Source organism: Cyprinus carpio, chromosome B3 (genome assembly GCF_018340385.1).
Source record: "Cyprinus carpio isolate SPL01 chromosome B3, ASM1834038v1, whole genome shotgun sequence".
Lineage (NCBI taxonomy): Eukaryota > Metazoa > Chordata > Actinopteri > Cypriniformes > Cyprinidae > Cyprinus > Cyprinus carpio.
In genome coordinates, this window is record NC_056599.1 from 30,876,590 (window position 1) to 30,948,678 (window position 72,089).

General features: G+C 38.7%; 1 protein-coding gene and 1 pseudogene across 1 annotated transcript; both read right to left on the minus strand.

Moving 5' to 3' along the window:
- Nucleotides 1-5,852: 5,852 nt before the first annotated feature.
- Nucleotides 5,853-16,727, minus strand: nags (N-acetylglutamate synthase). Its single transcript, XM_042720752.1, has 8 exons — nucleotides 16,330-16,727; nucleotides 14,880-15,166; nucleotides 14,574-14,784; nucleotides 7,897-8,059; nucleotides 7,776-7,815; nucleotides 7,244-7,375; nucleotides 6,517-6,699; nucleotides 5,853-6,441 (listed from the first exon to the last, which is right to left on the minus strand). Exons 1-8 carry the CDS (start codon nucleotides 16,657-16,659, stop codon nucleotides 6,264-6,266), a joined length of 1,524 nt encoding a protein of 507 aa, XP_042576686.1. The 5' UTR covers nucleotides 16,660-16,727; the 3' UTR covers nucleotides 5,853-6,263.
- A 2,672-nt stretch (nucleotides 16,728-19,399) lies between these two features.
- LOC109067157 lies at nucleotides 19,400-24,064 on the minus strand (annotated as a pseudogene).
- Between the last annotated feature and the right edge of the window lie 48,025 nt (nucleotides 24,065-72,089).

Consider the following 72,089-nt stretch of genomic DNA (forward strand, 5'->3'; position numbering starts at 1 on the left):
CTCCCTAATGGAGAATGAGGGGAGTGCACATGATTGCGCCGAGGTAATTATCTATGACAGGGGACATTTTGTCAGAGATGAACTGTTTTCAGATTCTCTGGACATGTTCGTGGATGGCAGCAGTTTCTACGAGGGTGACACACGCTACACGGGGTGGGCGGTAGTAGAGGGGAAGACGGGCGAGGTCTTGGCTGAGGGGTCGCTTTGGGGAGGAAGTGCTCAGATAGCTGAATTGCATGCTTTGAAAGCTGCCTTAAATCAGGCTCTTAAACTGAACTGCAAGTGAAAATAGCTCCACTAATGTAAATATTTTTACTGATAGTGCATACAGCCACAATGTAGTGCAGAGTTATGGCCCTGTTTGGAAACGTTGTGGTTATTTGACCACAGCGGGTACGCCAATAAGTCATCAAACCGTCATTAAAGAAATTCTTGACACGTGTGAGAAAATTATTCCAAACAGTGTCGCGGTATGTAAAGTCACAGGTCACAGTACATTCAATGATTGGTTGGAAAAAGGAAACTCTCTAGCTGATAAGGCTGCGAGAGAGGCTGCAAAGGGTGTGGCACTTGAGGAAGTAGCTGTTATTTTCCCTGTTCATCCTGACTGCATGGGTTCCAAAACTTTATCTAAATTGTACACAACTGAGGATCGTGAAATGTGTCAGAAATTAGGAGCTACCTTAACTGAAGAAGGGGTTTATGCTCTGAATGACAAAGTCATTCCGCCTAGCGGATATCAAACTGAACTAATTGATCTGTACCACAGCATTGCACACCAAGGGGTTCAGAAAACACATGCTATGTTACAACAAACATGGTTTTGGTCAGAGATGTTACAAACTGTGAAGGATAGACTGTCCAGATGTATCCACTGTTTGCAAACGAAGCCATAATTTGGAAAAGGTAAAATCCCAATTGGTCACAGTCCTCGCCCGCGAGGACCATTCACCCATTTACATTTGGATTTTATTTTGTTACCTTCTGATCATGGGTACAAATATGTACTGGTTCTTGTTTGTAAATTTTCCAGATGCTCTGAAAGGGTATATTGGATTTTCAGTCCCTCTCATTGCACCATGGTTCGGGAATGATAGATTTTCATAAAATAGGGGTATCTTTACTGGGATTTAGGTTATAAGCAATGTCTGTATTTGGTATCTGTGAGGTGACTGAGGGTCTGACCTATGTCAGGAATGCAATAACAGTGATTATTCATTTAGCCCGGCTTCCAGAGAATAATATATATATATGTTTATGGCAATTAATTTATTTTACAATATAACAAATTAACCAAAATTCATCATAGTTGTATAAGACATATTAAAAGCAAAATACAAATAAGTCAAATTTCTTTCTAAAAAGGTCTTTGGGTTTTAACTGTACCTTCCCCTAAAGCTCTGTTGTTGCGCTCAGGTCCTTCGGGTCCATTGAAGGACACTTTACAGGAGTATCTTAAGTACTCACGTGCGCATTAAGAATGCCCATTTCAGTGCCCTCAGTGCTCAACATGCTGTAGATCTTAAAAATACTCACTATATTCAATGCAAAGGTTCAAAATCACGTACAAGTGGTGGACGAGGTAATGATACAGAAAATAGGGAACTTAGGACCAATGTCCTCCAAGTATGAGGGTCCTTATTCGGTGTTGTTGACCATCCAACATCTCTTCTTGTTGAAATCGAGCCAGGGCTGACTCGATGGATGCATCTTGCACAAGTGAAGCCTCTGTCGCCGCTTGCTGATACTAACTTTCTTTCTAATGTGATTTAGTCCAACAGGTGCAGTATTTTATATCCAAGGAATGTCTGCTAAGGAAGAACAATGACTAATTGTTTCCTCTTTTTAGGTTCTCAACTATGATTCCATCCGGACCTATTGTGTGTTATATAATAATAAAAAAAAAAAAAAAAAATAATATAAAAAAAGAGGAACTGAAAACCATGGTGTTTGTGTTTGTGTGTACTGGTGTTGTCCTGTTTAGTTTGTCTATGTGTCATTGTGTGTGTTGTGTTTTTATCCAAATATTTCTGCTCCTACTATTCTATATCTCTAAAAGGTACGAGTGCATGCTGTCACAGAAATATTCTGCGTATATTTACCACACACGACTGGTTCTAAGGGTGACCCTTTGATGTGACTTCTGCAACACTGCAGCTCATTGACATTCTGGGAGTGGTTGCGGTGGATGCTGTTTGATGGAATTATGTTTTTATTAATATTTTACTCTACGTCATCTGAGAGACCTGTGCTAAAGTCTACCAGCTGATATATATATATATATTTACATATAGATCAAAAGATATTTTTATTCTCCCATTTGTAGTGATGAGGAAATCTATACCTTGCAGGTGAAGGGTAAGGAAAGGTATGAGATGTTGAAACGATCAACGAAAGTTTGGAAACGAAAGTTTGGAAATTAATATCTTCAACTGCTATCTCCCAAGAGCAAGAAGAGAAAGAACAATGATAGAGTTTAGAGTTGGGAAAGATGGAAGGCTGTGGTAAGTCCTCAACCCAGCAAAAGTCCAGGGGACGCCAGGGGTCGAATTTCCTTAGGAGTTCTCGTCTGGCCATCTTGGTGAAGATCTTTGTTAATTTTAAGGTAGCTGTGGTTAGGAGAGGTATCTACAGTACTATCTATCTGAAATTGTTTTATTGATTTTCTATATTTTCATGTGCATCATTTATTTTTCTTTTGAATTACTCTGTATTTTTTTGGTTTTGATTTAAGGAAAAGGTTGTGGCGAGTCTTTTGATAAGACTCGAGTGGGGGATTGGTGTGTGGAGATTCTAAGAAATCTACATGGTGATAGAGATTCTGAGAAGAAGTCTATGTATTTAAATTAAACCCAAGTGTTGTTGAGAGATTCTGAGAAGTCACGTACTCAGAATGTGTTCTATTCATAATGATAAGTTTCATTTCAAAAGTTAAAAAAAATAATATTTTATGGTCTCATATATATATATATATAATAGGTTTCATTTTTATATTCAAAAATGTTTTTGGTAAACTTTATGGTATATTTCATATGTAATTTCACAGTATTTCTAACTGCGTAGTCAGCTGAGTCTGTTTTGCATATGAAGTTGAACTGTATGTATTGTTCTTTTGTATCAATATTTCTTAGAATTATCAGTATGATACTTTGAATCTAAAAGAGGAAGAAGTCCAAAATCGAGACATTGACTAGACTAGTTTTAAAGGTCAGGTGTTATTAGTGATAGCCAGATGACGACTTATGTCTAGAACAACAGTATATTAGATAGACTCTGCAAAATAGAATAGGGTTTTGACTTTCTGAGACTCTGGTCTCTATCTTTTCAGCTCACTTCCTCTTCTTTGGCTTCACTCGACAACTCTTAGACTCAGACTTAGAACTCTTACAGGTTTTTATTCAAATTCAGATACCTTGAAATTCAGATACTTTGATACTCTGATACTTTAATATTTTAATATTTTAATACTTAATATTTTGGTACTTTTGATTTACAAACAAATAACTGTTTATGTTTTACTTACAATTTTACTAATGTTTTGATTAATACTAGTTGGGTTCAATCCATCATAAATGGATTGTTATTAAAAATGTACTAACATTGGATTTACATTTTCTATATTTGAAGGTTGTTATTATTATCAAGAACTTTATTTCCAAGTTATGATTTGTGGTTTCTGTTCTCTATATTCTTTTTAATAAATTTACAATATTATTACACCTTGACCCACTGAATTGGATTAAATTTTGCATCACGTGTGGTTGCCAGATACGATGAGGGTAATGGGTCCAGTGGTGAATGAAACGTTAGGTAGTGCTTGGCCATTAAGGGCGTGAACAGCAATGGTGCGGGTGAGAGGTAACAGGGGAACGTGAATCTTGTGTGCAAACGTATAGTCCATGAAGTTCCCTTCTGCCCCGGAGTCCACAATCGCCCGACAGTTGTGAGTGTTGGCTGACCACCTTAGTCTTACCGGGAGGAGTGTAGATGTTGATGAGGTCTTCTCAGCGGAGATCCCACCCGACAGTAGCCTCAGATTTACTGCCGGGCTCGCCCCTTTTACCGGGCAGTCATAAGCGAAATGTCCTGCCGTCCCACAGTACAGACAAAGGCCCTGGGATCTCCTCCGGGAAAGCCGAGCTCGCCCGACCTGCATGGGCTCGTGATCGTAGACGGGGCTGACCGCATCCGTGCCGGCTGGATCGCCTGGTCTCTGCTGCGCCAGAGAACTGAGTGGGTACCCCCAGTCGTTCGACTCACGAGAGTCGGGAATCCACGCAAAGTGCCAGTTCAATCAACCCATTGAGTGTAGTCGGTAAATCCAGAGCGTAAATCTCTCTCAGGATGCGGTCAGCCAGCCCATGCAGGAACATATCCCACTGCGCCTCCTCGTTCCACTGACACTCTGCCGCCAAAGTCCGGAACTCGATAGAGTAATCTGATACCGATCTTCCGCCTTGTCTGAGGTCCGCGAGGATCCGTGCCGCTTCTCTTCCCGCGACTGCGCGGTCAAACACCCTTTTCATCTCGGCGGCGAGTGTCTGGAACGAGGCACAGCATGGGTCTTGGCTCTCCCACACCGCCGTCCCCCATAGCGCTGCCCCCTCCCAGTCAGTAGCGTGAGAGTAAATGCCACCTGCTCTGTTTGGTGGCAAAGGTCTGGGCTGCAGAGAAAAGTGCATCGAAACAACGTGTTAGGAATGCTCTGCAATAGTTCGGCTCACCGTTGTATAACTCAGGGACGGTAGGCGGGGCTCCAACTGGGAACCGCTCGGTGGTGGCACGGGAGGAACGGCCGGTGTGGGCGGGCGCAGTGGGAGCTCGTAGATGTTGCATATGCTGGGTGAGCCCGGACACCTGCACCACAAGAGCTGAATAGCCCGACCCAACTCAGTTATGTTCCTCTCCTGGGCATCCATCCGTGAAACACTGGACCTGATGAATTCCTCCAGAGGAGAAGAGGATCCGCTCGCTGCTTCTCATCGTTTGGTCAGATCATTCTGTCATGACACGAGAGGCGGAAGCAATGATGCAAGGGAGTCTTTATTAGAGTAACACAAACACACAAAGTGGTAATGGAGCTCGGGTGGGCTGGTGGTGCAGGGACTAGGTGGTCAGCGTTGCTGGTGAAGACAGGTGACTGTGGATCTCCAGACGAGACAAGACGAACATCACAGGACACCGAACAGGAACTAGAATCGGGAACAGGACTGGAACGATACAGGACGACACAACCTGAGGACATCCAAACAAAACGATCTGACAAAGAGAGGGAGAGTGCGGTGAGTCCTTATAGTTGAGTGAATTGGCAGCAGCTGGTGAGGTGAATGAGTTCAGCTGGTGTGCTGATCAGCCGAAACGAGCAGTCACACCCCACTCACACACTCATTCACGCACAGAACAACAATACACGGGACACGAAGAAATCAGTGAATTCATGAACCGTGACAATTTGGGGAGTTGTTGGGGCTACCGAAATGTAGCCCAGGGGCCTCTGGATATCTTAAAGCACCCATTTGTGTGTCTCACACAACAAAAGTAACTACAAATATGATTGTTTTAATTGTTTGAATGTATAATAATTTATTTCCCAGCACAAACTAGGTGAATGCATGTTTCTGACCTACTTCAAAAACACCACCTTGTATATGAGAACACAGTCTTCATTCTAGCATCCTGTCAATCACAACATGGTGAGGCAAACTGAACAAAATGTTCCTAGAGAGGAATCACTGTAAATTCAAATCAAAATAATGCAGGTGTGAAATTTATGCCACTGCCTCACTTTTTTTTGTGAGCTCCAGCGTTTCTCTCTATAGTTTTCACTTTAGACTCACATTTCTTTTTCTCGCACATAATGAATTCCATTGTTGTGTTCCACTGAACATAAATAAAATAGATCACATCGTGGCATTGACATTCCAATTGTGACGTCATAATTGTGATTTATGAAAAAAAAAAAAGGTTTTTGAAATGGGCTAAATAAATCTTCTGTCACTCCAAACCCACATGAATCACTTTGTTGAGTAGAACACAAAAGAAGATATTTAGTTAAATGTTTTTACATTTTGTTTAAACTCTTTTTTTCCCCATACAGTAAATACAGATGAGGTCCATCATGGGCAATGACTCTAAACCTCAAAACGCCTTTTGTGTTCCACTCTGGTGTTATGGGTTTGGAATGGCATTGGCATTGTTACTAATAGTACTTAAAGACACAGTTACGATATGGAGCCCGATACAGTGTGAGGCAAGTATTGTTTTCATGAGCCTTGAGGTTGCTGAAGTGGTTTTGCTTCTGTTGCGATGTGAGAGCAGAAGGAGTCAGGAAGGCACTTGGCGTACTCCACCAGCTCGTAAGACTCACGGATGTCTGAAAGGCCGAGCCAGAATACAATCCAGTGACCGTTTACGAAACTGCCATCACAGTGCTTGAAGTACCTGAGGATTTTAAAGCAGAATGAGATGGGCAAAGACTGAGAATCACAACAGGGCAGCGTGGAAGAGAAGACACACCAGGGATTGATGCGGTTCGTAGCGCGAGATCTCCAGAAGAGCTTGCCCAAGTCCTGACGAATACACTCCCACAAGATCTGACCGGTTCCTTGGCCTTGTTTACTGCTGCTGACCACAAATTTGTCCAGGTACGGAGTGCCGCTGTTCACAGGCTCTGTGGTGATTATAGCAGCTGCGCTGTACCTGCAACAAAACGCAAGAGCAGATTTAATAAACTCATATTCCTGGAGCAGAATGCTTTAAAATGATGTTTGCGGTTCACCACGAGGGTCAAATACCATTCAGAAACAACACAACTGTGGCATGCAATAGATTATGTTTGGTATGCTGCGTCAAGGGTTGTATTTAATCTGGTTTGTCACATTAATAAGCTGCATGTGATTGTATATGAGAAAATTATGAACTTTTTTTTCATTCGGATCTAAAAATAGTAGTTTATTATTTAAAATGATTCATTTCAGAAGTTGTAGATAATCTTCAGCCAAATAATTTAATGATAACTTGTGATAATGTGATCACAAGCAGGAAATACAATTACCAATATTGTAACTATGTTAAAATATTTAAATATTAATTCAATGAATTATGAAAATATACATTTTTATATTTATTTATTCTCATTTACAATGACGCTGCATTCAGGTTACATGGAGCAAGTTGTGTCCAGTTGTTTTTCTTAGGCTATACTGGATAATTATGGCTTGCCGTTCGGAAGCAATGTCCTTACCCCTGAGACAGGTAAATGGAATGCAGTCTTCCCTTGAGAGAAGCTATATAATCCTCTCTCAGGTTCTTCTCAAAAGACTTGTTAATCAGTGCCAAGAGACGGTCAATATCAATGTCATCCAGGCTACTGTATCTGTGAAGAAAGAAGATCCTCACATGAGACATACTATAATAAAATAATAATTAAGCAAATCAGAATTTACTCGTCCACATGTCAGTCCAGTCCCATATGCTGATATTTTGTACCACTGAACCGGAGACATTTTGAAGATGATTTATTCAGCTCTTTTCCTCACAGTGTTTAGTTTTGCAACTGCGGTCATATTAAGTATTACAATAGCTTTGCAGGAAGAACAGACCAGAATTGAAGTTGTTGTTCACTGCTAAACTTTGTTAGGTTTGATGGGACTGATATTAGATGACACGTGAAAGGTTCCATAGGTTTCATATGGTGGATGGATGGAAAGTTGTGACTGTCTGATTGGGCAACATCTAAAAAGGAAATACTGAATCGCATCAATCATATATCATACCTGTGAATGGGATCTCCATTTTTAAAAAGGGTGCCTGAGCCTGAAACACAAATAAAAAAAGACACATTATGGGCTTAAGAAATACAAATAAGGAAAAACTTTGTTTTATCTCGCCTCTCACCCTTGTGGCTGAAGAGCTCAGTGAGAAGCGTGTCCGCTGAGGTGAGGACAGCCGAGCTCTCCGCAGGAAGCAGGTTGAGCAGCTGCGCTATGGCACTGACGCGTCTGTGCTCCACATCCCTCAGACCTGACAGATCTCCCGGCAATGACACCAAACCCAACACCTGAACAAATAAAGCATGCATTTAATAAGGAACCATTTTATAAGCCCATGATTTTTCAAGTTTATCATATGTTTATTAATTGTTTGTAGCCTACTTGGGAACGCAAGTAGTCCTACTGTTCTTTTGTTGGCACCGACTGTTCTTTTAAAGCTTACATAGCTATCACATATATACATATATACACATCATACAGAAATTTAATTTACGTTTTCTAATATACTTTGTAGCAACAAATTGCAATACTACCACCTTGTGTTCATCTCACGCTACTGAAACAATTGTTAACAATCATTTATTGAACCTATTTCTACACTTATGCTGAACCGCATTTTTATTTAGGAAATTAATTCGGAAATTATTGTTACACGTATTGTAACATGGCAATTTAAAAATATATGTCTCTGTTGAGATACATAATTGGTTACTATGAATAAATAGGCTTATTATTATCAAACATATAACAATAAACACAGACGGACTGGATGATGATGATGATGAGATCAGATCTCTGTGTGGAGCACTGGCTGTTATCAGACTCCTTGTGCAAACAAAAATCTCACTTGATTATTACAATTAATGGCAAAAGGAATGTTTTGGAAATTTAAATTGATATTTTCCTGCTGACATACTACAGCGAAAGATAGGGGTCATCCATGAAATTGGTGCCTTTTGCATCCATAAGAGATAATCAAACATTGATGTAATATAACAACGAATAAATTTGCAATTTAAAAACATAATATTATGTATTCTTTCATCAATATTATATAAAAAAAGTCATTTAAATATTATTTTAAATAATTTAAATAGCATTTATGCTGGTAAGGTGTTTGGCCTGTCCCTCACTACGATTTTTCTTTTTCAGCAGGACATTTAATATGCAAAATTAAGGCAAAATCATGCAATGTCATGATGGCATCATGCAGTGTCAATACTGTTACCATTTTTTATGTAAATTTAAACTATTATTTCTTACATTTAATATAATCAATATTTACAAGTAAAATCCTTTCAAAGTGTACAGTATTTGCTTTTGTGAACTTGACTATTAGCTAGAAATTAGCAAATTAGTTTGAAATCGTCAAACCTGTTACTGTCATCCCTGTTACTTTTCAGGGTAACAGGTTTTGACAGTGGGGTAACAGGGATGACATAAATTAGGTGTCCCCTGTTTTTAAAGATTGTCTGTGTAAAATGCTAACATATTTAAAGGTTACCCTGGGTGTTATTTTGAGCGAATGCCTATATCATTCAGTGGCATATGAGCATGAGTAACATTTTAGTTCGTATTAGTGGTATTATTACTATTACTGTTGTTAATGGCCGGGATAGGATGATCAGTCTCAATAAAACTATTTTTATCATAACTCACTGTCAATAATGCATCCATGTAAATTCAGTTATAAATAAGAGCAGCAAGGTGACTGCAGACCTTCAACCCAGTCTTGCAGTGTTCAAGACAGTCGAGATCTTGGTCTGGTTTCAGATGATCACAGAAAGACCAAGATCTGATCATCTTTCTTGCCTAATAATTGAACCAGATCAGTATATTTGAAGTTCTGTGAGAGGACACAGACAAACAGATGGCTGCATTAACTTATTACAATACCCTTAAAACATTAGATCTTCTAGAAATATTATGTGCTAAATCATCAATGAACTGACCTGAACTGAAAAAATTGACTGTTTACTATTGTCATACAAGTAAGTGCAAAACAATATAATGCAATTTAAAATGGTAAAACTGTACAGTATTATGTAAACAAACATGTGCAGTGTGCTGAAGAATGTGTGTCCTGTCATCCCTGTTACTCTGGTCAGTAAAAAATTATATTTGCTACAGCCTCTCAGGTTTTTCCATATGTAATTTTAACTATATTTTATTTTGGACAAATCTTTTTTTTATATCTCTCTTGTGAAAAATATATATATTTTTCTTAATTAATATGGGTTCACTCTCCAAAATTAGGATGTTTTTGGTCATCTGAATGACAAAAATAAAATAAAATAAAAAAATCAAAAATTTGAAACAATCCCACTGAAAAGAGGGTAGGTCACCAAGAACCTCTGCATCCCATCAAGGGACCAGACATGAAGTTTCCAGAGGTCTGGACGCGGGTGCCATAGGGTGCCCCGTCTCTGAGTCAGAAGATCCTTCCTCAGAGGAATCCTCCAGGGAGGGGCTGTCGTGAGGAGCACTAGTTCGGGGAACCAGGTCCGAAGGAGCCATTACAGCGCCACAAGCAAGACCTGCTCCTCGTCCTCCCTGACCTTGCACAGCATCTGTGTGAGAAAGCTCACTGGGGGAAACTCATACTTGCGCAGGCCCCACGGCCAGCTGTGTGCCGAGTGTTCCCTCGGTCAGGGAGTAGAAGAACTGGCAGTGAGAGGTCTCTGGTGAGGCAAACAGGTCTACCTGAGCGGCTCCGAAATGTCTCCAAATCATCTGGCCATACAGGGATTGAGTCGCCACTCTCTTGTGAGCGTAGCTCGAAATAGCTCGTCAACTGTACAGTTGAGCAACCTCGGAATGTGAATAGCATGAGGAGGAGGTGGCAGGCGAGTTGCGACATGCAACAGGAGTGCAGACCACCTTGTCGTTGATGTACGTAACGGTCGCTGTGTTGTCCGTTCAGACCAGCACGTGATTGCCTCGTAAGCGCCCTTTGGGACGGTTCAAGGCAAGGCGCACTGCTAACAGCTCTAGGCAATTGATATGCCAGTGCAGATGGGGGCCGGTCCATACCCCCGACACTGCGTGCCAGTTTTACGTGACCCCCCAGCTGGTGGTGGAGGCATCCATGTAAACCACAGCATGCCTGGAGACCTGTTCTAGGGGCACTCCTGCCCAGAGAAACGTAAGATCTGACCACGGGGTGAAGGTTTGGCGACAGGCCGGTGTAACTTTGACCCAGTGAGTGCTGCGCTTCCACGGCCACCTCGGGACTCGGCCATGAAGCCAGTGTGATCCTCAAAACCACCCGTGCCACTGCCGGAAATAGTTCTCGCCTGTCGGCCGACAGGACAAGCCTTAGATCGCGGCAGTGGCAACAGAGCTCCGCCCCCCTTGAGGAAATGGAGCCTGGCCCGCAGCTCTGAGACGGTCATCTCACCGTGATGGGAACATGACTCATCCACGAACGCCGCCTCAGTGTGTTTGTCCAGACACAAGAGGCAGCGATTGTGACCATCACCCAGCGCCAGGTAACGACCGCATTCAGAAACACACGGGTGAAACGGCATCTTTAAAAAGACGATCCGTCGTCTTTACATAGACGCAACCGTTTATTGCTCTTTTAGAGAAGTTGCTCTTTTAAGGAAATGCTCTTTTATGGGCTGAGGCGCTTGCAGCACAACAGGGGGTAGTGCAACCTGAAGTGCGCAACCCACTCGACACAGGAACGACAACTGCTGAAGCGCCGTATCGCCAACACCAAAAGCTTCCAAGAGCGTTGAACTCATAGCTCACTGAAGACACTTGGATGGAGCAGAACGATGTTGTCACTCGGCTCCGAAATGAAAAGCTGGTATGCATTGACTTTTTATGCTCACGCTGTGATCAGCTGCAGCTGGATGGAATAATTGCATGGCAATGTGCATTGGCTCATTTAGTTTACACTCGAAGTAGATTAGCCTATTGAAGCAATATCCTAATTCGTTGGTCATCCGACGTGACGTCGAGAGTGACCGACTGAAAGGGAACAGGGTTGACACAAATACCAAAACATGAAGTAGAAAAATAATAAATTACACAGCCTGAGATGGCATAATATAATTTCTTGTCATTTTAAGGTGTCTTCATTTCATGGATATTTAATGTTGATTAAACTTATTTTATTTTTTTTTATTTTTCTTATTATAAAGGTTTTAAAGTTATTTTTTTAGTGGTTTTAACATTATTCAATTGGAATATTTATGTGTATTGTTGGATTAACGATATTAAATTTATATAGGTTGAATTGATTTTTTAAGATGACTGAGAGCCTTTGTGGTATGTCATGTACTAGACTGCTTAAGACCTTTAAGCACCTGTGATCTTGTATACTCTCACCTGTTGGGGAGGCGAATTGTTAGAAAAGAAGAAAACCAATTAAACAAGCTCATAAAGAAGGCAGATTCTGTTGTGGGGTGTGTGTTACCCACAACAGAGGAGACAGTGCAGATTAGAATGATTGATAAAGTGTTCTCTATTATTAATCATGATTTTCACCCCTCTTTATGAAACAGTTTTGTTTTGTTGTTTTTTTTTTTTAATCATGATTTTCACCCCTCTTTTTGAGGGAGTTTGAACAGAATCACTGTTTCGCGGCTGATCACTGAAACGGCCAGCGATTCACTGAAAGAGCCGTATAACATCAAATCTGCGCTGGATATTAATATCCAAAGTATAGTGAAAACACTATTAATTAGCACAGTAACAAGATCGGCAGTTTAAGACATTAACTTGTGAGCACAAAACACAAGATACTTCTCTTTTCAATATAAATAAGGCTTTATTAGATAAATCTAAGACATATAAACTAATCTAACACATAAGCACACACACTCACACATTCACACAAGTTGCAGGAAGATAGAAAGTTAGGAAAGAATGAGTTTAAGAGGATGAAAATGTGAAATCCCAAGTTTACAGCAATACGAGAAATTGCATAGACATTAACAACCATCAATCACTTAATTAACCCTCGCATTGAGTTCATCAATAAGGTTAAAATTATATTAGATTACACCAGTACAGATCAGAGTCTGGAGGTACGTTACTTGTGATGCCTGTGTAACGGGTTTCCCTTTGTTGTCGCTGAAAAGGGGGTTTCCCGAGGTTGCTGATTGGCTGGAAGTTCAGTAGTCGTTGAAGTGACGTCTTGGGAAGCCCGTGGTTGGGCGTTGGCTGAAGATGCGGAGTTGTGGGCTGATTGAAGTTGAACGGGCACTCAAGGTCAGACTCGGAGACACGGCGTTACAAAACTTAACTCAGAACACGAAACTCTCAAACGGAAAAGAAGTAAAGTTTGACGAGACTAGGTGGTGTTTCTTCTCATCGGGGCTAAGTAGCAGCAGGCGTGCAGGCCGAAGCACGCTGGAACGGCGCTCGAAGAACGCTAAAAGTGATGACAAAGCATGACTAAAAGCATGACTAAAAGCAGGCTAAAAGCCGGCATGACTGATAGCAAAAGCTAAACAAAAGCTCAAAGCTAAAAGCAAAATTTGATGGTGTCCTGAGTATTTAAACTGGCCTTTTGGCCACACCTCAAATGTTGTCTTGACCAATTAGATATTGTCTTTCCTCGGTGTGTTGCATTGTTTGTCCCACCCATTCATAAATCATATGTTATCTTATCAAGCACGAGGTCTGAATTTTCCCGCTCTTGCAGGGTATAATTTGGACATGATTCCTATAACAAGAATATGATACATTTGATAAATAACTGATGGTCAGAAACGTTTCAAGCAAGAAGATTCGAACACACATATACTAAACATGAATATGATCCCTTAAGCTATTCAAGAGTTATTTAAAAAGACACACACAATAAGTGATTAGAAACATTATAATCAAATGTGTGGATTACATGTATGATATGGAGTTGAGCAATGGACTGATATCCATTTAGAAGTCTTTTTTTGAGTTCATTTTGGTGCATATATGCATTGGAAGGCATTCTCTGTGCCATTCTGGGGAGTAAGGATACGTCCTGTGAAGACCAGAGGGGTTAACAGGTCTCCTTAAGAATTTCAGTCTGGTTCTGCTAGGTGGGGGGAAGTCAATCCAACGATCTTGTTTACTCTCATGGCTTTACATGTGAGGGTCAGACTGTCCATCTCTTCGATTACTTGCCCCAAATTAGACAATCTCTTCTTCGAATTGAAATTGTCAATAATTGTTCTAATGGTGTTAATGTTGAAAGCTGTTCTCTGAAAGAGTTGGTCGGTTATCAGACTGTGGTGCTAGGAGTTGATTTACAACATCCTGCCTTTCTGTGGAATTCGGCTCATGTTTCAACCAGGCTCCCGATCGAATCTTTGATTTGTCTGGTTCACGCTACTTTTTAAGACTGTTTTTGAATGAGTTTATTTAAAGATTAATTCAACCCCACTGTCAAAGAGAGAGCAATTTAGGAAGACTATTTAGGAAGTTTTTTTTTTTTAACCAACTGCTGTAAAGGTGTACAATCAGTGCTATACAAGATGTTAGACTGCATTGTAGAATAATTGTAGAAATCATTTAGAACTTTCGGGAACAAGACTGCAGACCAAGACTTACTTAGTAATATAACAGAGACATACTGTAGCTAGACATTGCTATATTTCATGAGACATGGTGTCGGGAATAATGAGACCTTGCACTGTCCAAGAGGTTACAGGGAAATCACTGTGCCCTCACTAAAAAACTCCCAAATAAACATGGCATGATTAAGGTGGCACGCACACACACACACACACACACACACACACACACACACACATTAATAAAATTAAATAGTACAATGCTTTCTGTTAGTCATCTTTGCCCTACCTTGTGGTTTTGGTTACGGATCCCTGAGCTATTCAGGAATATGACTTTCAGAGGCTGTAGTGACTGCGAGATGGCTGCTGTGACCTGGATCGGACTGAGCACAGAAGAGCGGCCCGCTGCATCGCGGCCCACCGGACAGACCAGAGGAATCACTCTGCAGTTCAGAGTCCACTGCAGAAGAGCAGAGTCCACGACAACTGAGAGACCACTGCTGATATACGCAGACAGACAACACACAGACACAGTGAGAGAGATAGGAGATGCCTTTATCAGCCCATTATCACTCGGTTAAAGTGGCTGCTAAACCTGCTCTTATCCTGAGAGTGCTGCAGTTGTAAAAGGGCCTCGGAGCTAAAGAAGGGCATCACATTTGCTGAGTTGTGCTGAAGTGCTTCTGTTAAAGCCTGACAGTGTTTCACCATCGTTGTCCTGGCGAGAGAGGATTTAGTCTCGGTTTTGGCGCCGTCCTCTTCTTCCAAATCAGGAGGCAATCCCATCACCACCACTAGCTTCATATCCATCCTCTGCAAGAACGAGAGCCCAAAGGCCAGACTCTGAACCATCTCTTGGCTATCAAACACTGAAGTGTCAACCTGCAGACAAAGCAAAAATCAGCTTCAGACTCTACAATAAAAGTATAAGATATCTAAATTTTTCTACTTAAAAATTTTTTTAATTCAATGTGTTATTTTTTCTGCATCAAACTTTTTCTTTTTTTTCAGAGTGTAAATACATTTTAATATTTGAAAAGTCATGACCCCAAGGAACAGTTTTTTAAATAATTTAGACTACAAAGTCAGAAAGACTCTGCTATTAAGAGGTCATATCTGCAGTGTAGCCTATCTAATTAGTTAATTTAGTTTGCCCAGTGATCCTGAAACAGAAAAAGGCTCAATTGTCTACAGAGTCAACAAAACAAAAAACGGATGACAGAAAGGATCTGTACACTCATGCACAATTTTGGGCAGCAGCCTGGATGAACAGTCAGCAGAGTCTTCACATGAAATGTTCAAATTCAGCTTCTGATTAATCCTTGTTACAATGTACAAATATGCCACTTTTAAATCAGTTAGACTTAATATTGATATATTTATATGAATATTTATTGAAAATAAATTAATATTAATAAAAATAAATTATACATTTATAGTATATAAAGTTATAATAACACTTGAGATAGTATTATAAACACAAAATGTTATTTTATAAGCTATTAAACAAATTAGGTTTAATATATCAGGATGGATATATAAAAAAGTATAACATTAAAATATCGATCTTACATTTTAACATCTTAAATTTATTTAAATGTAAACGTAAATGTATGTATGTATGTGTGTGTGTGTGTGTGTGTGTGTGTGTGTGTGTGTGTGTGCGTGCGCGCGCACATACACACACACACACACACACATATATATACATAGCCTATAAAATAAAATACGTTTTTATAAAAGATAATAATAAACATAACTGACATTATTTAAATGTAATATAAATTAATACAATATATATTAAAACGACATGTAGACTATTTAATCATTTATCTAAATTGCGTTCGACTCTGAATATGAACATACACAATTTTTTGAGCAATTGTGCTTGGACACTTTACTGAGAAAGAATAGGTAACTGATTTCTATCTGGATACTTTAGATCAGTCGTGGGCCCTGTGTCTCAACCGGTTGCCCGTTGACAGCAAGACTGACCAAAGTTGCCCCGTGTATCATGAGCCTCACTCTGGTCGCAGGACACGTACCTCCAGAACCGCAAACGCAGGAAATGAACCGGCCCGCTGGAAGTGTGTTAACCAGTAGCGAGCCTCCCGCGGATCTCCTCCAATTTCATTGAGAAAAGCCTTGACATCTCTGTAGATCAGCGTGCGGTTGGACCAGAGATAGTTGGGGGGCTCCTGCTGGCTCCACGCCGAGTTTTTGCTGCCCCCGTGGCCCGCGGCGCTGGATGCCCTCATGCGCTGGTTCACTGAGGCTAGTCTCCTCTGCTGCCTCAGGGCTGGCGGTCTCGTCCAAAACTGACCAGCCATGACCACGGCCCTGCAACCGGACGAACCGCTATTGACTTTGGCCATGAGCAGAGCCGCTGAGAGAGAGTGAGGAGCGTCTGGCCGCAGACTGCGGTGTACATCCAAACAGGTGTTACCAGATTTTTGGTTTATGAAATGTTCGGTTTCAGTGGGCGGAGCAGACATGAATATTCATCAATTCTAAAATGATGATTATTTTATTTTATTTTATTTTATTTTATTTTATTTTATTTTATTTTATTGCTTAAACAGTCAGTTAAAAAATAACATTGGCAAGGGATCACACACAAATCCATAAAATAATGACCAATAGTTATAAATACAAAACATAATTAACAAACACAAATTCATGCACATAATAAATTAAAACTGGTTAAAATAATAAATAAATAAAAATCCAAACCTCTTAACAGATTGTGATTGACAGAGACATTTAAATGAGATTCAAATAGGCTAATCATACACAAGGAAAGCATCTGAATTTATGGATTTTCTTTAAATAGGCTACGTCTTTAATATTTCTAGAATCTTAGGGTTTTTTAATAATTTATAAGATCAAGATCTAGGTAAAAAGGGAATAGGATGGGGAACTATTTCTGAATTTTTGTTTGTAAATGAAAAATTTTACCAAAAAATAAATAAATAAATTGACATGATATATTTTTTTATGTAAAATTTTAAAATGTGTTTCCTTTGCCTTATTGGAAATATAATTTCAAGGTAAAAGCCATGTTCTTTTTCAGTATCATCAACCAAGGACCTCCAGTAGAACTTTCCTCTTGAAGAAAAATTTCCTTTTAAACTGAAAAATTTGGCGCACATGCCTATTACATTTCTTAGATCTACGCCTTCCAGGAGCAAAGCATACTGTGTAGTTACTGTGCTCCTTGCATTAAATATATATAGAGTTACTTAACAAGGTGAATGAATCTGTGTGAAATTGCTTTATCCACCTTCTTAAACTCTTTTGGAGCAATCGAGAAAACTATGCTATGCCATGAATTACTCATAAGAAGTCATCAGATAAGCAAAGGATAAAATTAATATTATTTTGAAGCCAGTCTGGGGAAAAATAATGATATAAATACATTGTTATTAATTCTCTGGGACAGTCTCGTACTTGCATATTATGTAAATCTTCTAAGATCAGGATAGTTTTTTCAGTTTCATGAGGTTGTTTTGTGTTAGGTAACAGATGCTTATGTCAGTCCCTAACCATTCAAATCCTCTACTGCAAAAACACATCTGGTTTGATATTTATTGATGTAAACATTATTTAGTGGCCCATAATGCTAACTGTAAATGATTTGATTATCTGTGTTGGCTATTTTTTCTAAGCAGCAAATATTGACAAATGTTCAACCACATAAGATATTTTTTGTTTGCAGCTGTCTAGTTTGTTGGTTCACAACCCATTACATTATTTGCTCAGACATTAGAGCGTATCCATTTATATATGTCAGACAGAAAGGAGCAAAATGAGTCTTATTTAGGCCATGTGAATTCAACTTGAAAGCTGGTATTTCCCTGAAGAAAGAGATATGCCAGTCCCCAGTTTGGTAAGCTGATGCTGTCAGTGAGAGCTCCATATGGCGCCAAACACTCACTGACCTGGATTTCTTCACTTTCTCTGTCTACAAAATTCTCCACACAAATCTGCTTAAACTCCAGAGGTTTAAAGCCCAGCCTGCCACAGCAAAGCAACTGCAGATACAAGTCTTATTTTGATTTTTTGTTTTAATACAGATCAGAGTAATGACCTAGAGGAGTTCACCAAACGCAATAACTCTAAATATATCATTAAATTATGATTTGAAAGTTCAACCAGGGTGCTGGAAGAACCATGCGCATTAATTGATGTGTAATCCTTTGACAGCAGCTGCGGAGATTTGGGCTTTGAGGCTTTACAGCCAACCAGAAAGAAATGAATTAACAGGCTGTTTTGAGCACATAAGGACACATGATAGAGTTTTGTTGGCAGAAAGGGTAGGAAATACGTTGTTTTTATTGTACTAAGGAACATAATTATTGACATGCATTCATTTCCTTTTGAAACTATATAAAACATCAAGATCACAACTGAAAGGAAAAGCATTTGTTATTATGTAAAAAAAAAGCAACGTTAGAAGACAAAGAAACATTATTTTATTATTAATTTAAAACAGCTGTTTTCAACTCTAATATATTTTAATCTATTCCTGTGATGCTAAGTTGAATTTTCAGGATCTTTACTTCAGTCTTCAGTGTCAATTCAGAAATCATTTTAATATTCTGATCTGATGTTCAAGAAACATTTATTATCATCAATGTTGAAAACAGTTGTGCATTAATATTTTTTATGATTCTTTGATGAAAATAAAGTTCAACAACAGCATGTCTCTACTGTCATTTTTTGATCAATTTAATACATCCTTGCAGAATAAAAGTATTAGTAAGAGTACTAAATAAAAAAAAGTTCTGAAAAGGTTTAGCTTTTATCATGAGTTTGCAGGTGGCAAAGAGATGAAGCTGCTGTACAGTATTATATTCTATAACACATCCACACAACTAATTGGTTATCTAGCACAGATTCTAATCTGAACACATCCTAGATAACAAAACATTCTAAAAGTTCTAAGTTACCAAATACTTTTGTTCAAAGTTTTGCGAATTGCATCTTAAGAGTTTCAATTTCCATCACCACATCGGCTCAATGTATCAGTCCAGATTTTCTTGCTTGAATTAGTGTATCTACTCTTTGTTGGGAAAAGGGGTCAAAGCAGGACATTTTTATCTGTGTTTTCATAGTCCAAAAGAGAAAAAAAGTGTCCTAACCTCATGCAAAATCGCCTCACTGCTCTTGCAGTTCCCCCTCATTCTGTTCCCGGTATTTTAGTTTCTTGCGTTTTCTCTCTGCCATGACCAAGGCACCAAACACGGTCACAATCACAGTAGCGGTGATTGACTAACACAGTAACAGTCTCAGCCACACACAACTGGCTGTCCACCCAAGCCAAAGAAGCTCCGGCGAGCTGCCAAGGCTCCTGACAAGTTACGTTTGCGATAGTCATCCACGTGCAGGTGCCGCACGCTGAGCAGCTTGCTGAAGACATGGTGCAGGTCGCAGTCACAGTTCCACGGGTTCCCAGCCAGCTGCAGGTGCGTAGCAGCCCGTATGCATGCTCAAGAATGTCTTGAAGTTCAGGTGCTCCAGACGATTCCCCTCCAAACCCAACAGAGACAGACTGTGCAATGGTGTCTAGTGCATTGACCTCGATCCAAGAGATGTTGTTGTTTGCCCAGGAGCAGGACTTCCAGGGCAGGCAGCAGCATGGTTGAGGGATCCGTCTCGCACAACACCCAGGAGGTTTCCCTTGGAGGTAAAGGTGGCGCAGGCGGGACAGGCCACGGAACGCACCTGGCTCAAGAGATCGGATGCGATTGTGGCTGAGGTCCAGCTTCTCAAGGTTCTCCAGATGCTCAAGACCTGGAGGTTTCAACAGCACCAGTGCATTGTGGTCCAGACGCAGCTCACGCAGGGAAGACAGGGCTCTCTGAAAGTTAGGAGGGATCTGAGTGAGGTTATTACGGCTCATGTCTAGCTTCTCCAGGAAGGACAGAGAGAAGAAAGCCTGTGTGGGAAAACAGACATTTGGGTAATCCATGTATCTTCAACTCAGAACTCAGAACTAGATTTCACAGTACAACTCCCAACTGAAAAAACTAAGCTTTGTGGATTGAAAAAATCAGGGGTGTTCAGTCATGTTCCTGGAGATATAACGTTCTGCAGAGTTCAGTGCCAACAACCTTGTCTGTTTTATCAAGCGTTTCTAAAGATCGTTAAAGGTATAGTTTCAAGTTCACCCAAACATTACTAATTGTTATACAAAAAAATACACATCCTGAGGAAACATTTTGATGAGTTTGTTTCTTCATCAGAAGAGATTTTGAGAAATTTGGCATTACGTAGGATTTTACCAGTTGTTTACCAGTGGATCCTCTGCAGTGAATGGGTGCCGTCAAAATTAGAGTCCAAACAGCTGATAAAAACACCATAAAAATACACGACCCTAATCCATCATCCAAAATAAACTATGTGGAATGAATAAATCAGATGTGCCCAATTCATTGCCAACTCTCTCTTAAATTAATAGTTCACTCTAAAATGAACATTTATTTAAAATTTACTAATTAATTTACTAAAAATTACTCACCCTCAGGCCTTCAATGATGTAGATGAGTTTGTTTCTTCATTGGAACAGATTTGGATAAATTTAGCTTTATATCAGTTGCTCAGCAATGGATGCTCTGCAGTGAATGGGTGCCGTCAAAATAAGAGTCTAAACAGCTGATAAAAACATCACAATTATCCACACGACCCCAATCCATCATCCAAAAATAGTCCTTAATCCATAATAATGCTTCCTCCAGTGCAATAATCCATCCCTTGTCCTCTCAAAATCCACCACATTTGTTTAGAGCGGCTTTAGACAGTCTTCACTTGTAAACAGTGCTTGATCTGTGCATATTTCTCTCCTAATTCAAACAAGATAACTTTTTTCTTCCTAGGAGAAAGCAATATTATGGATAGAGGACTCTTATCTGAAGTTAAAATCATCTTCATGATGGATTTGTTTCTTACAAACACACAGCTTTTTGCTTCACATAACATGGAATCGAGTCATGTGGATTATTGTGATGTTTTTATCAGCTGTTTGGACTCTCATTCTGACGGCACCCATTTAGAGGATTTCTCCAAATCTGTTCCAATAAAGAAAAACGAATTTTTCAGCAAACATTAATATTTTTAGGTGAACTATCCCTTTAAATTGCTGGTTCAGGTGCATTTGGTTAGGAAGCTTTGATTAAGTAACTTTGCAATGACACAGGATTGTGCACCCCTGGAATAGCATAAGCGATCTTACCTGTGTTTGAAGAGCCTGGATGCTGCTGTCTGAGAGCACTAGAATACGCAAAGACCAAAGCCCAGCAAAAGCTCGGCTCCGGATCTCCTTGAGCTTGTTTCCTCCCAGGTCTAGGAGCCAGGTGCCATGGGGAAGTCCATGTGGGACATCCTCAAAACCTCTGGCGTGGCAGTCCACCAGGTCTGAGTGTTCTTAGCACCGGCAGATGTGACTACACAGCCTCGAGCTCCTCGACGGAGACAGAAAGAGTAAGAACAACGCGATGGACAGCAACATGATGTGATGACAGCTTCAGGAGAGCTAACAGGAGCTCTGCAGAGCGTCGATTTGTTGTCCAGGACTCTGCATGCGGCGATTAACGGATCCTCAGCTTTCTACGGGAGAGGAACCAGATCCCTGTGATAAACGCATACAGTTTCTATTAAATGTTTGTGTCGAGACGGCAAAACAGATGAGTAGAATATTCGCAGTGCAGCTGAAATGTCTATCAGAAGCATTTAATAGCCTTAAAACCATGCGACTCAATTTCTTCTTCTTTTTTCTCACTCTCACACACACAAGAAAGTAGAGGAGAACTTACTGTCTTTGACAAGGGAAAATTAAAACTGTACTACTAGTAGCCTATATTGAATGCGTACATCGAGTCGTTGAAAAGTTATTGTTTTTATTCCTTTCCTCCACTTAATATACAGAAAAACGTTGTTCTCTTAGTCAATAACAACAGTCTGATTTCTCAGTTATTCAGTCCGGCTCCACACCAAGATGCGCAGCGCACTAGTGATGGAAAGATTCGTTTCCCGCGAATCGGCTCTTTCAAACATTTTTCAAAGAACCGGTTTGAAAAATCAGCGATTCTTTTACGCCAAAACGTAATCATCTGTTTTTATATAGATATTATATATATCTATTTTATATAAATCTACTGCACGCTCCAAAACACTCCACAAAGTTGCATGCATGTATAGCCTACATGTCATTTATTATTATTTATTTTGTGTCAGTTCAGTTGGCTGGAGACGGATTTATCAAAAAAAATAAAAAATAAAAAACATTAATTTACATTACATTTTACATAAGACCACCTGCTTTTGCTTGGTAATAAATAAGGTTTTTATTTATTTATTACAATTGACTGTTTCGCATTTGCTTCGATAAAATGTAATATAAACATTTCCAGACCATGTTATATGTAGCTTATCATGTATTTTATGAACTGGGTTTGTGAATCGGGTTCAAGATTTATTAAAAAGATGCCGACTCAAAATAAGTGCGCTCATAAATTGCAGCTGTCACATTTGGTCAGTAGCTTATCCACACGCATTAGGCCTAACCCCTTCGACTAGCCTTGATATTTTCTTTTCCTTTAGACCTTTGATGAAACTCCAATGCGATTGAAATTACAAACGTGCCATATCTCACTGCTGAAGTTCTGCTTTCACTGCAAACTAAAGTGACCCAACACGGTGTCATAATAACACTGATGTGCGACGGGGGTCAGGGGCAGAAACACGAGATGATGCGTGATTAAATAATGCATACACGGGAATAATAGGAAAACTTTAGCATCAATGATTCATTCCAGTTAAGGCTGTAAATATTCATTTCAAAAACTCATTAAACAATGGTCAAGGGGATCCCCTTTGATTCCCTGACAAATTAATCACTAGCTTTTTCTGCACCCTCTACATGACCATGTTGACTGAATATACATTTTAATTTTATACAGTGGTGGCCAAAAGTATAAGAAAACTAGTATTTACAAACAAAAATCTCACTGGACAATTACAATTAATGGCAAAATGAATGTTTTCAAGCAAAAGATAGAAACAACGGACTTAAAACTATTTTTAGCTGGTTAAAATATTCGTTTTCTGATCATTTGGCCACACTGTAAGTGTATATTGACCCTGGAGCACAAAAGCAGGTCATAAAGTAGCCCGGATATTTTGTAGCAATAACCAACAGTAGCTACACTGTATGGATCAAAATTATCAATTTTTCTGTTTATGCCAGAAATCTTTAGGATATTAAGTAAAGATCCTGTTCCATGAAGATATTTTGTAAAATTCCTACCGTAAATGTATACAAGCTCTAATTGTTTAATTAGTAATATGCATTGCTAAGACTTCTTCTACTTTACCCTCTACAGGCGATTTTTTCTCAGTATTTTGATATTTTTTTTTTTTTGCACTCTCAGATGTTTTTTTTTTTTTTTTTTGCACCCCCTGTATATATAGATATATTTCCCTCATTTCCAAATATTCTAAAATATAAATGATAAACACTCGTCAAGTGAGATTTTTGCCCTTTTGTATCTTCTTCATACTATTTAAACAATAAAAAATAAAATTACTGCGAAAGAAACCTAAAGGCGGAATAACCAACCCCGTTAACACACAGACCTATAAACTGCTGTGCAACGAGGAAGTCCGTCACCAGCGTTTGCACCCACTGCTGAGAGCCTCCATCGGTGCTACAAGGTACGAGGCCTGGGACGTTAGGATTTCGGCTTGAGCCAGTGTCCGCCCATCCCAGACTCTTAACATGGCAAGATATCGCTTTAACATTTCCTTTTCCCAAAAAGTTGATTACAAAATATTCCGTTCAGAAAAGGATCGTCCTGGCCGAGCAATGATCAAGATGGGATGAGCCGTCTAAAGTTGACACTACCGAAGAAATGCGAGTCTCTCATCGGTCACTGCATGTACCCTTCCAGTTTGGATGTGTTCGGAATAATAACAATAATACAAACATTGCATCATAGAAAATGGTCCACTATGAGCAGAGGTATTCAAATGGCAAGGACCAAATATGGAAGAAAATTACAACATAATATATTACACGTAAACTGAAAGGATGCTTACAGTACTCAAGAGTGTTCCTCCTTCGTCTATCACTCAAAAAGTGACATTTCAAAGTAAAACAAGGGAGTTTTATATTAAAAAATGTTTGGGAAATTAATGTTGGGTAGATGCTAAATGCAGTTAATTTCCCTTTCTCCACCTTCAGCTCTCAAGTCAATCTAAAACTAAACAAAAAATAAACCCGGCATGTGCACTAAGGAAATCAAACTGTATTTATCCAGTCTGAAAGGCTTTATAACTTAGGAAAATCGTTTTTGTTCTACCCTCACACACTTTACTGCCACATTAAGGAAGATTGTGGATTAGAAGAGAAATGTGATTTTCTTTGTTGGTATCCAAGCAAGATGAAATAAACAAGTGGGTTATTTGATGACAGGAGGGGAAAAAAACAAGGAGATCCTACAGAATGGGATTGGGGGGTGAGTGATGTTGGAAGGGATGTCATATGTTTTCTACATGACATGATATTCTAAGACAGCACTCTATTTCTGCCCTCTCTTTTGTCAGTGGAAGCAGTTTTTCTCTTCAGATGTGTAGGACCGTATCCTGCTCAAAACGCTAAGTATCAGCTCTCTCAACCTTTGTCTGGCGATTGGTAAAAAACAAAAAAACAAACCAAAAAAAAAAAAAACATCAGAAAATATTAATTTAAAACAAACAAACACTTCTTTGTCAGCATAATGTTCCCTCTCTGAGCCTGGGCTCATGATGATAAAGCAGAGTCTTTCTGTGTTTGTTGAGCTTGCTGTGAATGCTGCACTGATTTTGGCTCTCCAAATCTCGAAAATGTTTCTCCACCTGTGGACAGAGAGCACAAAGGTTAGCACAGCAAAACACACCACCACAACAACAACAAAAAAGACAATTCATATTAATAGTAAATGTTAAATATAATAAATAATAAAAAATTGAAAGCTAATTTCTCCCACATTAAGGACTCCAAAAACACCCTGATCAATGGAGTTGTCTTTCCTGTGCCAGGGAAAGCAGCAATACATTTTACATGCAGATATCTGATAAAAGTTGTCAGAGTTCAAATTAACATCAAAGTTAATTAAGTACTACACATCTAGATATTAAAGACTTAAATTCATGGGCTGAAGCTCACTAAAGAGAATTTTAACAAGCTTTTTTCACTAATGTTCAAAATTTTTTGGGGAAGGGATTTTATTAAATTTTTTTTAATTTAAAAGAAGTCAAAGGCTGGATTTTTTTGAAAAAATAAAATAATTTAAACAAAATACAAAACATACGAATATTGTGAAGTATTTTTAAAATTTGGAAAAAAAATAAATTGTTTAAAAATGTAAAATTTTCCTGTGGCAAAAAACATTCTATATGGATTTTGTCGGAACATTTTTATTTTACCACAGTTTAAAAAAAAACCTTAAAAAATTTTGTGTACATTTTTCCCCCCAGGGATTTTTTATGGGAAAAGAAACTATGGGTTTTTTCTCCACTAAAAAAAAAAAAAAAAAAAAAAAAAAAAAAAAAAAAAAAAAAAAAAAAAAAAAAAAAAAAAAAACAAAAAAAAAAAAAAAAAAAGTTACGTTTTTTAAACCCCAATTGCTTTGTCAAATTGCGGGATTTAAACTTTTCATTTGAGAAATAAAACAAAATATAGTCAGAATTTTGGGTTTTAAAAGTCAGAATTGATCCTTGTAAACTTTTTCCAGAAATAAACTCACAATGTAAAATAAAGTCAGAATTTTGGGATTAAACTTTCCCAAAATTAAGAAAAAACTCAAGTAGATATAGTCGAATTTTGGGTTTTAAAATAAAATGAAGAAAATGAAAGTCAAAGCGGAGGGGAGCAACTGGGGGTCGGCCGCTCAAAGGGGACTTTAGCCTTTTAGGGGGGAAGAGAGGCCATTCACTCCCCCCCCAAAAACCCAGCCCGAGACTGGAAACCACGACCCTTTAGGTTTTCAAGCCAACCTCAACCATTTGGCCCAGTGCCCCCCTTTTTTGGGGGTTATAAAGTCAGAATTGCGTGTAAACTTGAATTCTAAGAAAAAAACAATTTTAGATTAGTCAGAATTGGTGATATAAACTCATATTCGAATTATAAAATCAGAATTGCGAGAAAATTGATTGAGAATAAAAAATCACAATTGGGATGTCAGAATTGCGATATATAGCATAAGGAATGAAAATTCCCATTTGAGAAATTCCCCGCAATTTTAGTCGAATTTTGTGAAAACCGCTTTTTTTTCCCCTTCAAACATTTTTTAAATCAATGTGAGTTTTATTTCACAACGGAAAAAAAAGTCAGAACGCAAGTTTGTATCAGCATTCGAGAAAAAAAAAGTCAGAATTGTGAGAAAAAAAGGGGGCAATTTTTTTTTTTATCAGTCGAAAATGGCTTCCATAAAAATCATTGCATGCCCCTTTTGCGAAAAAAAAAAATTTCTTTAAAAAAAAGAAAAAAAAAAAATCTACAGCCCCTTTGGTAAAAAAAGTTGAGACGACATATTTTCCGACGTTTAAAGCCGCCTTTTCCTTTCAGGTCCATTGGGGTTTGGCGGGACGTGACCAATCACCCCCTATAGTTCTTTTTCCGCCCCGCACCTTTGATGCGGGGGGGAAAAGGAGGAAAAAGGGAAAACTTTCATTCGTTTATAATCATTAAACTTTTCACCCCAATCGATGTTTTAATGTACCCAAAGACGGCATTTCAACCCCCCTTTCGCTACGTTTTGAATGGTCTGAACACGTTCCCCCCTCTCGAACACCACACTAAGCAAAAGCTTGGGACAATTGTCCCCCCTTTTCCCCGCCCGCCTTTTTACAAGCCACGGGGATGAAAAAAAAAGGAAAAAAACAAATAAACAACAGGGAAAGGAATAGGTCCTTTTGCCCTTACCTTGTTAAAATTGAGAGATCTAAAGGGGGGGAGTTTCAGCGCGGTCAAAACCCACATCCACCGGGGCCGTTAACACCCCAAATTGAGATGTTTACCCGGGCGGGCCCAAAACTATGCCCGGGTTAAAGGAAGTTTTTTGGCAATTTTTTTTATTAAAACAATGCATGGAAGCGGGAAAGCCCCAAGATGGTTTACATGGATCATGTTTTATTGCGCGAGCCATCGGTTTTTTCCCCCCTCTGTTTTTTTAGATCCGCAACAAACAGATAAAAGGGAAAACAGGCGCAGTAAGGAGAGAGTGTCATGGTGAAAGCTGCTTAATGCAGAGTCAAACAGCACAGTCCTCTGGTCACTGAAGGGTTTCCTTTGACTTTTAAAAGGGGTCATGAACGCCTTTGTTTCTGAGTCCCCCTTTTAATAATGTTATCAAGCATGATGACTCAATGCTTCTTTTCTTTTCATGTGCGTACCCAGATGTGCTCACAACAAAAGAAAAATCGTCCCGACTTAAACTTCAAAAAAGATTTTCATGAGGAAAGAGAGGTTAAATCAGCAAAACTTTAAAATTACCGGATTTTTTTTATAATGTAAACCAATGTGTTTATTAATTTACCGGGGCCAGAATTTAAACCCAAAATGATTCCTTTTGGGGATGTTAAAGATACTTGAGAAAATAAAGCCTGTTTTTGAACTAAACATCGAAAAAGTCTGACAACAAACCCTTTAAAATTTCAAAATCTCCAAGGGCTTTTTCGGGCCCAAATTTCTGACATACAGAGACAGTTTTTGAATGTTTAAAGGAATTACCCACATAGCATTAGCAGCAAGCCAACCGGGGGAAAATTTTCCCGACTGCAGTTAACAAAAAAAAGGGGATGATGCATGGAGAAATAAAACTGTATATGTAAAAAAAGACGGAAACCCTTATTTTGGACAGTATTGCTCAGGGTGGGGTTTTTGGGGAGGGGAGGACTGGGAGTTTGGGGTTTAGGCTAGCTACCCCCCCCCGCAGCAGCCAATCTCGCACGCAAACAGCGTGCTGTATTTTCAGCCTGTCCACTCCCCCCTTCCTATGGTTGGGGAACTGCAGTTCAAAAAATGAAAAAAAAGCAAATAGACAGAAAACCCCGTTTAAATCAGACGACCAGGTTTTTTAAGTTGGGTTTGCATGACTTTCCCCCCCCCCAGTCTTTTGGAATTACTGCTAAAGCCACAAAACGAACAGGGAAAGGTCTTTTTAAAATCTTTTTTAAGCGAACGAAACATTCAGCTCACCCTATGCCGACTCGTTTTTCTTTCTCTGAAATCTCAGGGGCTTAAAAACAGTAAAAAAAACATTCGCCTTTTTTTTAACCACAAAACATTTTAGATTTAAGGGGGGAAAAAAAAACCCAAATTGTATCCAACACTTTTTAAAAAAACGAGAAGTAAAATTTAAAAATGCACGAAAAAAAAAAATTGATTACGCTGCAGCCCGCGATTTGATTCAAAAGATTTTGACTAACGGGGTGAATCAAAATCTCCACCAATTAAGGGAAAGTCAATTGACCACGGGGTTTTCTCCATTTAATGCCCACAAGCTCTACACAAGTGAGCAAAAACACAAAACAACAATTTTTTTTACAAAAAAAAAACTCTTTTTCGCGCATATTAAAACCCTGATACTTCCAGGTTTTCTAGGTGAACACGGGACCGAGTAGTACAATCTTATTATGACATCATCTGAAAACACTCAAAGTTAAAAAATCGCGAAAGTCCATTGTCGAGGGAAATGCGTGTTTGCTGAATGGGGGCACGATTGAACGCAGTAACCAAACGGAGGTTCAAAAACAGCCACCTGACTCAGAAAGCGCTAAACCCGGAAACGAGGGGCGGTGGACGGCTTCGCCGGGCTGGAAAGCTTTTCTTGCCCAGACCAGGCCTCTTTTTGCAGCTGTTGATCCCGATGACGCATGACAAGCGGAGACGTACAAAAGGATACTCAAAGTCAGCATCTTTGGAAGGGATAGTCAAAGCGACGACCTCTCCTGCCGCGCGCCCCAGGCAGTGATGCGGAGAACATGGCTCCCGACGCTGAATACTCCCCTGGACCAGGACCGCATCTTTCTCCGCCAGGAAACGGGACCGTCGCCTCACGTAAACACGCGCAGCCGCGTCAGCTCGGGACGGAGGCGTTTCTTCCGCGCGGATGAATGAAGTGCCGCGGCGAACCAAGCCAAGCCCACTTTACTATGGAGTAGTAGATCAGGGGTATCTTATACGCGCACTACACGCCCTCCAGTCATCCACTTCTGCACCCTGCTCATCTTCCGAGTTTCATTAGCACAATTATGCTTGAAAACAAGGGGACCTTTTTTACCTTCTGTGACCAAAATCAGTCCTTTTAAAAAGTGTTTGTTGCTCCAGACACCCAAATATGATGGTCACACTTGTAAAGGACCTCCTTAAAGTCAGCTAGCCTTTATATTATATTAAGTACTTAAAAAAATCCAAACAAATCAAAATCCAAACAAAAATGTTATTACATCAAACTTTTTTTTTTCTACTCACCATAAAAGTAGACTACTTTTTGATTTATAGGTAGAAACATAAAATGTTGACTGTGGAGTAACATGGTTCTCATTATTCTGAAAGAAGAAACAGAATAATGTCAAATACTGTCGTTTTCAATTTAAAAAAATTTATGTACTAATTTTTAAATGTAATAATAAAATTTATTTTTTTAAACAAATTTTACATCGGTGTTTCAATATGGAAATTTAAAACCCCCTGACCGAAGTGATGAAGCACAAAAAAAAAAAACGTAATAAATAATATAATAATTAGAAGGATTTTATTTTTATTTTTTTTTTGTTGTTGTTGATTTAAGTTAGTAATGAGAAATTTGATAGACATTTAAGTTAAGTAGGATAAATTTTATTATTATTATTTTTTTGTTTTTGTTGAATATATATATATAGATTAGATATATATCAAAATGACACTGATCATTATTTTACATTTTAATATAAATATTATATAAAAAATAGTAATAATTCTTATTAAAATTTAACAGTTCTTTATTATTTAAAAAAAAACACTAAAATATTAATTACATACAAAGAAACTGAATGAAAAATGACCTAATTTACCAAAGGAATTTTGCTTAAAAAAAAAAAATCTGTGCATTGGTTGTTTTTTTTTTTTTTTACCAATGTAAGATTAATTGGCAGGCAGACAAAGAATTGCACTATTGCAGGAAGATACAAAGAAAGAATGTCTTGTATTGTATCCCACTGGCTCCAATGTTTTCCCTGTAATAGTTGGACTGCAGTTTTACAAATTGGGAAAACCACACACACAAACAAACAACCAGCAAGGATTCAAAGGGACAGCAATTTTTATAAATGATAATAGTCCAGTATAGATTGCTCAAATCGTGGTATTTGCACATGTTGTACACATATTGCCCCCTATATACACGTGTGTATCATTATATCCACACCTTTGTATTGTCGCAAACATGAAAGCATTTGAAAGAACCACAATAAATCAGGGAATGTGCTTGATATTTCAAGACAACTTCTTGCATATCAATATGACCATAAGATATACAAGAAAAGAGGAAAAGATTCCCGAGCGAGAGAGAGCGAAAAGATCTAAAATCCAGGTCCAAAAGATCTCACAAATTGAACCCCCAATCACAACATGATTGCAGAACAGCAAGAAATGAAGATACAGTGGAGGCGACACAACCTCTCTTTCAAAAAAATCCACAAAATATACAAGCAACTCTTTGTGAACCTCGACATCATAGGTTCACTACATATACACCACATGTGACTTTCATACATAAGACTAGTTACCCAATAGCAAATATGTGGCCGAGACAGTAAAGGCTGCTCTCCCACGGCGAATGTCCATGTCTTGTACACATACAGAGGTTTCCCGTGTCCCTCGTAAGGCCCCTGCTCACGACGTTGACATTGTGTTTCTTTGTCGTTGTCGAAGAGAACGCTTTTGGAAAACGTCCATCGAAAATGAACCGTCTCCCTCAGCTCTCCCTTCGTTTAAGAAGCCACGCCGTAACTGTATTACCACTGAGCGATCATTTCCCCTCTCTATGTATGCTCTACCCATCGCCCCAAAGAGAAGGTTTAGGTCTCAGAAAGGGACTCTCAGGATTCATCCCAGAAAAGTATAAAAGGAACGGAAACGAAAAGGATTAACAGCGTCACCACCAACTAGCCCGGTCAATAACTGTGTGGACCGCCATATTAAGGTGAAAATAACAAAACCTGCACAAAGGTTGGTGATCTACATCCAAACGTTACGACACCTGATCACAGTATTTCCTGAATTCAGACAGCCATCCCATAGCCACATAGAATAGGGAAATTTCCTTAGTGTTTTCAGTATCTAAGTCAGAGGCTAGTGTCAGCCGAGTTGTCAACAAAGTGTTTCCTGTTTATTTCACCGCAGTTCGTCGCGAAAAGAAAGTCGATGCGCTTGAATGCTAATAAGACTGCAACAGACGTTAGAGACTAAGGTGACGTATGTTGAAAAACCAGCACGTAATAATTACTTTTCAGATGTGACGTAACCAAACAGATGACTGTTGTTGTTGTTGGGAAAAAAAACTGGCCGTTTCAACTTTAGCTATTGTAAATAGCTTTACAAAAAGTAAGTTATTGCCCAAAGGCTATGAGGCCGTCCGAAGACGTAATTTTTCATGACTTTCAAATGAGACAACACGATCCCTAGAGCAATTGCAGCTATGCATTTCGACTCCAATAAATAATCAAAAGTGCAGCAAGTCAGAAATGCGCATGGCGAAATTTCTTTACGTTTCATCAACATCAACAGTTTTCATCGGCGAATCACGAACGTAACAAAAAAAAAACTGTGACGGCAGTTTCACATGAGTTATTCCTCTGCTTTTAATGCCCTCTTAAGTTTGTCTGAGTGTCGAAAGGAAAAAAAAAAAAAAAACCCCTATTAGGTTCGACCTACAGTGGATTTATTATTGCACGATGCTCGAGGCCCGTTCATTCTCGTTAAAAAAGTTAACTCTCAACTGCTTCTGTGACGCGTGATAACGGAAAGTATGACGGTGCATAAAGACAGCAAGATTAAATTGATTTGGCCCCCAAAAAGCTGGTGCACACATTGAAAATTTAATAAGGATTGTTATTGTCAGGGGCAGAAACAGCCATTGCATTTCATCCACAAGTGCCAAGGTGATTTTACCCGCATACAGCTATTAGACGACTGTCAAAAATTATGAACAATACTAATTAGTCTTTTGACAAATTCCGTATCCATAGCTAAAAGCTTATATCAAAGATGACAAAATGTAAACCAAAAGTTTGCAGAGTATTTAGTGTTTAAATAATAAAAAAAAGTGGTAGTCACTCTTATTGCGGAAAAAAATATTTTTAATCCTGAAAAAGGACAATGCAAAATGCACGCAAGTGACATAATCAACACATTGATAATATCTGTAGCCAGCTGTACATCCGTATCAGAGAATACTTCAATCAAATGAGAAATTACACTGTATACCAGACTTTTTTTTGTTTTCTTTTACATTTTGTACAAAAAGGAATGTCGAATAAAAAAAACTCTCTCGCCAATGGACTAAAGTCCAATAAAACAAGTTTCAAATAAAGAGCTTACGAGCCAAACAAATAATGGTAGCAAAGGAGCAGTGTAGGCTAAACAAGTTTGGTCACGAACATCGCATTGTTTCCAAACATCACGTCAGTGCTCTTCTATGGCACAGGACTGATAAATAAAACAAATCGCGGAATTTCTTTCTCTGCCCGTTCGGTTCTTTTTGTTAACAGTAAAATAAAATAATCATAAAAAAAAGTATCAAAACCTTTTACCGAGAACACAAACGTTTACATCCCCCAAAACAAAACAAAAGAAAGAAATTGAAAGAGTGGGGCAGGATGAGGATGTGATCGGTTTTTGTGCTCTCCGGTCCCCCGTTTTCATGTCTAAAATCGTTTTCTTTGAAAAATTAAGGCAATTTGGCAAACCAACAATCAAATGAAAGTTAGTCTGAGGATTCTCGATTCTTTAGTATTGGTGTTGCAAATGTTTTCCGTAGTATAAAGGCACCAAGTTTCTTCGAAAAAAAGTGTTGTCGTTGAGACATCTACACCACAATGCCTTGTTCTACCATCGAAGGTCGAGAAATGGATCTTTGAAAATCCTCTCTTCTTCGTATTTTATAACCCCTTTGTCGTAATTTGTTTTGTCGTATTTACTTCCCGTTTCTGTGCAGATGAACTGAGAGAAAAGAAGTATATACCACCGTTCTTCAACTTCTGGATTACAGTCCGAGGCTCTTTTACTGTAGTACAGTTGCTAAGAAAAATGTTCCATAGGGGATTAAAGACTGTATATATTTTTTTGTATATTAGATATCAAAATGTGTATACGGTACACACAACCACATATTATTCTTATTATATATTAGATGTATGTATATTCATATATATTATATACTTATATTCTCCTCGTATGTTTTGTGTGCTTTTCATAACAGGCTATTTACAGATGAACAAGTAACCAAGTATCGACACGGTACAGTGTAAACGAGTATACTTGTCTGCAAAAGGTGTTTTCGACACACAGGTTCCTCTTTTGGGAACAGTGTGCGTGTGAATGAGGTATATTGTGTGTTTTGTGCTGAAAGTATTTTGCTGCTTGTTGGCTTTTTTTTAGAACGTTGAATATTATATTTGTACAGAAAAACAAAGCTTTTTCGCTTGCCTCTCCGAGCGACAGCATCCCTGTGCTGGTCATGTCTTGTTCTTTCCTTCCTCCGCTTCTTTTTGATTTGTTTGTTTGCATTTTCTTCTTTACCTCCCTCAGTCCACAATCCAGTGGATGAAAAATGACAATCCAAGGCCCTCGCTCTGAAGAGCACCTCCATTGTTTCGAAACCCGGGTCCCAGCTGCACAGCCCTCACTGGAGTGGTCCTGTTATTACCCATCATGCCTTGTCGTCCCCTTTTCCAGGCACCAGTTTGCTATGCTTCAAACCTCAGAAAATGCGACGGAAAAGTGGGTGGGCTTGTGAATGTGTCAGTTACAAGCCCACCTCGGAAATGAAGGTGAAGGACCGAGGGAACCAATGCACACAGAACTGGGAGCGACTGGAAACATGAGGCGTGACGTCAGGAGTGACCAGTGCCAAGCACGCGTGCTTTTTTTTTTGTGGACAAGAAGGTTGGAGCAGTTGATGCACTTGTACTTGCTCTTCTACAACACGGGGCCTCCTCTCCATCTTCTCCTCTGTCTGATCTGAGGAAGGAGGTGATTGGTTAAACGGTTAATATGATGGTATTAAAACAGTCTACATAAGCGGGGGCTGCGGACAACAGGCTGTGGATTTGCCGTAACTGCTGTTTCTGTGGAGGTCTTTTGCTGATCGTTGGTCCCACAGTGAGACTGAGGCCAATGGCGAGTCCACAAGTGGCTGCCCTCGTCCTCCATCTCCGTCCTCGGAGCGTCCCAGTAGCAGGACTGATCCACGTAGGAGCCAACCTCTGCAGGAGACATCCAGTGTGTACCTACAGATCACGACAAGAGACAAGAGAATGATAAGGACCATTAACGTCATCAAGACATCGCACAGGCCGAGTTTACTACATTTAATCAAAAAAACATCTAAAAATATGTATGGTTACCTGAAAAACAAATAGAAATAGAATTTCTTTTGTATATTTATTTAAAACGGTCGTATACATATATATAAATAGATATATATGATATATATCTATATATATATATATATAGATATTAGATATATATATATCTCAGACACAACCTACACATATTATATATAGAGAGATATTTTAGATTTATAGATATATTATATCTAGATATAGTAGATATAATTATAGATTATATATATATATACATCATACATATTATATATATCTCAAGACTCTATATATATATATATATATATAGAGACGCAGTTATAGATACTGAAATAAAAGATACACTTTAATTCAAGCTAGTTGCCAAGCAACATTAAAACTTTTCGTTTGAAAATTTCAATAATAGTAATTCTAAAAATTGGACAAGAACACAAACAAAAATTACTAACAACTTCTATATTATTTCAAATTGAAAATATACATGCCATGCAATAGTATATATATAATAGTTTAAGAACCTTTAAACAATAATTACAAAAGAAATTCTATTAGTTTTTCTGGAAAAAAAAAGTTTTTTTTAAAATTCCATTAAAGCATTGCTGTAATAAATCCATTACCCAATACTGATATTAAATCACGTTCATATTAAGTAAAATAGGTGAATAAAATTGATTGCACCGTGTACTGCGTTAGACTAATCATGACTGGGTACACAACCATGTACATATTATTGCTCGTTAAACACTGCCAGTATGGGGTCCCAATTCTCCAATTCTCATTGTGGAAGCCACTTTGGATAAAAAGGCATCTGCACTAAGATGTAATACACTGCAATTTAAGCCAAGTTTGGCTTCAGTTTTAACTTACTCTGAATCTCAATGACCCTCTCTAAAGAGGATGTGGCACTTTGGACATGGTTCTGTTGAAGCACGTCAGATGGCTAGGTCCAACGCAACAAACAAAAAGCCACGAAAAATAACATAAAGAATTTTGTTAACTTTAATTACCAGGCAACACTTATTAAAAACTAATGCTCGGCTAATATTGACCTTGCGGTTTTTAGGTTCGGAGGGTTCCAGCGACCGTAATAATTACGTGTAAAACTAATAACCACTGATTTTGAAAATTACTTCTTATTACCCCTTCAGAATTCAATATGATCTCCTGACCTAATTAAAAACCCCATTAGGCAAACCATTATTTAAGTTTAACCTTTTGTTTTACCACTGAGACCCCACAACAGAGCATGAGGGATTAAAACGGAAAACATGTTGAGTTATGCAGCTTCAAATAATAACTATCATTGTACTGGTCAGATGTGGCGGTGAACACTGAAATGGACAGGAACTCGTCTCAACGCAATGCAGCCACGCCAGGCACTCGGATGCCCATCACAGATGGCGGTGAGGGCCGGACCTCCCCAGTGCCAAACCACACGGCCCGCCGCCAGGCTTCATCCAACTGCTTGGGAGATGACCGAAAACCTATCAGGAGGCCAGGAGCATGCTGGGTAATTCATGATCTATAAACAAACTCTAAAGGCCTTCAGCAAACCTTAAACCCGCCCCCCACTTTTAACAAAAATTAGTGTTAACAGTGCAACAAGCCTTCCATTCTATTGGTCTAGTTGTTACTACCAGTGCATACACCAAATACTGCTCACCAAAGCAATGCCCAAAACAACTGCGGTATTGTCCAAGTTCAAATAAACATAAAAGGATTTTTTTTTGGGTATAATGCAACCCACATCTAGGTCAATCACGGTGGCACAAGCAGCATGTGCCCTATCCTGACCGTTTGGTACTGGAAACAGATAATTTCACAATATCGCAAAACTCACATTGTAAGCTTTTTTTTTTCCCCCCCCCCCCATCGGGGACATATATCCAACCTGGGGGGATGAGGCCCTCCACCGCGTCAAAAACCCAGCTGCACTAGCACTAGAGCATCGGGGACGAACTCCGTTTGGCTATGGGCATTCACCAAAGACTGCAAGGAAAAACAGACAGGCAAGGGACTCTGATTTTTAGAGGTTTGTCTGTACATTTCTGTATTTATCTCTGACAGACAGGAAGTGCAGATTCACCTGAAGGCAGTTAGATACCCACATCACCCCATAGGTGGATCCACTCACATGCACAGGCAACTGTGACATTAAGCCCTCTCCTGGACACCTGCATTATCCACCTAGAGAAGGCACATGAGACGGTCAATTTAGAAATTAAAAGTCAATTTGGGGCATGTGACTCCACGAAAAGTAACCATTCCACCACAGTGACTAAAATGTTGGTACTCCTCCTCAGGAGCTCCGCTGCCTGGGAAAAAAGTTACCATCGTCATAACGCGCTGCAGGGAAATGTACAACACATTGGGGGTCATTATAGAAGGCCTGCTGGGTCCCTGCTCCATGGTGAATATCCTGTGAAAAGGATTGGAAGGTGGTTTTTGTAACACTGAGTCAAGTCTGGTTTTTTTTGTTCTCTGCTGTTATGACTACTTGATTCAAATTCATTTTTAGACAAGATTTTACTTTTTCACAAAATCTAGCCTGAAGCGAGCTACAATGATATTGTTTTTTCCTTGTCACATTGTGTGAAACCACGTAACATCACAAGCGGCTCTAAAATCCTCACCCAGTTCTATGATCAGGATCTTGCCCACCCGAGTTTCTGCTGCAGGAGTTTGGCAGTGATGGCCACCCAGGTTGAAGAAGCAGAAACACACTGCCAAAGATACACACAGATGCATTGGGCGTTGATTTTGTTTTTTACCAGGTGAACACACCATAAAATGAAGTGTATCCATCAAGATAAGTCCATGCAAGAATCATTTAAAAATGAATTTGTAATTTAATGTAGGCCTAATATGAGCGAAGTATCACCAAATACTTTCCCTGATGCATTGCAACCAAAATATTTGTTTTTTTCTAAAAATATTTACACAGACGCTCATCCCCATGATACTTACATGGCCTTTGGTGATTCCTCGGGTGATGGCCCAGGAGGAAGGGACACTGCAAACCCGTTGCTATCTCATCCCAAACAAAAACAGAAAGAAGGGAGATGAGGGACCACATAAGAGATTCCTGATAATGTAAGCATCTTCTGAGATTCAGGCCAGGGGATCAATTTAAAACTGACCCGCTCCCCCTGTTTTTTTGGTCAACAGGAAGTAAGGTGAAACCTTCAGTGTCTCCGGCGGCAACTTGAATGCCAGCCTCACAATGACGCAGACCGTGCGCAATCCGGACAGATCTGGCCGGGTGCATCTCGCTTTTCACACTGTGTCACTGTCCACCTAAAAGGACATCTAAATCATGTTCAAATACTGCACACAAATGGCCCCTCGTGAACTCAAGACGATCCCACACTACCTATTACCCCCCCTTCCTCCACAAGTGCTTGCCCCTCTTATGCCATTTCAACGCGTGGGGAACTTTGTAGCAATATGTGAATATATAGCGATGAAGCTGAAAAAGGCACCATAAAATAAAGGTATTGTCTCCCAAAATAAAGAATCAACTCTGTACAAGCCTAAACGAGTGCGTTAGTATAATAGAATCCCACTTCTGCTTGATGGCTACCGCGACACAATTGCATATTATGGCGCCTATGTTCTACGTTTGCGCCTGCCCATTTACCAAACAACTTGACTCTGCCCACAAAGACGTCAATCACGACTGCTCCTCTAATCTTGAGGAGTTCAATGCGGGATTCACAAAACGCTTGCTGTTGAAAGATGGATCAGTATCCTGTTTATTTGGACTGAGAGGAACCTCAGAGGAACCTCAGCTGCTCCACTGAATCACAGCCTGTAAGTATTCTAAATCAATAGATGTTTATATTTTCTTAGAGCGTTCAAAATACAGAAACTATGAAATAGGCGTATTATTTTCGACAACACTGCTGACATAAGCAATAGCCATTGACAATGAGAGCAGAGCAGGCTCACAGAAAGGAGGGGTTTTAGAGAGACTGAATCTTTGAACTGATTCGAGCAGAATCGTTTGAGAATCCCTGGAAAATGAGGTGATATTAAATGCATATTTTAAGGAAAACGAAAGCGTTTTTTTAACATTGGCATGCATGTAATCCTATTGTAGCGCGACTCCAAAAACAATATTCGAAACCGTGGAAAATGGCAATGGTTAATAGGGGCACTTTAATATTAATGTCAATGTGGTTTATTGCACGGGACAATTCCTCAGTGCAAAAACCCCAAGTAATAATAATAATAAATTTATTTATATAATTAAAATAAAACATAATAATTAATTTGATTATTTTATTAAGCTTTTTTTAAAAAAGAAAAAAATATTATACTTTAATAATAATAATGATTATAATTTAACATTTTATTTTATCATAGTCTATGTATCTGAATATTTATATACTCAAATATAATGTATGTATTCCAACAATCTAATCTAACAATAATAATGCTACTTTATTTAAATTAAGATGAAACATTAAATAGAATGGAACCAATTATTTTTATTTAAAATGTTTAATGTATAGTTTCATAATAATAAAAATGATGTTTACATTATTCAAAAAGATAAAACATCTAGATACTACTACTAATAATAATCAAGTACCAAATGTAAGTAAGGTTGCACAGTCAAGGAAAAAAAAAACATTATTAACTAATAATACCATGGTCTACATCGGTACCACCCTCAAACAGATCCTAACTGACAAATTCCTACCTACATTATTTGCCAGAATATTCTGTTTTGTTGGTAAATACCTCCTATTATTTACAGTTACATACATTGTGAATGCAATTTCATTTCTTTATGAAGAAAGAAGTGTGCATGACCTAACCAGCGAGACAGACAAAACTTACCCCATGCCTCCACATGGTAGGACCAAAGCATTCCATTTTTCTTTTGATTATTGGGCCTAGAAAAAACCAAAACAGGCAAATCAGAAGCTGATCTGAAGCAGTGTTATGTTTAGCCCCACATCTGTTGTTCACACATTATCTATTATTCAGCTAATGGCATAAGTGGCTATGCTAATTCGAGTCTCGAGGATGCTCATTGGATGCCGTTTGGCCGCACCCATCATCTGTCTCGTTGTTCTACAAAAGAGCACTCACAGGTCGAAACAGCCTGCACTTCTTCAAAGTGTGTCTCACCGCAAAAAAGGGAGGTGGTGGGATGATGGCACCCGCTGCAAGTCTGGAACCTTCTCACCCTCACACACACCCACACACACCACCACACCACACACACAACACACACACACTTCACTGGTGACCCCCTCAGAGCCGCGGGGGTGGGCAAATGGTCTAGAACCTAAAAAAAGCCTGGCGTCTGGTCAAAGGGGAGATTTGCTAAAGCAACCCATCAGATTGGAAGCAAGCAAAAAGGAAGCTTTTGTGGATGGCTGTACTCTAGAAGGAGAGAGATCCTGGTTTTAGTGTCCTAAAATCAGGACAGCAGCAACTACTCACATCACAACAGAGAGCTTCAAAAACACTACCTAAAAGTTTCTTGCTGTCCAGCTTCTGTCGGTTCAGAGGAACTGTGGTGCCGTAGAGCCCACGCGTGTGTTGGTACTCAGGAATGCACAGTTTGGATTTCATCTAGTGTGGGCCTTTCCTTCCCCTGATCCTCTGCACACAAAAACAACACAGTAAGTGTCTATGATCACCAAAACATGAATGAATTTACATGATTCTACTATGAATCTTCTCGTTTCAAAATCTAATGATATTTTTATGTGTATTTATGTTAAATTATATTATAAAACATGCTGCTCCAAAAACTATTAAACAATTGTGTACACTTCCATTCCAAAGTTTTTGGGATCCAGTAAGATTTTAAATAAGTTCTCTTACTGCTCAGCAAGGCTGCATTTATTTAAACAGTAATATTGTGTCAGCGATTATTAGAACTTTTAAATAAAGCACACCTATATTTTATATCTGTTAAAATGTAATTTATTCCTGTGATGCAAAGCTGAATTTTCAGCTTATCATTACTGCATGATACTCAGAAATATAACATTACCTATTGCCCCCCCCGGATTTGGTTGCTCCGTGAAGAATCCTTTTCTTATCATTATCATATGTTGAAAACATTTTTCAGGCATTTGTTGATATAAACAACAGAAGTTTAAATGACAGCATGTACTATTTAAAATAGTGAGTTTTTTTTGTAGCATTATAAATGTCTTTACTGTCACATTTGATGCATTCTTGCTGGAAAAAAAAAAAAAGTATTTTTTTGGTTGAAACCACTTCCAGCAGGTGGCACTTGCAACTCCAACCTCACTAGCGACCAAGCAGCCCCTGTTTCCTGTAGCCTGGACAGACACCTGATAAGAATGCGACCGGCACGTGTTCGTGGATGGATGTTTGTGTTCCACCATATGCCTGGTGCTTCAGCATGAAGGTGTCATAACACCAGCCCTGCAGAGAGAGCCGAGATGTATTTACAAATAAACAGTCTAGCAGTACAAATACTATGAAACATGAACGGAGATTCATCTACTCTGCATGTTTGTCTTTTTAGATCAGTTCTCCACTCTGTGACAGACCAGCTGAGCAGTGATCCGTGTGCAGTGTACCTGTCGTAAAATGGAGAGATGCTTAATGGGCACACTCGTTCAGGGGCGCTCCTTTAAGACTAGAAGTGACGGGGGACGACTGTGCCCTTCCCAGGGGTGCTGTGGGGCATTCACCGTGATGGGACAGAGGAGGGCCTGGAGGGGGACAAATTGACACAGTTGTTGCACTTGCACATGCTGCTGGTCCAAAATCCAAACTGCGGCGGAAAAGAGCACAAACAATGAAAAACATCATGAATTCAGTGCTGTTCAACACAATCCAGTGCCTGGGCTTCAATGTTACTTAGCACAGAATAGTTTTAATGCAATTTAGTTCAATATAGGGGGGAACTATGACGTCAGGAACCCGGAAGGAGTAATTCGCCACAGGTTCCTTCGAGATTTTCGACTGTGTGGTTTTTAATGTGGTCTTTTCACATTACAAGTAAAAATAAAGCCAGTGTGGGTCAACATAACTGGACAATACGTTTACGCGTTTGGTCTTCTAGTAATAAACTACACACTCACAAGCCCAAAACGTTCTTATCTAGGTTACGTATGGCTAAAAAAAAATTTTCAGAAGATGAACATAACTGCTTAAAATTTGTGTCTTTGGGTATGGATCTGCGTGTAAAGTTGCGGTGTAGAATAAAATGTAAAACGTATCGTCAAGTTATGTTTACCACATGCTTTGTTTTAATTGTAAACTTGAAAAAACCCCATTATAAAACCCAAAGGAAAACTCTCCGAAGGAACCCGCCTCGACATAATCTTCCAGTCTCTGACGTCATAGTTCCCCCACTCATAATATTAGTTTTTGGAAGTAACGAAAGTCAAGTCAGTGCGTGTTGAAAAGATCATTCCCAATAACTGAAATAAAATAAAAAAATTAATATTTAGAATTTTTCATGCAAGATAAAAAATTTTAACTTACAAAATGTACACATAATGTTGCCGTTCTGGCACTTAAAACTGAAATAAGCTTGAAGTTGAAGGACATTCAAACTACTAAAACGAAATCATAAAATTAGAATTTTATTTTTCTTTAGATTTTTCAATATAAGATTAAAAAACCCCGTTAACTTACAAAACTTCCAGCCACAACAGATAATTGTCATGGTAATGAGTAGCTGAAATAAGTTTACGTCGAGCGGTAATTAAAAAAACCACTAAAAAGCGAGAAATAAAAAAAAAGTACAGACCAGAATGAATATTTTATTTTCCTGAATTTTTCATATACCAAATAAAAAAAATGTTAAACTTCACCAAAGCTTACCACAACAATATTGACTTGGTAATTAACTGATATAAGTTGAAGTAGACGAAATTAAAATGACCAAAAACTAAAAATAAAATAAATGTATAAGTTCACCCATAGGTACCCCATTCTACCCTCGCACCCCCACCTGATCTACCTCATATACCTCTCTTCCCCTCTCTCTCTCCTATATCTCTCTCTCTTTTCTACCCTACTTCACCCCCTCTCTATAATCTAGTACATCTCCGCCACACTACCTATATACTTCCCGGTCTTTTCTCCAAACCTTCGCATCTTGTCTGCACAGAGTTCCAGTTACGTTTCCCCTAAAGGTATATGCTAACACTTAAACCCTCATATACTATTGATTCATGGGTCACACACTGACCTATTTCAGGTCTTTTATTGTTTTTAATACTGATGATTGTGGCATACCAGCTCATGAAAACCCAAATTCCCCAAGAATTGCATATCCTGAAAAGGTTCTCAGCTATTAACTAATTCTGCAACTGGTTCATTACTCAAAACCTGCAATCATGGGTAAGACTGCCGACCTGACTGTAAGAGGTTGTCCAGAAGGCCATCATTGACACCCTCAAGCGAGAGGGGTAAAGACACAGAAAGAAATTTCTGAGCGAATAGGCTGTTCCCAGAGTGCTGTATCAAGGCACCTCAGTGGGAAGTCTGTGGGAAGGAAAAAGTGTGGTAAAAAAAGCGCTGCACAACGAGAAGAGGTGACCCGGACCCTGAGGAAGATTGTGGAGAAGGACCGATTCCAGACCTTGGGGACCTGCAGGAAGCAGTGGACTGAGTCTGGGTAGAAACATCAGAGCCACCGTGCACAGGCGTGTGCTTTTGAACCAGAAACAGCGGCAGAAGCGCCTGACCTGGGCTACAGAGAAGCAGCACTGGACTGTTGCTCAGTGGTCCAAAGTACTTTTTTCGGATGAAAGCAAATTTTGCATGGAGGAAGACTGGGGAGAAGGAAATGCCAAAATGCCTGAAGTCCAGTGTCAAGTACCCCTGATCAGTGATGGTCTGGGGTGCCATGTCAGCTGCTGGTGTTGGTCCACTGTGTTTTATCAAGGGCAGGAGTCAATGCAGCTAGCTATCAGGAGATTTTGGAGCACTTCATGCTTCCATCTGCTGAAAAAGCTTTATGGAGATGAAGATTTCGTTTTTCAGCACGACCTGGCACCTGCTCACAGTGCCAAAACCACTGGTAAATGGTTTACTGACCATGGTATTACTGTGCTCAATTGGCCTGCCAACTCTCCTGACCTGAACCCCATAGAGAATCTGTGGGATATTGTGAAGAGAAAGTTGAGAGGCATAAGACCCAACACTCTGGATGAGCTTAAGGCGCTGCTCGAAGCATCCTGGGCCTCCATAACACCTCAGCAGTGCCACAGGCTGATTGCCTCCATGCCCGCGCCCGCATTGAAGCAGTCATTTCTGCAAAGGATTCCCGACCAAGTATTGAGTGCATAACTGAACATAATTATTTGAAGGTTGACTTTTTTGTATTAAAAACACTTTTCTTTTTATTGGTCGGATGAAATATGCTAATTTTTTGAGATAGGAATTTTGGGTTTTCATGAGCTGTATGCCAAAATCATCAGTATTAAAACAATAAAAAGACCTGAAATATTTCAGTTGGTGTGCAATGAATCTAAAATATATGAAAGTTTAATTTTTATCATTTACATTATGGGAAAATAATGAACTTTTCACAATATGTATATAAATAAAGGAGTAAGTTAAGATCAATAGCAGACTAAACATCCAGTCCAAGCACTCAGTCTGGACCAAAAACTAAAGAAAGTCAGCAAACATTTGCCAAAATCTACTCAAAAAGTCTATAAGCAGTGGTAAACAGCCTCAGAGTATGCCTCTGGCCATCAGAGAAAGCGGAATGTAATGACCGTTTGTGTGTGTGCAGCAGCGGAGACAGCCCGACGATCGCGGGTTTCTTTGATCGCGATTGAAGAACATCTTGAGATGATGGGATTCATTACTGGATTCCCATTTCTTTTTTTCTTTCTTTTGCACTTTGAAACCTTGAGATTGAAGGTATGCCAGCACACACAAAATTTTCACAATTCCAGCACCGTGACAACTCCCATTTTATTAAGAGACAGCTAAAGCCATGCAGCATCTGTTCTCACTCACTATGGCAGGTGTGGCCGGGGGGCTCCAATTTGTATTGCAACGGGGGACAACCTCAGGCACAGACAAAGCAAGGAGGGCATTCCACACCCACACACACACACAAGGGCGTAGGTGGGGGGTGTTTTAATGGAGAGAAGGGGAATAAAGGCCAGCTAGGGGTCTGTGACTGACCCGAAAAGTAGTGGGGACTTAAGGAGTGTTTGGGTGTGTTCGCTGCCTCAATGGTGACTGCATGTCACTGCAACAAAAACAGGGGGGGGGGGGGGGGGGGGACACACACAAAAACAACGGCAGTGTGTCAAGTCACCATGGTGGGCTTCGTATTGATTGGGTGTGAAGTGCAGGGCAGTGAAGGCGGGCTGGGGTCTGGAGGAGGAGATGGAATCACCAAGAGAGATGAGTCAGAGACGGTCCATTCAGGGGGAGGAAGTATATGTGTAGATGTGTGTGTGTGTGTGTGTGTTGTGTGTGAGTCTGCGCTGCGCTGAGGAGGATGCAGTCTGAATTCTAATGCCGTTGCTCTTTAATTTTTTCTCAATGATTGCAGGCAGAGTGAGCGGGATGCGTGAGGAGGAGGGTGTTGCTATTTTTTTCAATAAACTTCTCTCCTGCTCTATTCACTTTCACTCATTCATTTGTTTTTTTTCCTCCCTTCTCAAAACAGCGGTTTGCGGGTTTGTTGGGTCTGTGTTAAGATCAAATTGAACTCTCTTGGAGGATTCAAATCTGCCTGGATGTCGATGCAAATGAATGATGGCTGGAACCACATAACGCCTTGAATCACCGCAGTGGCGTCTATTCGTGTATAATATATGTAAACAAACAAAATGATGATATAAGAATGGGAGATCAAAAAAATAATGCAACATTTCTCAATCGTTTAATTACGTATCACAGAATACATCAGCACACAGGCACAAAAAATCCTAATATAGTATTTTGCAGTCCTAGTGAAAAATATAACTACTTTGTAAAAAATACTCAGGCAATCCTGCTTAATGGTAAAAAAACAAGGTAATAATCATGGTACGTCTTAAAATGCGAGCGATTATTATATAACGTAAATGAAAACATTTTGTTTGACTGAAACTTAAATGTGAAATTAAATAAAATATAAATATGAGATCGAAGAATAACGTGCAAATCGAATGCAAATTATAATCTGAACTAAAAATTAAATATAAAAAAAAAAGAATAAAAATGGGCATTCAGCACATTACAAGACATGTATACTTAATTAATTAAAACTTACAAATGAAGAACATGAAAAAGATAAAAATAAAAAACGTATTATAAAAATGGAATTCAAATAATTAATAAAAACCATAATATAAAATCATATCATTAAAAATATGAAATAATATATAAGAAATATAACATTACAACTGTCTAAACTAGGACATACTATGGTATTTAAACACAGATACTTTGAAGAATGCCATGGTATTACTACTATGAGAGGAATGTATAAAAAAAAAAAAGAAAAAAAAAATCCAAATCCATAAAATTTCATGAGTACGAACTTATTTACAAGATAAGAATAAACCTACTCAGTAGACGTTTTAACAAAAAAGCGCTTATAAAACATGAGCTTGTATCAGGATGGTAATAAAAGCCATGGTTCTTCTCTGTTTTTTGTCAAGAAATAAGAAATACAGATCATGACTCAAAGTGCATCGCTCCTATTGTAAACACAATGAGCTCTTTGGCGAACCATACTGTATGTTTACACTATCTCTGGAAACCAAAATGCTGAGTGGGTGCTTTGCCACTATTGCAACCAAACCTATGAAGACCTAAGCAAAGGAGTTTTTTCAGAAGAGCATTTGCTACGTGGTTTTGCTTAATGGCATCCAAAGTCACAAAAAGACCTTACTCTTCATAGCTTCCATCGATGCTAGAGATTCATATATAAAATTTATAATAATAATAATTCAAAGTTATACACTAATTATTCCGCTCAAACTATGTATGAGGCAATATAGACTTAAACCACCTCAAGGCTAACCAGACAGCTCTAAGCCAAGCAGTCAACTAAACGTAGACAAACTTTAGCTCTCGGAGGAACATACCCACCACACAATCACGTTGCACACCGTCCCAAGTCAATTTCATTGCGTCTTCCTATTTCTAGCAATTCTTAAATGTTGTCTGCTCTCTTACCTCTCTTCCTCGCCCCACCGCTCCACCTCCTGCCTCCCAGTAGTTGAGTCCACTGGTTCTGGAGAGCGAAAGCTTAGGACGAGCAGCACCTCTTCCCTCTTAATCGCCTCACTTTCAGGGGGCGAAACACAGCTGCAAACCTGCTCTGGTTGAAGAGGCGATAAACCACTCGATCTCCAGCCCTGCAGAGCCACCCGCACTGTGCGCTCCCAACATCTACAATCAGAACTTGGTCCGTTACACGCACCAATATTAAGCTGCTCGAAAAGTTGCAGGTGAACAAAGAGTCATCGGAAAGAACACTTAGATGCATTCGTAAAAGTCTCAACGACGACACAAAATCCATACAGCTGCGGCCTTTCTAGATCAATAAAAACAAAATAATACGTTTAAAGATGAAAAGAAAAACAAAAATCCATCAGTGAGCAATGTGATTCCATCACAAATGACGTTAAGGCTGTAGGGGACACAACAAGAGCAGTTAGGGGGGGGCTGGGCGGGAAGGTGAGGACTCATAGGGAGCAGCCGTACTCGAGAGATCACAGATAGGAGAACTCAACGTTCGAACACTACAATGCATGACTGCGCTTTTCATAAGACTGAAATTTGCTCGAACCTAATCTCAAAGGACAAGCCATGCCAGACGAGGCGCCGAGAGGTCTCGTACTGCTACTGCGAGCTCGTGGCGACAGCGCATTGCCAGGCGGGTGCAGTGACGGGGTTAGTCGGTAAGGGGTGTGCAGCAGTGAGGGTGGGCGGTGGGGGCAGGAACCACACTGAGAGGAACTCAGCAAAGTGCGGAGGATGCGCCGAACTCAAGACATGCGAGAGGGGTACGTGCACAAATGGATGGGAAAACATGATAAGGAAAGCTAGGGTAAATAATAGAAAGCTGTCTTAACATGGGAGAACGCTAGACAGCCGGACTGGGACTCGATGAATCACTCAGAAAGGATGAGCAAAAGCGGCAAGTAACTGCGGAGTGAACAAGGAATGCGTTAGAGGCAAGCAAGAGGACAACGGAACGAAACGAGTGATCACGGAAGGCAGCCGCGCAAAAGGGAGCGAACTCAACATGATCCTTAAAGTTAAGAAACTAAAAAATATTGCAAAATCACATGTTGGCAGCTCTGTAAAATTACTAAGAGGTGAGTGTGTCATTTTTTTTTCTATTTAAAATAGCAACTGGCGCAACCTTGTGCGTACGGTACTAAGTTATGTATGGCAACAGGGCAGGCGGAGGCAAGTTCAGGAAATCCTTAGTTAAAAAATAGTCAAATTATTTGCATGATGTTGCAATTGGACCATCTGCATAAGAGTCTGATTTGACATGGTCCGATACTGACTAAAATTCATACACCTTCACTGCATAACCGCCATCATTTGCCAAAACTACAAATCAGACCAGGGAGAGTACTATTTAACTTTGGTAAGACTTTAAACTTGAAAAATGCCAATGCATTGATGGCCATCCATGGTTTGTAATAAAATACGTATTCTGATGTTCATAGTCATGTTTGATTTTGGTTTTAATGTAAATATGAAAAGGCGACTGGTTTCACGTGTGGGCCTTGAACTTAGGCAATACAGTGATCTGTCACGACACATTAAAGAGCCACCAAACGGTATTTATTGTTGGAATTTCTTAAAAAAAATGACAAAACTTTAAAGACAGACCTTTGTTTCATACCAGAAGTAACCTGCTCTGTCTTGTAAAATGTTATCGATGTTGTCAGTTTTCCTCCCTCCCACCCTCCACCATCTTTGCTTCTGCAATGTATTTTTTAACTGCGTGAGAAACATGATGTGTAGGTCGTGAGAGAGGCATGGCTTGTCCGGACATAGCAACGCGTAAACGTAGGAGGGTGGTGTTTTTGCAAAAAGGGTCAATTCCATTTGGTGGACCAAAAATAGCACAGAAACGACCAAAACTTTCAGTAATAAAAAAAGCTATAATTTCTCACCTGCCATAGGGGGGCGCCATCTTCATACATCATGTCCCTCAGTTCCATGGCTTCATCTTCATCAATCATCTTCCTCCAAGTATCGACTTTTCTAGTGCTTTCTCGCCTTCAATGGAACCAGACGTTCTGAAGGGGGTGTGGTCTCGCCGGAGCTCTCTTTCTCGTTAACCCCCTACCCTAAGGGGATCAAGGCGCTCACCCTATAGACCTTGCTCGTCCTGCATCTCGTGTGTCGGTAATCAATTTCTGTATAAGGCGCCTCCCCGTCTCCGTCTCCATCGGGGGTGGGTTGGTGGGAGGCTGACCTTGGTGAAGCTCCACCCCCTTTGGAGAGGATCTGAAAGGAGGTGGGAGCTTATTAGCATTTTTTTGCTAAATAGCTCGAACAGCAATCAAATCATTCCTGCTCCATATACCTTATTTAGCTGGTACCAGTGTTTCGTTATGTCTTCTCGAGGAAAAGTGCTGGTAGCTGCTGTTGCATTACGACGAGGTGCTGCAGGGCCTGTGGGTGTTTGAGGCAGGGGCGCTGATTTGGTTACGGCTCAGCGGGGCCGGTGGCCTAGGCAACTTATTCACCTGTGAGCACTGTTGTTTGGACCCACCCGCCTCCACAAAAGACCGTTACCAGCGGAGATTGCCCATACATGGGAACTGCAGGATAGAGATAAAGACGGAAACAGTGTAAGCTGTTTACACCTAACACATCAAACAGTTTCTAACAATAGCAGTTTTCTGTTACCACTTGGTATCGGAATAGTACCACGACTTTTGACGTTCCTCCACACACACATTATTAGCACACTGCCAGACCTGACCCGTGTCAGACCTGGAAAAGTACTCAGCGCACATTACTTGAATGTGTAGACTGTTCTAATAAGGAGCAGTGTCAAGGTTAATTTGCACAATTGTTTTATTTCCTACGGGTGGACATTAGCATAACTTGTCCTCAGTTTCTTCTACTTATGGTGGAGCAACAATTTGAAGAGGAATCTTGCAAGACCAAATTTAAAAATCAGTTAAACTGTCAAAAAATGTGTATAGCTAACCAGGCAATAATAATACATCTGACTTAAATCAAAGCCAGTGAGTACAAAGAAATATTACGTTCAAGGGCAAAAACAAGTGTGCATCGGTATCTGCATTAGGGGTGGGGATAGGACCAAAATCTTATATCACGATTTGAGTCATTTTATTCTTCACGAGATGATATATCTATCAGAATATAGTTTAGTTTCATGCTTTAAATATAAGGTCTCTATGATATAAAAAAAAAATTATACCATAGAAATGTCATAATTCATTGTGCACACCAGTGTCAATAAAAAAAAAGAATAAACAGGAAATCAAAAAAAAACTGATACCAAGACCTCCTAAAAAAAAAAAAAAAAAAAAAAAAAAAAAAAAACTCAGGCTCACTGAACAAGTAAACAGCCCAGTCAATTAAATAAAGAATAAAAATCAAATTACAAGCAATAAGAAAAAACAACCCTACAACTACAGGTAGACACTAAAATGAGCACTACTATAGACATGACTCCAATACATATAAACCTCTGTATGAAGACAAAACTAACGAAATGCTGATAAAACAATGTCACATTCTGTCTCACTGTGTAAATTAAAATAAAATATATTATTTCTTCTTATTGAAAGTTACAAAAGTTGAGTTAGGACACTCTTTTTTGGTTGTAGTAATTTAACATGATCTGTCGCATTATTACGAGCTGCTGTCTCAGCTCTTATGAGAGCCTAGCCTGTCATAGAATATACTTGTATACCACCTGTGTTTTCTTTATTCAGCTGTGTTGCTTTCACTTAAAACCTTAATATACTGGTTTTACATGATATAACAGATTTTTTTAACACCTAAAAGTAGTATTTAACCGTTCAAGGCCCTATAAAGAGCAAAAAAACAGGCACTTTCACGTACTTTATGTGCCTCTCTGATAGCGCTCAGAACAGTTCGTCTCAGACCTGCACAAATACAACCAAAATGAAGTTCTGCAGATTCGCTGGGCTGATTGGCATTTCTAACTGCTTTAAAGTGCACGTTGTTTTATTAAATACAGCAACTGCTTAAAAGTCATCATGATAAACCTTACATTTTTTGTGACCGACGTAGCACAGCAATGTCACATGAACGTGTAAATGCTGATAGAGTACTGATCTGTTTGAAAATCTTGACTGGTTGACCTATTTCCTACGCCGGTTAATCGTGTCTACTCAGTATACTCACCCAAAATCTGCAGACCCCCTTTGTGTTGGTAGTAATAGTATGGTTTCCATGCCTATAAGGCACTGTCTAACCCACGTGAATATGCATTTACATACAACAATGCACCTTTATGATATCATTTTTAGCCCTTTTGTGCAAAGATGGTACATCATTGGAAGGTTAACTCTGACTGTATAGTAATGAGATTATGTGTACCGTGTAAGAAGTGCGCTCAATGTTAGAGCGAGCCTGCTCTAGCAGGCTAGGACGTGCTGGTATCGCAGTCGAAGGGAGGGAATGGCTAACCTGTTGCGCTATTAGAAGGCGGAAAAGGGGGCTACGGGTGAATGAGGGTTGCCCGGTGGGAAGCTCACGTCGGCAGGGACGATGTGCTGATGAAACTTCCGCTGTCAGTGGCCCCACCTTGACGCCAAACATCTGGATTGTCCTGCCGCTCCTGCCTCTGCTGGGCAATGAGTTTCTTGAGGAGCCTAGGAGTAGAGGAGCAAAAGAATTTATTCTGCAGACTTGGTGGAACACTGAAGCTGCTTAAAGCTGTGCAACCAAGCAGGTACCTAAAGCCTACAAGGCTGTTTTCTTACAACCTGGTTTTTGATTGTTTGGTTCAAGACCAGAAACCAGTTTGATTCCAGCCCCTTCTGATAATGCCCTGCTGCTTCTTGCTATCATCAGTGTACTTTTGGGTTCACCAATGTTGAGAGCTGGTTTTATACCAGAGGTTGGTCCAAATGCCGTGCGGCCTGGAGGTGCCAGTGTCTCTGCTGAGTGTAGCTCCAACATGTCTCTCGACACACGCTACATGGACAATTAATAATCAAGTAATCCCCTGAAAAACCATTAGATCTAGCTCTGATTCAAAATGTGATTAATTAGGAATTTGAAGGTAAACACTCTGACAGGACCGTGGCCATTTTCAGTAGAAGGGACTGTACTCCCATAGCTTTATACTATACTTTGTGGACCACAGGGCAGTGTGCAAAGAATTCAAATTATGGCAGTCAATCAAAAGTGTTCACTTCGGCAATTTAGGACAAAATAGCAGTGGGCAACCAACATGTAGTTGTAGTTCACTATTGAAGCTGTACCCGAGACAAAGGACTAGGGTTTTGGATCAATGGTGGCTGCATGCTTCTGAAAAAAACACATTATCAAGCATCAATATCAAACATCTTGAGTCCAGATCAAATCAGCTCTAGGGTAAAAGCTATCCTAATGATCTAGCAAGACCCACCAGGGTTCAGCCTAACACAACCACTTGACTTTAACTCTGAATCACTCGTCCAGATTACAACGAAGCCACTAGGCTTTAGCTGAGGGACACTCACCGTGATTGTGCGACGTTTGGCAGGCAGTCTCAAGGATGTAGATGTTGGGCAGAGATGGAGAAGGTGTAGAGGCTTAATTGAGGACTCGGTTGTCCCATTCACTCCAGTCAAAGACTGTGGATGCAGAGAACGCCAACTGCTGCCTGGTGAAACAGTGAAAAGGCACGATGAGACGTGATTCGACCCAAAGCGGACAAACACGCAGACCTAATATTTCAAGATGTACTATCTTCAATACAGTCGCACAAAGAAATCTCGTCTTTATTCTGCATGAAGCTATCCCAGACAAAGGTAGACAGTTTAGGAGCTTCTTATGACTTGATTCACTTGCAAAGCATTCTTACCTTTGAAGAGAAAAACCTCCCCAAATCTATACTAAGTTGTGACGAGCAAAGCATGATTATGAAATTGGTCTATGGAATCTCTGTATTCGGGACTGGATGAGCGCCACTTGCAATAATGACAACATTCTAGTTATGCCCTCACATGGTATAAAGAAATGAGCTAAGCAGTATCAAGGAATTTTATTTTTTTTCTAATTTTTCTAAAGTACTGAACAAATGAATCCCAAAGAAAGCTATGTGAGAAATACGGAATGTGTTTGGTGCAGTATATGGAAAATAATCCTCATCATCTGACCCTATATCTGTGGAAGCGCAGGCCATTTTCAAAGCCCAAAGAACAAAAAAACTTAATGGATCTGCCTTTACAAGGCAACGTTTATTCTACCCGCGAAGACCCCCATTTAAGCGCTTTCATTATAAGTTTGTTTCGTAACAATGTAACGTCATTCTCACATCTTGACCTATACTAATGTAACACGTACGTAAAAGACGAGGAAGAAAAGAGACAAAGCCGTGGCAGACGCGCCCCCCACTACCTGCAGGCAGAGATGTATGAGCAGCATTCTATCTCTACTTGCACATTATCCAATCACTTCTCTCGAAGCTGTAGCTGCATAGGCTACAGAGGCTCTGGAATAGCAATCTAAGACTATTGTATGGGGAGTGGTATGCAGCCTTTGCATGCCGGACAGGAGCTAATGAGGTGATTTCTTAAGTCATCACTCACTGGCAAGCCAATTTGAAGGTTATTTTTTTTTTCAATCTGGTTGATGAGCACAAACTCCAGCACACTTCATCCTCATCCCAGTCACATCTCACTGGCAATAACCTACCTAACGTGTTAGAAAAGACTACTAGTACAAAAGTCGATGCTAAAATCAAATGTTTCTCCACCCTTTAATTAAGAAAACAGAGCACAATAGTCAAGACTCAACACATATTTCCCGCTTAGCACAAAACTGTTTTTTTTAGAAGAAAAGAGAATGTCATCCAAACTTCTTCAGGGAAGCATGTTAAATTCCACCCAAATGAAATATGGACTGCAATAAGGATGGCCTAACCACAAGCATACATCACCTTATGAGTAATTGTATATATGGTTAATAAAATAACATATCCACAACATTCATTGACAAAAATGAAAAAACTACCATACATATATTAGAATTATTAACAAAAAAAGATTATATATATATTAAATATATTTTCTGTAAATTTTAATATTAGGAACTACCCACTGGTCTTGAAATTTGTAAAACAATCTAATTATATCTACATACCCAACATATATATATATATATAGATATATATATCTATATATATATATATAGATATATACTTTTTTTGAAGTTCTTACAATAACAATAGTTTATTACAAAGTTCATGAAACTACAGTAAACACTGTAAATTGGCATTATTTTGTTTGTTTTATATTCTGTTTTTAAGGTCCAACTCTACTCTCTCTATTAAACAAACCATTAACTATGACCTTTGCCTTCAAACTGATAATTGCTTCTTATTAATAGTAAGGTAGTAGTTAAGTAGGTATTGGGTATGATTTAGGGACGTAGAATAAATGTTCAGAATATGTGCTTCATACGTATAATAAAACACCAATGTGGTAATAATAGGCATTCTAATAAGCAAGTTACAACTAGATAATAGTAAGAATTTGTCCCTAAACTGAAGTGCTGCCATTTAATATGATTTCCAAAATTTTGCATGTTAATATGCTGGCATCCAAAATTAAACACAAACTGGCTCATTCAAATTCAGCGTTCATACAGCTTCAAGCCCCTTTGTGGCATGAGCACATACAATTTCATTCTCTCTGGCTCTCAAGGTTAAGGTGATCCTCAAGGGTAGCTGCTTAGCATGCAGGGTTGGACCCCAGGGCAGAATTCCTGCTGTCCATGACAGAGCAGCTGTGGCCATTCTTGAGCCTTCCACATACAACTCAATACAAGACTGGCTCTCGGAACCATGTGTTTTTTGTTTTTTTTTTTTTTTTTTTTTTTTCGAGATTAGCCATACCAGTGTTATCCCAGGGCCATCACAAGGCTCTGTACGATAGATTGTTTCCATAGAAACAGTGTCATTATCTAGGTGAAGCCAATTTATTGTGTCTTTTTTCATCGCACTCAAAACCTATTGCAGAAGCGCGAGGGGAGTGCGAGAGAGCAGAAGAGAGGCAAGCAGTGTAGGTGGGCAAGTCTCTCACTCAGCGTGGATGTTTGGGTACGGATCCGGCTGGAGCCATTCTCGGGCAATGGCAACAGTTAGAGCTGTTCGGAGAGAACTGGGACCCTGAGCAGGAGCACTGCTGCACCTAGAGGACCCTGAAACACATCACCTACACACCACAACACACACACACACACACACACACACACACACACACCACACACACACAGATTTCAACAATCTCATTTTAGCTGCATCATTAGAAAATATAGCTGATGATTTCACAATATTATGTGATTTTATTAAACCATTTTTAATGTATCAGCAGGATGTTAAAACTGTTCCCTTCCTTCAAGCTGCAGTTATTTTTAACAGCACAGGAATCACACAATACCCATGTGTTCATTACTTTCTGTTTGCAAATCTTCACACATCTGACCAGCAGGTTTTTTTAACAGGCTTATTTGAACACAACTCAGGTGCTGATATATGAAGGATTACATCTTCCATATATAACTGTTTTGGGAAGCTTAAGGGACCAAACTAATGGTTTATTTTATTGAATGTATATTATTATTGGTAATAATTAAGTTTTCTTTTAGTCTTACTAAAAAGTATAAAAATAAGTAGTAATATAAATAAGTTTAAATTTACACAATAATGCCAAATTTACCAGAAATTGTGCAGAAAAACTTGCATTATATAAATATGAAGTTATAGTGTCGTAGTAGAAAGCAAAATATGTTCCATATTACATTTTAAACGATACTTAGGCGCCCCTATCACAAACTGAACACAAACACACACATACACCATATATATAGCATCTCGATAAAACTATGGCCAATGCGATCACGCTCCGAGCATAGCTAAGCGGTGATGAGAGAACGTGTGCTTTTTTAGAGAGGAGAAATCAATCTACATATAAGTATAGTCACAATTATTGGTCTCTTATAAATAAGTATATATAAATAATGTTTTTTACCAAGGAGATGGTTAGATAGAAATTATGCATCACGCTACACAAAGCCCACTTGTACTCCGCAAGCACCTATTTATAAAGCTATTTGAAATATTTCCCAAATATTATTATTTTTTACTAAAATATCTTTTAGATGCCTTTTTCACACTTTAAACCAGGGGATCTGTCAAAGAAAGATCATACGTGGGATTTGAGAAGTGCTTTAAGCCTAAAAAAAAATTTTGAGCCAGAGAAAGGATTTGTGTTGCAGTATTCTTTTTCAATACCTCATTGAAGGTTATTGCAAACAGTTATGCATTTCGCACACATTGGTTTACCAACCTTGAGATCCCTCAATCGGCCCCCTTTATGTTCTCCTCGAGTTTCCTTTGGAAGGTCTGAAATTCCACAGTACCATCTTCTCTTTTCTTTTTTTTTTTTTTTGTCTTTGAATTTTTTATATCTCTTTTTTACTTTTGCTTTTCTTTTTAGTATCTTTCTTTTGTTCTTTGTTTTCCGTTCTAGAAGATGGGGCTGCTCCTCCTCCCCCCCCCCGTCTTCAAAGACCACCTTCTGTTTTAAAAAAAAAAAGAAAAAAACCCGTGGCACTGCTACCTTCAGAATTGGGCTCAGAGGCGGACACAGGAAGAGAGAAAGAAAACGATTTCTCACTTGAAAAGTAAGAGCAAACCCAGATGATTTGAGATTATCAAAGCACAGTCAAAAAACCCTCCCACCTATCGTTGAGCATTTACAATCGTCATGCTTTCACTAGAACAATAATGAGGGTGTGCATCTGTCGCTCTTGTGCATCAGGACATGGACAGCAAACGCCCAGCCATTCCCATATCTCTTTTCTCTCATACACTCTAACACACAACACACAAAGAAGCTATAGATAAAAGTTATAGTTCCCGCGTGCCGATTTTATCTCTTGTTGATTCCGGGATGCCGCCGGGCCAAATCTACAAACTAACTGAAGTAAAAAGGGATTTGAAAGAGAAAATAAGAAAGAAATTGGGGCAATTTGTGTAAAGCTGCTTGACCGACCCTATGTGTTTCTTCTGGGCTTTTTTTTCCCCCTTTGTGTGTGCCCGTCGAGAGCCACGAACATTTTCTGGGCATAAAGAGACAGGGGAGAAAGGACTTTAGCCTCTAATGCTAATCCGTGACTTTAGTATGGATTTAATTAGATCTAAAATAAAAAGTGTGCGAGACGAGGGGGCTCCGGAGGGACGGGAATGGAACAAGCACACACAACTGACGGGCACGTTATGTAAGCGAGCATTGATGTGGTGTTGCCATAAACAGTGGTAATATAGGAGTAAGCGCTTGCGCTCACGGTTAACAGGACCCATCTGCGATTTCTGTATCCGTTGTGTTGAAGTCCAAGCTATTGAGGGCACGTGTGTGTGTTTGGTGTGTCGCGTGTGTGGTGTGTGTGTGTGTGTGTGTTGTGTGAATACTTCCTATCCTCCGGATGGTTATATGTGGTGGAGTTCTATTATAGAGAGCTTTTGTCAAAGCAGCGTGGGTGTGAACAGTTTTAAAAGATAGCAGTTGTGTAAAAAAGCAGATAGCAGATGTGTGTGTGTGTGTGTGTGTGTGTGTGTGTGTGTGTGTGTGTTGTGTGTGTGGGGAACAAACTCACTGAATCTGTGTGGGAGTTTAGGATAGTATGGCTGGCGGCTATAAGACCTGTTGTGAACATGCAGTATGACCAGCATGTACTTTGAAAAAAACCCTCACAATATAGTGGGAAAACATGTCAGAAATGAATCTAGTAATGGGCAGCAGGCCACCAAGGTTAGGGTTAAATTGCAAGGTAGGCAATAATAGATATAATTATTTTGTATGAAAACGAGTTTTCTCAATATAGCTAATAATATGCAATGTTATTATAGTTTAACCTAGAACTCAATATATAAAAATATATAATATTTGTATATATATATATATATATATACTATATATATATATAGATATATATAAAAATACAAAAAAAGTACAATTACAAAAAAAATAATTTTAACTAAAAAGATTAAAATGAAAAAACAAAGAAACTGGGTTGGATTCTTAATAAAAACTATAATAGGATCTCAACGGTATTAAAGTAACAGTGCTCTGACAGTGTGTTGTGTGTAGGTCCGCTGTTCTGATGACGCATTATGACTCACACCTTGCAGACTGCCTCACTTCATCCCTACACACACCACACACCCCTGCTTTGAATCTTCTGTGACACCTCTGCAGTGTAAAACAGCTCAAACTTCTCCACACAAAACCGCTGGTGGAATCCAGAACAGCGTCATTCATTTGCACAGAACGAAAATAATCATCTAAAAATTTACATGCAAACCACTCATGCATTGGCTTTATTCAATCACTGATGGTTGTATATGCAGCGTCAATGTCACTAGCTATAACTCATTAAAACAATTCATTAAGATAACAGAAATAACTACATTTGCATTTTCCCAGAGGAAACACACAGTGCTTGCAAAACAGTAAAAGATTGTGTTACCGGTAAATTGATCATAGAAGTTTTACCAGTAAATAGACAGAGAGTTCAAAAAATCAGCATTTGTTTGAAATAAAAAATTTTATTGTGTTTTCTTATAATTGTCTTTAATGTCCCTTTTTTGATAAACTGTAATGCATCCAAGCTAAGTATTCATTTAATTACCAAAAAATCCTACGGAGGAATTGCCAGTGTAACATTTACACAGTTAAGCAACAGTTTATTATATAAACAGAAGGCTACTCACCAGTCTTACGGAGAGGGAAGTCATCTTGCCTTCATAGGACCCTAACAGTGAGGGGATTTTTGTAGGAGGGCGGCGTGCCCGGCGTTTTGCTCTGGGGAGGGGAGCTCTGCTCCAGGGATGTGCTGGTGAGCCCCCTAAAAAAACAAACACGGTCCATTACAAAGACTCATCCATCAATAATGCAAATGAGACCCATAAACTTTCACAGCATAATGTGGCATGATGCAATATCAGTTTTGATCATTGCTATGATGAATTCATTTTACATCATACTGCAGGGACATAGTGCACATTGAACCCTTGTCTTTTGATATATTAACTAAGTTTAAAACATAGTTGAAAGAGGTGCACTTTGAATTGGGTTTACCAGCCCGAAGAAAGCTGAGCGATATGGACTTTCTCTCACCAGCACTTCTGGGGAAGGAATGATTGAGTCCACCGGGGCCGGGGTTCCTTTTTGCTCAACAGGAACTCCTGCAGCTTCAGTTTGTGACCTCAGTACTTTTGGCGATCAGCACCTGAGGAACAGAGTCAAAGGACATCATAAATACATATAGACATCTGTGGCTTTATCTGTGTGTAATATTAAGATTTTAAAATTGTATTTATTCCTTGATATCAAAGCTAAATTGTGATCAAAAATAGAGTTAAAAACAGTCAATAGTATTACAATCTCAAATAAGTTTTCTATTTGAAATTAAATTTAAAAATGCATTTTACTCCTTTGATTTCAAGGCTAAATTTTCTGCAGCCATTGCATGACATCAATATCAATGTTGAAGACGGATTTCTGTTAATATTTTTGTGCAAATTGAGATATGAATAAATAGGACATGATTAAACAAACTTTATTTGAAGTTTTTTTTATAGTAAGTTTTATAGAGGATTTTATTATTTGATGTTTAGTTTAAAATTTGATTTTAATTAGATTATTTTTTTACATTATTATTTTATTTAAAATAAAAAACAAATAAAATTACCGATAACCAAACTTTTTGAACTGTACTGTATAAACTGATCCAATAACAAAAAAAAACAAATAGTAAACAAAACTGTTATATATATATATATATATATATATATATATATAATATATAATATATCATAGATATATATAATAGTATATATATTTATTATAGTGAAATTACCATACATTATCTTCCAGATTGTTAGCTTAGTAACATGCTAACATAAAACCCTACTGGTATTTTAGTGTCATGTGAGTGCTGCACATAATAGCTGCCTATGTGTGCATTATGAGGTTACTATAGGATACTATGTAGGCAGCTTATTAGGTTTTTGAAATGATTTAATAATGTTAATTTTTGTGGTGCAATATACCTAGTTCTGCATTGTGTCGTTTTTGAGTGTAAACAACCAAAGACGAGAAATAATAGAGCAATTTGTTCCTACTGTGCTTAAAGTACTTCAAGGGATCCATGACAGTGTGTAATTATAGCAGCAAACAACAATAAACATTAACTATGTACTGCTCAGCAAGGTGATTATTCATTCAACCAAAAGGTGAACAGTGCATTTAAACTATTCGCATCTTGGAAATCAGCATCAGAATAAGCAGCAGGAAATGATGAGCGGCAACCGTGCCGTGAAACGAGTTCACTGTAGATCTTTTGTAGTGCATATAATGGATGGATTAATGGAGCGATACGTACTCTCTTTGCCTTTCTCTTTGTTCCGCAGCATGATGAGCTGTTGCTCCAGTCTCTGCTTCTCCATCTCTTCGTGACGCTGCTGTTCCAACTTCCTCTTCTGCTCCAGCTCCTGCTGACGCTTTGCGGCAAGGATCTCCTGCTGTTGCTGTTTAGAAAGAGTTCAGAAGTCAAGAATCAAAGTTTCACAGGAGATTGAGTGTGTACAGAGAGGACAGAAAGGGCCATACCCCCCTTCAGATGTTCCTGTAGCTGCACTTCATGTTGGCGCGTCAAAACCTCGTGCCTTTGCTTCTGGAACTCGGCGAACAGCACGCTGTTTCTGCAGCTCTTGTGTGTTGTTTGAGCAAAGAGCAGCTCGTGCTGCACAGCTTTTTTTTTTTTTTTTTTCCCTCAGCCCGGGCCCACCGTGCTTAGCGCACTCAGACGCGGGTCCGTACGCAGGTCCACTGGCCCTCCGCTGCCTCCGCCCTGATCTCTCTCCACCTCCCACCGGACTCTGCATCCCAGAGGGGAGCAAGTGTCTTCACATCCACTGCTGGAGATACAGAGACCGTCAATAAGAGAGTCATTACAATTATGATAACCCATTAAACCTTAAAATGATGCGTATAATTCATGCACCACGAAATGTTCTTCTCTACATATTTAAAACACACCTTACCTTTTATCTTTTTGTAGTAGTTTTAACTACAAGTAAACAAACAGTAGAAAAGAATAATGCCTTTATAAGTAGTCCCTGTCAAACAATTAATAGAGTTTTTTGTTACAATAATAATATATGTGTGTACTGTTTATATTTATTATGCATAAAATAAATACACCTACATACAGTATATATTTTGAAAATATATTTCCATGTATATTTATATTAATATATTTTATATTATATATAAATATATTTAATATATGAACATAAAATATTGTTCTTAAATATATGCATGCATGTGTGTGTATTTATATATACATAACAAACATACACAACACACACACATATATTATGTAAACAAAAACTTGTATTTTGGATGCGATTAATTGCGATTAACAGTTTGACAGAATCCAGTAATTAAAAATGTTATTTACTGTATAACATGGAATGTCATGGAATATGCCAAATTTTTGAGGAATAAATCAAAACTAGCTAGGTCAGTATAATTAAATCAAAACGTTATGTGGACTAGTGTCTGTAAATATTAAGCCACAAAAATGGCATTCGAATATGAATCCTGCATGTTCTGCGTGTCTCTGTGTGAATGAATGGCGCAGACGTGCGGTTTTGTTTACTATACACATACTGAAGGCGCACTTGTGATGCCTGCAGTGTTTTCAGCTCAACATATGAGTACATGAACACAAAAACATAATCTCTGGAGCGTGCTCTGAGAGTCCCTTTAGGAGCATTTTACCATTTAATTTGAATTAAAAAAAAAAAACATAAAATGTAAAAGTATTTACAGCAGCCCGTCAAAATAAAAGTTCGGTTTAACTTGAAGAAACTGTGACAAGTATATACTTAATGTAATGATAGTAACTACTACTACTATTAAAATTATTAAAAATGGTTATTTTTTAAGGAATATTTACTAGAGATCTTATTTACCAGATTTATTTACCAGAAAAAAATTTAAATACCACAACACAGTATTTCAGAAAATATTAATAAATAAACTAAAAAACAAACAATTTTTAAAATAAAAATAAAAAATTAAATTAATAAATTCTTAAAATTTAATGTAATCATTAACATTGAATCCAGAAAATTAATGGAAGACAAATAATTCGGTTAAAAAAACTTCATAAGGTCTTAAAAATGATATTTTTGTTTAGACTTTTACTAAATTCCTGTTAAAATGTTCAAGTTTCATGATTTCAGTTAAACATGTTTTTATTATTATTATTCTTATTATTATTATTATTATTATTATTTAAACCATTAGAACAAAAAATGTAAATATACAAAAAAAAATGGAATTTGGGAAAAATATAAACCCGATTCATGAGGGCCCTATACATGCTAGGTTAGCAGGCTAAAGCGTTTATGGTATGCTAACATAGAAGGTTAAATTATTTTGCAGAAGGCCAAATCAAAGGCTATTGGTTACTAAGATGCTAAGCTAACAGGCTGATCTGTGAACAGTGTAAAAGCTATTAGGCTAAAACGTTACCTTGCAAGTGGAAGAAAAAAAAAACAATGGTGTTTATTTAAGGTAACAATGAATATCTTCTCTCTATATACAGGCGGACACAATGTATGTGACAACTATATCATAGAGATTTTGAAGGACAAACTGGACTGCTTCAGGACCTAATTTAGTACCAAAATGAAACAAAAAAAATCTTTAAAATTCAACATTAAATACTTTCAGCTCAGAAATATTTTCTTTGAAAGAAATGAAGACATTTATTATTACTTTATGAATAATTTTTATTAATCAAAAGTGACAAAAATCTTTTGTAACACTGTAAGTGCCTATACGAAGTATCACGGTTTCAAAAAAAAAATATTAAGCAGCATAACTTTTTTAAACATTGATAATACTGAGATATGTTTCTTGAGCAGCAAATCAGCATATTAGAATGATTTCTGACGGATCATGTGACACTGAAGACCGGAGCAATCTGTGTGTATGTATATATACATAACAGTTGCATTTTTTATTTTGGTAGGGGTCACCTCTGCATGGTTTTCAAACACGTTTCCTCAACCTCTCTGCTAGTACTACTTAAAAAAATAGCATGTTGACACATAAACTTACAATCAGTTTAGAGCACAACAGTTACATAAGGAAAGGCCGTGGGTGCATTTGCAATTGAGACAGTACTATATAGTTCATGTAAGATGCATCTGCAAATGTTGGGCTGACATTTGTCTGTGTCTGCCCATGTTACCGTAACCAAGTGTGTGGGCTCAAATGTCGACAGGCTAGTGGACGCTGCTGTCTTTTGTATCACGAGCCAGTTGGGAATTCATCCAACTGAGCCAAACCAGCTTCATCCAGGAAGCACATCACAGAAAAATACCAAAGTTGGCGTAAAATCAGTGTAAAAGGGCAACAGTCATGAGGGAAAAGTAACAGCCAAGGCCGGCCTTATGGAAAGGGCTCTGTACTGGTGAAGAGGGCATGCAGTTATCAATAACACTAGTGAGGGCAAAACCAAGGTGATGTCCTGAGGCTTGTTCTAAAAAGTAAACACTAAGAAAGCGAGTCCAACCAATTACTTTTTCTCCATCTCTGATATTTCCAATAGCACCACCACCCTAAAACCTGAGCTTCCCAAAGCTTCTCAGCAAATGTTTTTGGCACAAGTGATTTATAAAAAAGGCCCTACAAACCCATCATTTCTGATTTTGCTTGGTGTTACTTGTTTTTTCCCTCCCTCAATAGTCTTTTTAGTTTCACTGCATTTAAGGTGGCATTAATGAGTTGTCATGGGGATAGCGATGTATTTTCTGCCTCTTGCACAAGTTAGTTTAAGCTCTCTCTAAAAGCATTCAGTCAGGGAAACAATGCGCGCTCCCATTAAAGACGACCAGGTCATAACAGTTTCCGGAACCTTAGTGCGAATCAAAGTAGCACATCTCAAAGGTGCTGGGGAACAAAAGGGTTTGCCTCTTACTCCAAGACCAGTTTTTTGAAGATTTGCCTGGCACTTTATGGTTTGGATCAACAATATTGAGTATTTGAGGAATTATCTATGAATTGCTTTCTGTAAAATATTTTTTTGGGCTGATAAATAAACTAACTCTGTGTTAGACTAGGAATTATGTACTTTTTGTGATCCTAACACTAACTTTTTTGGATCGACTTGCATGATATGTTTTAGACCTATAATTACAAACTATGATGAAATTGCTAGAAATTTTGTCAGTTATTTCAAAAGATTATATGTGACCCAGCACAACAAATTCATAAATGCATTGTGACAGCCCTAGTTAGCATCTAGCATAATTCATTACCTTCATCACCATCAACACTTTTATTACCATATATGTAAATAGATAAAAAAATAACCAATTTGAGGCAATACTTACGCAAAAAACATTTTTACACTACAAAAACAACATTACCTGGCCATTACTGATGCAATTTTTTTTTCATCATAAATGATTTGAAATGGGTTAATTTTAAATCTTGCATACTATTTAGGACAAGATGCTCTGTGAATTGGACAGCCAAACAATTCATTCTTTCAATGGCAGTGAAGTACTTTAAATTCTGAATTGGTGTATACTAATGTAATTTTTACTTTAATGCTAAATATTGGCACATCACTTAAGATAGCACAAAGCTATACTTTGTCTCTTCAAACGCCAAAGAGTCATCAGGGTGTCCTTGAGTCTGCAGGGAGCTCAAGTGTGAGGTAGGATAGCACTATGCGGGGGCCCCTCACCATTGAGAACACATTAACCCACATGTCACTCAGCCTCTACCGTCACCCGGCTCGCCCTCCCCAGCATCGGCTAAAGTTTACCAACATGCTAAAATGATCCCGGTCTTTCTTTTCGCTGGATGCCTGGCGGAAGCGTTCGGCTTACATGAAAAATAAGATTACTCCCCTTTATCAGTCAGGGCTAATATAACCTTCCTCGCACCCTCGGGGCCGATCGACTGTGTCAAGCCTTTGACGTCAGAGCTTGGCCAGCCGAGGTCACCAGGGCTACCGCTCCTGTTACTGACCAGATGAGCTTAGCATAGATTTCCCCAGACACCTTGTAGTCTTCCAGGAGAAGAACAGGGTGCTTCCCATATATAAAGTTCAACGGTGTCTGCAACAAATGACTCAAAACTTTAGCTAATGAAGCACAAGTGCTAAAATTTTAAAGATGGGTATTGAAAAATAATACTAAGGCAATATGGGCTTCAGGGGCTGCATGCAAAAATAAACAAGCTGCGTAAACACTGTAATCTGATTTACAATGCGAGACTAGAAGACTAAACGATACTGTTACTACCATAGATATATAAGTAGATGCCTCATTAGCGACTGTTTCTATGGGCCGCTATACGTAAGCCGTCCGCCATATTGTAATGGTACCGTTGCAATACCAACGATCTGAGGTGCCCTTGAGCAAGGCACTGAAACCCCCACTGCTCCCCGGCCACTGAAGCATAAATGGCTTGCCCACTGCTCCAGGTGTGCGTTCACGGTGTGTGTATTCACTGCTGTGTGTGTGCACTTTGGATGGGTTAAATGCAGAGCACCAATTCTGAGTATGGGTTGTCATACTTGGCTGGATGTCACGTCACTTCACTTAAATGGCAACATCATGAAACACTCAACAACAGATGTTATATCAACATCTTAATGAAAACCCTAAAATAGCGTATAGTTGCGGTCAAGATTTTCTTGCAAATTTCGTTATACAGGTAATACAGGTAATTTTCATGCATGAGAATCACATTCAAAACCCAGATGCGCAACGACAAAACCTTGACATGTGCTGACTTGGGTTAGCTATTATTTGAGGAATTCGGTTTATAATAGGTTAAGTTTGTACTTGAGTTTGAATTCAGAATGGGATTTGATTGTTTCATTCACAGATTAAAGGGAAACTTCAGCCAAAAATGAAAATTCTGTCATTAATTACTCGCCCTCATGTAGTTCCAAACCCATAAGACCTTCGTTTATGTTCAGTACACAAATTAAGATATTTTTGATGAAATCCAAGAGCTTTCTGACCCTGAATAGACAGCAACACAACTGACACATTCAAGACCCAGAAAGGTAGTAAGGACCTTGTTAAAATAGTCCATATGACATCAGTGCTTCAGTCGTAATGTTATGAAGCTATGAGGATACTTTTTGTGTGCAAAGAAAACAAAAATAATGGCTTTCCATTCCGAAGATAAACAAAGGTCTTAAGGGTTTGGAACGACATGAGGATAAGTAGCTAATTAATGACAGAATTTAAATTTTTGTGTGAACTATCCCTTTCAGAATTTTTTTTTAATTGATTGTTTACACAGTCCATTACAAAATTTTAATTTGTACATTAATGAAATTACGAGCCAGTTCTTTAAATAAATCACTCAAAAAGACTCACAAGGTAGCGATCTGAATCAGTCAAACAAATTTGATGGTGTCCTTGTTGCAAAATTTAAATTGATTTCATGTCTGTCTATATGCTATTTTGTAAAAACAAAAACAAAAAACAGAATAGGAAATACATATTTAATGAATACAAAGTGAGTGGAGTAGTTCCAGAGTGTATGGAAGCAATTGATGGTTTTAAAACACCAGGTAAATGAATAAATAAACAAACAATTCTGGTAAAAGATCATATGAATGTACCTATGACTGTGAAACATTCCTTAGACTCTAACTCCTTAGCTCTATTAATACTGAAACTTGGTTACAGCCATTAAATGTTTTGTTAACATGTTTGTTCCCAGTCTAGCGTGTACCCAGCAGCAGCACCACAGATCAGTCCAAACACAACATCTATGTGACAGACTCCCACATCCCTACGGAAAACTCCTTTGAGGTGATAATTAGCAAGCATAGGGACTATTAAAGACAACCTTCCTATCAACTCCTTCCTGTCCAACCAAAGAAAACGGCAATTCAGTCACAGCTAATGTCTATCCTTTTTCAAACTTCTCGTCCATTTTAAATATCACCCGCCTCCGAAATTGGTAGTTACTCATCAAGGACCTGTTTTTAAGTTGAAAGGAGGAGATGAAAAACACATGAAGGACAAAAAAAGAAAAGGGGGAGGTACTCTGGGACTGGAGTCTTCGAGGAAGTCCTCAGTGTGGAGGTTGGGCAGACTGAGGGGGTTTCCAGGCAATTTCCCTCAGAGAGCTCTTACCAAAGCGGAGACTCGACTGATCACTGTAGCACCCACACATAGTGCACATACACAAACTCGCAGACCGATATAAACAGAGCCAATCTTTCATGATGTGTACTGTAAAAAAATCATATAATCAGTATTTCGGTCTTGTTTTCTGGTCAAAATTGGTTGTAAAAAAAAGTTACTTAAGACGCAAAACTATCTATGTTGTAAAAATAAATAAATGGGAAATGAGAAAAAAATATATATATTCAATTTTAAATATTGAAAATTTGCTACTCAAGTAACACTTTTATAAGGATGTTTAGGTACTCTCAATGCAAAATATCATACTTGGGATGCATGATATTAAAATTCTGGACAACACCAATAAGCCGAGAATTAAACATTAAAGGACTGATATTAAAATTATATATTATTTTGTCTAAAAAAAATTAAATATAAAATACTAAATACTAAACCAATTCTTATACAAGTAAATGTATGCATCACAATATAATAATGTACAGTATAAAAAATGAATATTCATCCTTTAGAGATTTGCTAAATATTTCAATTAAATTATTAATGCTTTAAGATTACATTCGAGTGTTAGATGACAGAAAAGCTAATCTAAATGTACAAGTATGCACAATTAAATACTCAATAGATAAATAGCTCACCTGATAACATTTTTCAAATGATTTGTGCACACATACATATACACATCTTTCCATGTTGTATTACAGTTTCTCATTTTTATTTTTTTTAAAGGTGATGCATAAATGAGGACAATGGTAATCGTGTCCCAAGGGAAAGGCATAAAAAAGCAAAAACCATTTCTGCAGTGGCACTTACCATGTATTAAAAACGAGGTAAGAGCATTGTAACCTGACAGGATGAAAACAGAAGAGTGAGAGAGAGAGCGGTACCTCCTCATTAAAAATAAAAGAAGGTGTTGCATAAGCTATGGGTGAGGTTTGGTGAGCGAGAGAGAAGAGGACAGGAACGAGAGATGACAGACAGAGTAAAACTGGGTGATGTTATTTGGATAAAAAGCCAGGCAGGACTAATCAATTGAGTGTCTGGAAGAGGGCCTGAAAATGCTTGAGTAGCCAGATTTACCTTTCATCAGATTATATCGTACTCCCTGGATTATGCTAATCGCCTGCTGGAAGGACTAGAAATAGCTTCCTCTCACTCCATGTCTCTGGTGTTAAGAGCAAGGTGCCAGTGTGTGTGTACTGTATATATGTGTGTGTTTATCTACACTCGATCTCCTTATGCAGCAGTTAGCTGAAGTTTGTTTATAAGCAGCTGGGCAGTTGTAAATCACGATTCCCAGCTCAGTCGCGTTTGAATCTGACAGTAAGACTAGAGCACACAGTACTGTTTGGAATCGCAAAACCCTGTCTAGATCGACAGTGAATATGTGTAACAATAACCATTTGATTTTAAAGAAAGAAATTACAGTATTTTACAACAAAACAATTTCATTATGATTACTCTTCTTAAACAAGTCTTGATGAGGTATGTGGCCGACAAATGCCACCTCTGGAGTGGAGTGCCATTTTTTAAATAAAAAAATAACTAAAAATCTTTTAGTTATTTTACACCCCATTATCAGTGCCATTTCAACCATGAACAACTGCTGATTTCATGTGTATAAACATAGTAAATGAAGTAAAAACTTCCAATAATAAATAATAATAATTATTTATTTATTAAACAATAACAAAAACAATAATACTACTTATTATCATTAATATTATTATTGTTATAATTTAGCTTTCTGATCTATTTATTTATTTATTTAGCTGGAATGACCCTGGCCCACTTCCAGACGCAAACAAACAAACAAACAAACAAACATTATTATTATTATTATTATTATTATTATTATTATTATTATGGTAATACTCACATTTTAGGGGCTAAATATCACGTTATTGGTATTGGGGTCGCTTCAACCCGCGGACATGGAAAACAACCACAGACTTGGCAACAATGGTTGGCATTTACTACACAGAGCCGTAATTCACTGACAGTCTACACAAAATCGATTTTAAAATCGCAGTCGATTCTTTGTCGATTTTGAAAGCGATTTTGTGCAGCTTGTCGGTGGACTACGGCTCTGTGTAGTAAATGCCGCTCCACCTGAACCAGTGTTGCCAAGTCTGCGGTTGTTTTTCATGTTCGTGGGTTGAAGCGACCCCAATACCAAAATAGTGTTATATTTAGCCCCTAAAATGCGAATTTTAATAAGGCAACCCTGCCGAAAAACGTATATTTTAACCCCGGGATGCAATTTTTATCGGGGAACCTCCTGGAAACGCGATTGGGCTAGTTTTGGACTAGTTTTGAGAAGCAACTGGGCAGGATTTGTTGTGAAAACCTGGCAACCCTGATCTGAACGCACGTGCTGGAGATATACTACTAATTTCAGGAGCGTCTTTACTGATGAGATGCGCATGAAAATCGTATTCGATTTTTTGCACAGCCCTATTATTAGCATTATTATTATAATAGCATTAGCATTAACATATAAGCAGTCGTAGTACTAAAATGACAAATATATAAATAAAATTTAATAAATCTTTAAAACTAATCATGATAATTGATTCTTTACTTGGGTATTTATTTTTCATGTAATGGAGGATCTTTGCTTTGTTACTATCATTGTAGTTCTATACAGGTGAAGATTTCTGCAGACAAAAGCTGTCTGTAAATCTGTCCATTCTTATTCTGAGGTTCAAGATGCCTATTTCCTCTAAACACTCTCCTACACCTACTTCCACAATCACAGCAGACAGGCATCCGGAGAGTCAGCTTATGGGAAGTTGTTTATCACACTAAGGAATTCTCTTTAACATTTTGGTCAAAACAAAGAAATCCGAAGAAGAACTCATACTGCCTTTTCCCTTGTCTTTTTCAGGCTATGTATTGAAATAGCTGCCCCATTTCCACCGTAGCAGGGGGTCTTTCCTGGCTTCAAACACCTTCCCCCTGTCTTCCTCGCTTTCCTCTACACCTTCGCCTCCTCCTCATCCTCCCCGGCCCCCGTCCTCCCCTTCACTCCCAGAAGAGATTAAACACAAGCAGCGACAGAACACAGTCTGCCTGCGAAAAGCGCAGTTATAAATAGCCCTGGATTAATAATGCTCTGGGGGAGCGGAGGGGGGAGGTGGGGGATGGGGGGCACGCTGCGCTTTTAAAAGAGCGCGAATCTATTTTAGGATGCTACATTTCCAGGCGGCTCTCTGTGCATCTTTCTCTCGCACACTACTCGCTCTTTCCCACTTTGCTACAGACATTGGTAATAAACGCGGTGTGCAGTTTCTTTACAAAGATGGCCTTTGACCTGGGGACTCGAATGAAAATCATGCCAGCAGACTATCAATAATGTGAAAAAAGCTCCGCCCAGGGATTGCAAGCATGGACAATCCATAGATGTTAACTGATGTGCTGTGATCTAAACTAGATAATATTCTGACAATGAAGTTGGAACACTAAAACATTTTTAAGGATAACTTTCCAGTGAAAAACAGTGTTTAAGTTGACATCTAACCGCTATATCCTCAGGGACGTCATCTCTCATGGCAGCAACAACCTAACGCTCTCCTCTCCTCTCTCCCGAAGGGCTGTCCTTTTGTTTTCAGAGCTCAGTTGAAAGAGAAACTTACAGCTGACACAATTTGCTGACACCATTTCCTGCTTTCATTCCAGCCAGGAGAGCTTTATTTGAGCAGTTAGTCCACAGCCCTGTTGTGCAGAGACAAAGAGAGACGATGACAAAGAGGAATAGATGTACAGAAGAAGAAAACGAGTAGGGATGCTCCAATGTGTGTGTGTGTGTGTGTGCACTAATGCTGTCAAAATTAGCGTTAATGCAGGCGGTAAATTTTTCTTGTTTAACAGCGTTAACAAATATACTTTATGTTGTTTCTACATTAATTTGAAGACTGAATTTGAAATTATTACAATATAAAAGTATAATTAAAAACTTTAATGTTAGGTGAGATGTGTTAAGATTAATTTCAGAAAATTGTGCGATTATTTAAATTTTTTAATTGATTGACGCAACTAAAATTACATTTTTTATTCTAATTAATTACATGATGTGATGATTAATTCATCTTATTTACTTAATGAAGAGGATTTTTTCAAATTAGGCATTTTTGTAACATTACGAATTTGTTTACTGTCGCAAACTGCAAGGGTCAATTTATTGCATCCTTGCTAAATAAAAACATGATTTTTTTTTTTAAAACAGGTATGGAAAAGTTTTTAAATGTGTAAATTCTATTTAAATTTGACATGTTTTTAAATGTTGAAATATATTCTAATAATAACTCTACATACATATAAGGAGAAAAAGTGAGCAAGAGAAGTATGGACGTAGGACACTGAGGTAGGACCTCAAGGACAGTCATTAATAAATGAGCCTGCACTCCCCTCTGTTCTGCAGAAGAGTCTCTGTTGGTAAGCTTTGGGACACAGCAGTGAATCATGGGATGTGTTTCCCCAGCACAGAAACAAACTAGAGGCTGAGAAGGTGCAGACCTGTGATATATTAAAACAGAGACCGTACACACACACACACACACACACACAGACCTGCAGCAAGAGATAAATTTGTACTATAAACCAACAATCTTCAGGACAGAATGGAAAAAAAGCTAAATGTATTAGGACTCCATGGTGGTTTGCCTTCAAATAAAAGCTGTCAGTGGAAACCACACGGCAATGAGCAAATAATCGCTGTAAGAAAATGTTGCAATCAATCAATTAAGACTT

What these genes read in the sequence shown, in the direction of transcription:
- nags (XM_042720752.1), bottom strand. Translation starts at nt 16,659, where the DNA reads ATGGCCAAAGTCAATAGCGGTTCGTCCGGTTGCAGGGCCGTGGTCATG. An exon ending in CTGCGTTTGCGGTTCTGGAG is followed by an intron (nt 15,167 to 16,329) that starts GTACGTGTCCTG and finishes CTTTGTCTGCAG; the next exon opens with GTTGACACTTCAGTGTTTGA. An exon ending in AATGGAGATCCCATTCACAG is followed by an intron (nt 7,376 to 7,775) that starts GTATGATATATG and finishes CTTTCTTCACAG; the next exon opens with ATACAGTAGCCTGGATGACA.